This window comes from Corapipo altera, unplaced genomic scaffold (assembly GCF_003945725.1).
Source record: "Corapipo altera isolate COAL_440 unplaced genomic scaffold, ASM394572v1 46, whole genome shotgun sequence".
Taxonomy (NCBI): domain Eukaryota; kingdom Metazoa; phylum Chordata; class Aves; order Passeriformes; family Pipridae; genus Corapipo; species Corapipo altera.
In genome coordinates, this window is record NW_020884883.1 from 17,470,994 (window position 1) to 17,543,082 (window position 72,089).

Below are 72,089 nucleotides of genomic sequence, written 5' to 3' on the forward strand. Positions count from 1 at the left end.
ATATTTACATTTAAAACAGGCAGCCCAAACTGCAGAGAGCTCTTTGCCTTTGTTAAGCACAAACAAAACGTTCTCAAGTAGTGAAGTGTGAAGGTGACTGGTAAATCAGTCAACAATATTTTATGCTAAGTGTTTACAAAAAGTAGAATTTAGGGCAAAAACACCATTTGTCCCCTGAGAGTATCCTTACCCATGATTCTACCTTGAAAATGGCTCCATATCAAGAATAAGGAATCTATCTTATCACCTTTGTTCCTTTGTTTCTATTTTTTGTCTAGGTGCCAATTTTCCTTTTATTCCATATTATTTTATTTGCAAAGACTAATATTCTTTCTAGATTGTCACTTTTTTTATTCACTAATGCAATATTTTCCTTGTGCCCAGGTATATAGAGCTGCACAAGTGATAAACCAGAGCAAATTTTCCCTATTTACCTATGGGGGTTTTATTTTTATTATTTTTATTATTTTTGTCCCTATTGTTTTATTTATTTACTTATTGGTTTTCATACAGATCATCCTCAAGCTAAATTTCACAAGTTTTCTGTTCACGTGAAAAAACTGTGCAAACCTTTCATAATCAGGGATCAAACTTGCTGACATTCAGCAGTGACCCAAACTCTGACTGAAAAATATTTAAATATTTCCACATTTTTTTCTCTGTAGTAGTCCATTGCCTGAACCACTTGAATCCTGACAGTTACATGGCTGCACATATAACTGTGGGTTTAATAAGATGGACTCAGGCTTCTAGACACACTAAGGAATAAAAATGTGATGCATTTGGTCCAAATTTTGTCTTGTAGTGTCCAATTACATACCTCCCCTCCCAGTACAATAAGGATATTGCCAAACTGGGGGGATTCCAGTTAAAGGTCACTGAGATGGTCAGGGGCTGGAGAAGTACATGACATAGTCAGACAGGCTGAGGAAGCGGGGTTTATTCAGACTATTAAAAAGAAAGCCACATGGGTAGATCTCACAGGAGAGTTCCACAGTACAATTCGGGTTAGGGAATACAGATAAAGCCAGATTTTTTTCCAGATGAGCAAAATGAGAGGACAAGTGACAAGGGGCACAAAACACTACAAAGGAAATTTTTATGAGATACAAAGTAAAAATGATTTCACTGTTAGGGGTAGTCAAATATACAAACAGGTTGCTCAGAAGACTTGTGGAATTGCCATCTTTGGAGATACTCGAACTTAGCTGGACATGGAACTGCCCTCTGAAACCCAAGTGATTTGAAGATAGCCCTATTTGAGAGAGGGTTTGGATTGCCTGATCTGCAGAGGTCATCTTCGTCTTCCAAGCTAAATTACTCCACAGTCTGTGTAGATTTTGTATTTTAATACCCTTTTTAAGTCTGTAGAGATGTTCAGATTGTGCCAGTTGACTTCTGCAGCAGAGAATGGGCACTGACACTATTTAATTCTAGTACAGATGGAGCTTTCCTGCTCAAAAAATTGGGCACTGTGTACCAGAATCTGCTGTTTTCCTTCCATGTCTTCTGTGGTTATTCACAATGCCTATATGTGGCATTGCATACATATATAAAATACATGTCTTTGTCAATAAGTCTTTGTATAGAACAGGAAATAATTTTTACATTACTAGGCAAAGCTTTTCCTATTTTTATTTCCCATGGAAAAATTTTAATAGCTATTAAAGGAAACAGAAAAAAGCACAAAGGCTTTCGTAAGTGTTGCTTTCTATTTTAGAAAAAATGAAAAAGAATGAAAAAAACAGGATTCAATACATGGGACCAACTCTTCATTTAGAAAAAGCCATGAAAAGTCTATCACATTTCTGAGGTTCCAGTTTTAATTGCATCAAGGTCATTGATATCAACATTGATATCAATATTGATATCAACAAACTATGATATATTCAAAAAATTATAATAAATATAGAATTTAATTCCAAATGATGCTGAACATACAGTGCCTTTCAGGACTAGAGTGTTCTGAGATCTCTTGCAGATAATCCATTGGCATGCAGGCAGGGAAAATGGAACTCCAAAGCCTATTCTAGAGAAGTCATCTACTTCATGTCACAATCAACAGAAGAGACAATCTGTTAAAGCATCAGTGTGGGTTAATGTACAGGTTACATGCAGCTATTTAGTCATTTTCAACAGTCACCTTTTGAGATGGCCATGGTAAAGTTCTGCTCCTGTGTTCCTCTGCTTTCCTCTTTGTGCCCTTTGAGATGATTCTTTATCCTCGTTTCTTTCCTGAGGGAAGAACTGGATCTATCACCTGTGCAGCATCTTCAGTGTGTGAAGGACCAGTAAACTCTTTCATATGTATATGAAAAGAAACACATCCAAGCTACCATTCAAGATCTTTTCCTGCCTAATTAAGACCTGAATCACTGAAGTAGTTAACATATACAATAGCCTTTGTACTGTGCCTTTACCCCCAAGGAACAATGACTATGATCCATAAGGTTCATTATGTGCTACCTTTGGCACGTTGTCAACAGTACTACCTTTTAGAGAGCCAGGATAAAGGGTAATGGAATGGAAAATTTCCTTTTATCCCATTGCTGAGTCAGTCAGGGTGTATCCCACATATTAGTTTGTAACAAAAAGGCAGACTGGGTGTCTTCAAGTCACATGCCCTCTGGGAATTTCTAAAGGGAATACTAGCAACACAAAGGAAACAAAGTGTTGTTCAGCAACTTGAAAGAATTAGTTCTTTTATTTTCTTTCCTTTTTCTTTTTTAGTTGGCCTTGCCAGGTTCTTACTAAAAGCATAATTCAGTCAGAGGCTGTCTTTCTTTCTAATGCTAAATATGTAGGTTAAAAAGTACCTATTTTCTGGAATTTGAAGTTACAGATGAAAACCATTCACCTTCCTCTGACAATGCAATGAGTACCTGGCACTAGAAATTGGACTGATTTCAGAAGATTTTACAAGTTATCTTTCCAAAATCCACCAAAATCAAAGAGCTGGGGGTTTTTTCAGTCCTAAATTATTATTCCATCCAAGCCAGTATTGCCATATTCCAGTTCCTATCTACTTTTATCTCAGACCTTACAAATCTCTTTCTCTGAAATTGCCTGCCCATCCTGTCATGCAAGGCAGTCCAACAGCTGTGCCAGCTACAACATCATACAGTTATAGCATAGGATTATCTCATTTACTGTACTTCTCAATTATTATTAGGTAATGTGTTGATATTCAAACTGCCTTCTAAAAGTCATTTTGTCTAATACTAAATATAAATTCAAGAAGTCAACAAATAGTTCCTGCTTCTCCAAGCTAAATGTAAGGTCTTAGGTTAGGGAGGCTTGGCCTCTATGATCAGTTGTTGCTTTGCAGGATTCAGCTTTAGACAGAAAGCTTAGATCCTTTGTGAGAATGGGAATTACTGAAAATAAGTATTTACAGTAGTATTTACATTCTAGACAAACTGCACATTTGCCACTGCTATATGATTAAAACTGGAGCTGAAGGCTGTATGGATACATTGGCTGTTGGATGGTCACATCAACAGGTTAATTCCAAGAATTGTGCACAGAAGAACTGGGGATGAACAGTGGTGATTTATTAAGCTCAGTGGCAGAAAACAACTGGGGAAAAACTCCCAATATTTTGAACAATGTCTATCCATCAACATTTTTGTTTCAGGAACAAGGTATTACACATCAGGAAAAATGGGATCCAAGATCTTACCCTTGGTTATTTTCCTTTCAATTTGTTGCGTTTCCCACAGGCAAAAGCAGAATCATACTCATTCTTTGAAAAATGCTATTCCCTTGTCTTCTCTCAAGCTTTGTGGTAAATTCTCTGCCTCCCTTTCTCTCTAAAATAATGTGCATGGCCTCAGGAACGTCTTTATCTCATTCTTGCTGCATGCTAGGTTATATTCCGTTCAGCTGGCCTGATCCATATGCATTGGTATTTTCCAGCTAATTACATTTCTCTATTTGTATTATTAGTTCTATTGTTGCTGTTTCTAAGAGGCTTTTCCTGACTAACTAATTTCCAGGGGTTTTTAAAAATTTTTTCCGAGATGCTGAGTTACAGGCAGCAAACCTCTTCTGCTCCAAATCGTAACACCCAGTTTCCAAAACCTTTAGGCTTTCTCATTTCTTCTAGTAAAAGGCATTTAAAAGCCATTGTTTCCCTTCTTGACGCCCTATAGCAAAACCAGGTTTTCCCCATATAAAAATTCACACACACAAGGCACTTGAAGGTTACCCCTGGAATTTTAGAAGCTGAATATAAAGCACAGGGGACTTTATATCATAAGGAATCTTGTTCCCTCAGGTGCAATATCCTGTCAACACACTTTTGGGCAGAAGCAGTATGTCTATACCCAGGCAGTGCTCTGTCACCTTCCCAGATCACATCACCACCACACAGCAGAGCCATATTCTCACTTGCTCATACCATTTCTAGAAAAAATCACACGGGTTTTTCTTTGCCAAAGGCCATGCAAGAGAAATTCGATGAACCAAATGGACTGTTTGATTTGCCCTTCTATTCTTCTGGCACTACTAATTGATCAAAATAAAACAAGAAAGAGTGGTTTAGAAAGACTGAGCTTGTAATGAGAAACTGTTTTTTGGTAAAACCCATGTGCCAAATTCATCTCACTTTGTGTAAACTGCAGTCAGTTGCCCTCCAAGAGACAGTCAGCTGTCTCCATCTGTCCTTCAACATCCCATTTGCAGAAGCTCATGAGGTTAGGGTGAGGATAACAGTCAGGACTTTGACCTGAGTCACTACCGTTGTGCTTCACCACTTTACTCCTGTATAATAGACCCAAATTTCCAGATAGGTAGCCATTAAACTGAATGTTCATAGAATATTGAACTGGAAAAACCCATAAGGATCATCAAACCTGACTCCTTGCCCCCTTACAGGACCACCTAAAACTAAACTATTTTCCTAAGAGGCACAAAGATTTGAACTAAAGAATGGGGAATGGGGAATCCACCCCTTCCCTTCATGATTTGTTTCAACTCTTAATCAAGAGAAGTACTTAAAACAGATTATCCTAGCTTTTATTATTTATTATATTTATTATTTATGTTCTCTATTTGTATACTGCAAATGCAGTCTCCTCTGAAACATCCACAAGACTCAATAATAGGAAACAGTAATTACAGCGACTTTGTTCCAGGATGTAGGAAAAATGCTCTCACACGGTTGCTCCTGGAAAAAAACGCTTGTTGCCACCCTGTATTAAAGTAATGAGCTGCCATTGTTTAACCTGCTGGTGTGTTGGTGTCTCCCCACACCAGAAAAGGAGGTAGGTCAGACTGGCTGATGAAGGTTGGCTGTGCCTAGGACATGTGCCCACAGTCTCCTCCATCAAAGTGGATCCAACTCTGGAAGGAGCTCATGCACATCCCCAAAACCATTGGAGGCATTTTCTGGCTTTGTGAGTATTGCAGCAAAACCTCCCAAAGCAGAAATGACATGTTCAGGGAGACCTTGGGTACATCCACTAGGAACTGGTATCACTTCATTTGGATTTTACCCCAAATTTCTAGAAAAAGTAGGGCAACATCCTAGAGGGGCTAATGTTAGTAACCATATGCGTACTAAAGGTAGGTATTTCAACTCATCTTTTGATCCCATTTAGTTGGCACTACCTTTAATGTCAATGTTTGAATGAACACAGTCTTCACTGTGGTATTCCTCAAAGTTTATTTAGGCTTCCTTTGCTACCGGCATACACATGGTCCCTGTTAGCAGCAGAGAAAGAAAGAAACCTATTTGTGATTAACAAAGGTACTTTTCTCTGGACAATAACTTTCCATTTTTAGCCTTTTCATAGGCTTGAGATTCTAGATTTTTCTCTTCCAGAAACACTACTTTGCCAAGGAAGCCTCTTACTAACATAGATCTGTCAGAGGTGTCATACTATTCCTAACTTTTGCTGAGCTTGACCTCGTAGAAGCACCAGGCTCGTTTGGTAGATGGAAAGAGAAGAAAATCCTGTCGTTGCCTAGCCACCCCACAACTTCCTTTTCATTCAGTTGTCATCTTTTAATAAGCAAAAGAACTTTACATGGAGGTAAACAAACATAATAAACTGATCTCTTTAAGGATGAATTGCCCTTTCTATTTACTTTTTCTTTTTGGAAGCCTTCAAGACTAAAACCCAAATAAACAGCTCTTCATAAGATATCTACTGTCACTTTTTATTTGTCTGAATCATTTTTTTTCCCATTGGTATATCTTTCAGCATTTACCCAAGCCAGAAAAATTCTACTTACTGACACAAACAGGCCTGCAATATTTAAGTAAAGCACATAAGCTATTTAGAAAAACCAGGCTGACAGCAACATTTCAAAAATGAGACTATAATGTAATAAAAACATTATCCTGGCTAGTATCTGATTGGGTAATAAGAAAATGAATGAAATATTGCAAAAAATGAGGACTGGGAGAATTTTCCAGAGACGGGAAAAATGGAAGTGTAGATGGAGAACAAAGCAAAACCTTCTGAAAAGACAGTGTTTTGACTGTAAGAATTTATGACTTCTTATCTCAATGAAAGCACTCCCCACACCAAACCTGAGTGATTCCTCAGCTGTCCACTAAACCCTTTTTCTTCAAAAGGCTTAACTCCAGTTACATGCCCATTGTACTTCCACAGAATGGTGTATCCATGTTTCAAATAACAGAGCTTAATGCATCCCTGAATATGTCCCTGTCACTGATGTTAACAGCAATAAATGTGGCAGACTGAGGGTATATTCCCAGACGGGCTGTGACAGTGCTTAATATAGGTCCCTACATGCCTACCTGTGTGGAAACAAACCTGTTGCTTGATGATGTCTCTTCCTACTCAGCCATTCAGGTGAAAACCTTTCTCTTGCTGTCATTCTTTGGTGAGATACAGCTTTTCTGTAAATACCACTGCAAGACTGATTTCTTCCTTCTGTTCCTTCAAATCCTGAAGCAAATCTCTGGAAGCCGCAGGCTCTGACACCAAAAGTCTGAGAAGTTTACAATACTCAACCTGACTTTTACTCTGCTATAGAATGTCTTGGTGTCATTCAGCCCTTTCTGGTATCAATCCCAGCAGCATCCCTGGAGGGATGTTTGTCTCAACCCAATCTCTTTATACAGATGGAAGAGAAATGAGTTATAGGAAGCTGCATAGTTGCCTGACAGCACAGTCAGTGGACTAAGGCCCAATCTAGCAACATATGCAAGTCAAATTGACACTGAAACTGAGAGAGCCTTTGGAATAAAGGTAGTTCTCTGATGAGATGGAGACAATGGCAGCCAACAAAAAAAAAAAAATGGAGGTGTTGGAGTACAGCCAGAATATTACTGTGCTGCAGATAATTTTGCTTGCCTGTCTTTGAGAGTCATTTTGACCTTGGAAGAGTTTACGATGCCATGAAACTGCCCCACTCTTCCAACTATGCACGAGGGAAGAGCAAAACAGATGTAAAGCCAGCTTGGCATACCTCTACTTCTGCTCAGCAGTTAGTCAAAGTACGTCCAATGTTAAGCCTGTAATCACATGTCCTGTACTCTGAGGTTTCTCTGTTCATGCAAAGCCACAGCAGTGGTACATCAGTAGAAAAGGTGTAGGTGGTGAGTGTGCAGCTCCTGCACATGCACTAGTACCTCAGTCCAGGCCATGAAGAGGGAGAACTTGACATGACCAGAGGATAAGCAACTGCATTTCACTCTTTTAAGCCTCAAGTCCAATTCAACACTCCATGGAAGTTGGCATCATCCTTTTCTCACTCTCTTTTCAAATGTGATATGACTTGCTATATGCTCAAAGACAACTATGATTCACTAGGGCACTAATGTCTACTAATTTCTACGCAAAACTCCACATGACTAAAACCCAGTGCGTATTTCACACCTCTGGAAGGTTATACATTGGATGAGAATGGAAAAGCAATAGAAAACTTCAAAGCTTCAGCTTCAAACTCTCTTATTTAAGCTGGCTGTTTTATCTCTGAGTCATTCATGATGTCTTCAGCATTTATTCCACTTCCTTTCAATAGTCATCAATACTACTTTGAAATATTTCTTTTTTTCATTATCACCAGATCTACCTTACTGTACACATGGACAGAGCAGCAAACTGCTTTCAGCTAGAGTATCATTTTCTTCTTTTTTTCTTCTTTGTTCTTCTTTATTTTTCTGCTGATTTTCTTCTTCATATAGTCGTAGTTCTTGTGGGTTCCTGAGAAAGGCATAAAACTACATCCTGTGGTTATTGAATCATACAAAACCCTAAGCACCTTTCCAGGCACTCCACTAAGGGATTTCAAAACCCACACAATTATTCCAGGAGAAATTCTAAGTATTGCAAGATTCATCTCTATTTAAATGAATTAATCCCTTGCTAAATGACTTCTCTTTCACCATGGTAATGAAGAACTGTCCTAGGAAATAAATCCAGCAAAGACTGATTTCGTAGTTTAACATACTGGTCACTGAGAGTAAATTCAGCAAAGATGACATTCAGAGAAGAACAAATTGAGCCTCACGTCCATATGAAAAAGGCTTAAGTATGGTTTTGAGGTAGAGTTTTCAAGGTTACAGTTTAATTCCTCAGGCAAGACTCCTTGTTGCATGAAGGTCATCTTTAGTCCAATGAGGAGAAAATAAGAATATTTATTGGAAAGATGGATATGAGCATCAATTTCTACTTCTCAGTCTCTTCAAAATGGCAACTCACTTTGGCTAAACAGTTAAATAGGAATTGGAGCAGAGAAAAATAGAGAAATTAATTGTACAGGCATGTGACCAAGATTCTTTGAAATAAAGTAGACTCTGATTAAAATCCTTGTTCCAAATGAGAGGGAAGGGGCACTTGAACCTTTATCATCCACTTGCTCTGTGTGCACCCTACACTACTCATCATCCTGGATACTGAGTAAAGCTTTCATAAGTCATAATAAAAAATGGGGAAAACATCATTATTATACTTGGCATTTAGGTGAGGTATTTAGGCAAAGCGCAGAATTTTACTGAAGTCTGACATTTGACTCCCACTGGAAGTATGCAGCCTTTAGGTCCATCACAGCTTTCCTACTGACAGTCATATTTTAAGGACAAAGAAATTCTGAAAAGTTATTTTTAGCCAGTAGAGCTGGAATCAAAAGTTGTCCCTACCCATCATCGCAAAATCAAAATTAGAAAAGTCAAAATATAAAAGATAATTCTTCAGAGGAACGAGATCAATGAGTGACCCACTTCAAGCTTTGTCCAATTGAGTCATTCCCCTTTCTGATTTCACTGTTGTTCTATTTGACAATTAAAAGTAAAGAGAAGGAATTGAGGAAAAAAATCTAATGCTAAACTTAATTTTTGTTGACCACCTTGAAATATCCTAAAAGGGAACTGCCTTCCACAAGGTGAATATCCATCTGTTTTAAACATCTGGTACCTAGAAGATAACTTGCCTTCACCACACCACCATGCTTTCTACATTCCGAACCCATGGAAAAATGGCAGTAAATGTAAAGATGGGTTCACACAAACTTCTTTTCTTGTCACACAACAATTTTATGAGTCTATTTCTGTCCCAGTCAGATTCCCACATACCACAGCCCTGCACCTTCGGGGACTGCAGCTACAGCCAAGCTGGGGTGACCCCATCCACTGGCTCTGTGAGATTTAGGTTTTCTCCAGCCCCACGTCATAGCAGTACTCATGGTTCACAGTATTTTATTCCTGAAAATCAAAATCAGACAAAGAACAAGCCTTAGTTTAATACAACAGTGAAACCAGTATTTCATATTGGGATTCAAACCCCTGTTTCATTGGTAACTGTAAACTCTTTTTGTTTTAACATCTGCATATAGGGGTTACATGCACCAGAATCTCTTCTTTTTTTAAATCCTGATTAAATTCTTCTTTTATTTTCAGCTTCAGCTCCAGAAAAAGCTTACCATAAGCAGAAAGCTCCTCACTAATCTCCAAATCTCCATGGAGAGTGCATCTGTTATGGTGCTCCCTCTGATCTCCTAGTTTTCCTACTGATCTAAAAATAAATATTTGCTCATAATTTGTTTTAAAAATCCAGTTTCTTTTTCAGGATATCAGAGTAACAGCTATGAAAGAAAGGCAAAAAAAAAAAATCAACTTTTTTATTCTGGCTTTGAGGAAAGCTAATAGAAACAACACCTGATTCACTCAGAGAACTATTTTTAAGCCATTTGTAAGCACGACCTTCAAAGAAAGACAGAACACCTTCTTCCATGGCTCGAAATACCTGTCTCTGGATCTAAAGCTGCATCAATGAAATAAAAGCTCAGTGCTCTGTTTCGCTGGACCCACAGGATGTAGGGAGGAGCATCCCTCTCTGAGGCCATTAAAGCAAATCTCTTCATGACTCTTTGAATGCTTTCTCAGGTAACATGCTTTATGTCACCTCTGTGGGACCAGACCCTGCTGGGAAGGGCTCCTGTGGTTCCTAAAGAAAAGTCACTTTGTCCCTTTGCCTTTGTGTGATCACGAAGCGTCTCCGAGCAGTCAGGCAGTGGCACAAATTCTGCTGTAAGATGAGTGCTCCCCCACCACTTAATGATGCGCTGCCAGAGCAAAGCATGTCCTTTGCTGTACCTCATCCCTGATGTTTTACACTGGGACATTTCACTTGGAGCCTTCCAACTCCTGTTCCATAAAAAAATTATAAATCTGTTCCTTTCATACTTTCCATGCTATTTGTGGCCCATACTATATCCCATCAGATTCCCCCTCTTACAAGGTGAGTCCATTTAACCTACCATTGTACAGAATGCATGTTAATTGTACAGAAAACCATGTTTTTTTCAACAGGATTTTGCTACCCTTCACCAGATCTCTTCCTCTTCCACCATTTCCTCTGAGACAGGGTGCTGGAGCTATACACGAACAACACAGACATGGTGTGCCAGGACTTCTGACAGCAGCCTGGCACTATTTTCCATCTCAGTCCCTATGCTTACAGTTCCTGCAACCATGTTTTTTTACTCTGTGTGGACAGAGTAAAATGAGATTGAAACACTGCCATATCCAGTCAGTTCCACTCAGCATTCAGTTTTCCACTGACATAACCTCCTGCGGTTTCCGAATCTTGGCTGGCCAGATTTATGGACAGGTTACTGCTGAACGGGAGACAATGAGTCTGGGACAAAGAGCCTCCACCCGCCCATATCTCTGTACCTGCTGCCAGCACTGCCTGGCAAGGTTTTCCATTGTGCGCCTGCTGTCTGATGAACAGAGAAAGGTAAATGAACCTTTCTCCTCAGATTTCAACTCTCTGCAGACATCTCAAAGGAGAACATGGCAAAGCTACTAGTAAGTAGGAGACCATCTCACTTTTCAGGGAAGGGCATGTTAAAACCTGTCCAGGTAGCACTCCACTAAGCCAGGATGCCCAAACCATGGGAAATACCAAACTCTGATTTGCAGGATCCCTTGGCCAGAGCTGTCGACTGTCTTTGTAGTCAGGGGGGCAGAAGGGAAAAGAGGCAGAGAAAGTATTTTGTTCTTTATTTGGACAATAATTTTCATCAGAGTGGTTGCAAATAACTCCTTAAGTGGAGGCTTGCTTGCTTCTCATTACACTGAATTGGTCCTCACACTTTTGTTTTGCAGCTACACAAGTCGTAGAATCATAGAAAAGCTTGGGTTGGAAGGGATTTTAAAGATCATCTAGTTCCAAACCCTCTAATATGGGCAGGGACATCTTTTAGTAGAGTGAGTTGCTCAAAGCCCCATCCAGCCTGGTCTTGAACACTTCCAGGGATGGGCCATACCCACCTTCTCTGGGAAACCTGTTCCAGTGTCTCACCATAGTGAAGAATTTTTCCTAGTATCTAATCTAACCCTCAGTCATGGCAAAGCATTTTACTGCAGACATATGTAGGTTATGGCTTGCACTTAAATGGCACCAAAAGCAGCCTTGACGTGAAAACATACAACTTTGTGATCAAAACCCATAGACAAAACTACAGGTAACACCATTGATCCAGTCTCTTACTTTATTTGAAAGCACATTCAGATAACAAAGTGCAGAAAATAAAGTCATGCCCGTTGTGTAATCCATCTGGTTTTGTGTTTAGAGGAATAACAAGGGCAGAGAAAAATGAAAATTACCACTGTTGTTCCAATACAGTGACAGCAAAGTGTCCCCTGATGTTAAGTGTAGCCAGCAAGTGAGGTTCTTAACTGCTTCATAACACAGTGTTATATATTAACAACATATTAACTCAGCAACACTGCTTGAGAACTTACACAGTTATTTACAGGTTCGCTCCATAAATTTTCTCTTACATTGGTGATTGAAGTTCCAGGACACTGCACTGACACACAACTTGTTGGAGACATTTATGGACAAAAACAATTGAATTTTATACTGTGAGTTACAAGACTGTAATAGGTTATGAACTCTCCCACCGCTCTGACCTCTGAGGTTCATTAATCACCATACTCAGATCCTCCATTTCACTTGGAGTTCCAACATACCAAAAAATTCAGTAATAAGTATTCTAGAAAGTTCTGTATTAGTTTCTTACAGCTTTGAATGTTGCTTGCAACACCAACAAACTATTACTGATGCTTCAGCTGAGTAGTCCAGTAAGCCATTGGGAAGGTCAAGTGCATCTTTTAAGGAATATAATGAAGCAGAACATGGAGAAAGCTGAAATCACTCAACAACAGGGACAAAGTGGCCTTCAGCCTTCCTTATCTTTAAGCTACCAGGCAAGTTAAATCTTTGCTGCAGTCAGTAGATCCCCTCAGCAAGAGAGATTCTCTTAGCTCAAGGTAGTTATCTACATCAGAGCTGGAGAACCAGCTCCCAAACAGTGGCCAGTACAGCTGGAATTTCTTGGGTCCCATAAAACTGAGAAGACACTGTCTTATTTTATTTCTATCACAGTTTCTTCTTGTATTTCTATCACAGTTTCAGTGTAGTACACTGATTTCAGTGGGATTGCTTCTGATTTATCTCATCCTTAATTGGGAAAGAAGCCCAGCTCCTGCCTGCTTTCTCTCTTCCCTATGGATCCAGACCCTCTGTCATAGGTACTGTAAACCAGGTGCACCTCCAGCAAGGCTGGTAAGGCTGCTGTGGTGGGAGACACACAAGAGAAAGGAAACACCAGATCCTTAACCAGATCCTTATTTTATATAAGAAGCTGTAAAGAGATGTAGACCATGGACTCCCAAGCAGATGTGTGCCTATTTTCAGCAGGAAGGAATCTGATTCCCTAAACAGAGGAGAAATGTAGCTAACACTTGCCTGTGATTTCTTGCTGTATTATACCAAACATAGACCAGTATCAGGACATTAAATGTGAATACAATTCTACTGCCAACAAATTGAAACAATAAATACAGCACATACACACAAAAAATTACACTTGAAATTATTTCTTAAGAGGACATACTTTCAGTAGCAGGAATATGTTTCTATACAATTAATACATCTAAGCTTTGAGATGGCAATCATACTGCAGTTATTTTGGGTCAGTATAACTAAAAGTCTATTGGTATCTTTGCAAATTTAACTCTATTAGAAATACAATTCCTAAGAATGAAAATGTAGATCACAAACCACTAATAAATGTTTTTCTGAAGGTAATTTTCTCATGTAATTTCCCTGTGGTTATTTGGTATATTTTCATTTAATCACACTGAGGTACCAGATTTATTATCGCATTCTCAAAAGCTCAATAGCATAGCTGAAAATATTTTATTTCAATAAATTGTCTATGGCAGTAATTACAGCACTTTATTTCAACCTGAGCTGCAAGTGTTGCAGAATGATACCTCTCTGAGAAGCTCATCTAATAACTGTGAAAGCAAAGCTACTTCTTCAATAATAAAGTTTAACTTGGCATCTAGACATGCCACTGCATTGCACCAACTCTGAATTTTGAAACTGCTTCATTAGAAGTGAAGTGTCACTCTATGACAGCTCTTTTGAAGCTGGTTTCAGTGTAAACAATCTAGCTGTTAGTACAGAGGTCAGCAGTCATTGCTCCAGCAGTACAGATAGGTCCCAAGGCGAGATACTACCGGTGTTTAAATTAGGAAAGTGCTCAAAAAACCCAGATATCAGGACTAAAAATGGCTATTTAGAAGTATTTCCAGTTGTAAATAATTTCTGTTGGTGTGTTAGATAACCTATTACTGAATCATGGCCTACCTTCTCCCCTTGAGAACTCTTCCAAAGCTTGAATGTTCCTGTAGTTTAGGAAGTCCCATTACAGCTTTTCCTGCTTTAAGTTCCAGATTTGATTTCCCATTCTATCACCTTCCGAGATTGCGAATAATTCCCTGCCTTCATTTACATTACTATTGCCTTAAAGCTATTTATAGACTGATATAATTTACTCTCAGACCTTTCCTCTTCTAGGCTAGTTAGCTTAACCCTGTCATCCTCTCCTCTTAACTCCCATCGCTAATACGTGGTCATTTTTTATTCTTTCCTGTTACACGTTCTCCAAAGCTTCCCTTGGTTTTGGGGACCAGAACTGCAGGCAGACAGGCAGGTTCTCCACACACTTATGAATCTGAGATAATGGCTTTTAATAGAGAATTGAGGATCTTCAGGTGCTTCAAAAGAACTCTTTTAGATTGCAGATTGCCTCCATGAATGCAAAACCCTGCAGTAAGATTATTTTCTTGATATGTTTTGCAAGAATGCTGCAGAAAGAGTAAGACTTTCACACCAGCCTCTGATTTTAGGATGCTAAGCCCCTGTGTAGCACCTTCTAGAAATCAAAAGGTTCTTCACATTTCTATTTTCATACCTATTTTCTACACATACCTATTTCCTAAATGTTTAATGTTTTCACTAATGTAAGATTAGGTTTGATGCAATGTAAACATTTATCATTTAAAATGTATTCTGCACCACATAATGTATCCACATCTGTGACTGAAATATGTCCTGTGCAACAGCCAGGTTTTGGTCAGTGCAATGTTTACTTGATATTTTGCAAATTTATTTGTCATTTTACATGAAGTTTAAGAGATCTACTCCCAAAACTTCCTTGAGGTGCTGGATCCAAAATACAGACCAACAAGTCTTACTGACTCAGGGAACCTATTAAACCTTTATCAGTAAGTTTCATCCAGATGTTGTAGCCACCTGATTTGATACTGAATATCTCTGTTGTCTATCTCTCCATCAGCCTTACTGTCCAAGGAGATGAGGCTACCTAGGTAATTAAACTGCTGGACTGATTTGAGCACTGATTTGCCAATGGTGATATGGGGATGATGGGAGACTTCCTGAGGTGCAGGTTGATGGAGAACTTCTGTCTTCTTCAAGCTGACTTCCAGCCCAAAGAGCTCAGCAGTGTCTGCAAAGCAGGATGTTAAACACTGCAGGGCTGCTTCTGTGTGGGCAACAAGGGCGGCGTCATCAGCATAAAGCAGCTCCCAGAGAAGATGGTTTAGGGTCTTGGTGTGGGCCTTCAGTCGCCTTAGGTTGAAAAGGCTTCCATCAGTACTGTATCGAATGTAGATACCGTCCTGATCATCGAGGTCTGTCGTGGCCCTTTGGAGCATCATGCTGAAAAAGATTGTGAATAGGGTTGGTGCAAGAACGCAGCCTTGTTTCACACCATTCTTAATTAGAAAGGGCTCAGAAAGTGTGTTGCCATATCTGACTTGGCCGTGCTGATCCTCATGGAGTGAGACAATCATTTTGAGGAACCTGGGGGGACAACCTAAGCGTTCCAAAATCTGCCACAGACCTTTCCTGCTCACAGTATCGAAAACCTTGGTGAGGTCAACAAAGGTTACATAGAGACCTTTGTTGTGTTCCCTACACTTCTCTTGCAGTTGTCTGAGAACAAACACCATGTCTGTGGTACTCTTGTTGGCTCTGAAACCACACTGACTTTCAGGTAGAATTTCTTCAGCTATAGCAGGTATAGTCTGTTCAAGAGTATTCTTGCCAGGATTTTGCCAGCAATGGAGAGCAGACTAATACCACGGTAATTTGAACAGTCTGATTTAATTCCTTTCTTCTTATACAGGGTGATGATGACTGACTGCATCTCGAAGGTCTGATGGTAGTCTGTCTAGTTCCCAACAGCGCACCACAAACTCTTGAAATTTAACATGGAGTGCAAGGCCCTCATATTTCCATCAACCCCAGCTGCCTTGCCAATTTTCACCTGCTGTATGGCCTTGAGGGTTTCTCCCAAAGTGGGGGCAGTATCCAATTCATACTTCACTGTTTGTTGTGTGATGGACTGAATGGCTGTGTCTTGGACTATACAGTTGGTACTGAAAAGGGTCTGAAAGTGTTCAGACCATCGATTCAGAATGGAGGTTTTATCTGAAAGAAGTGTTTGACCATCAACGCTGAGTAGAGGACTTTGAGCTTGGTATTTAGGCCCATATGCTGTTTTCAGGGCTTCATAGAAACCTCTGTGATCACCCATGTCAGCTCACAATTGTGTTTTTTCAGCTAGACTGATCCACCACTTGTTCTGGATGTCATGGAGTTTCTGTTGGAGTTTGCTGCATGTAATGCGAAAGGCTGTTTTTCTTACATGACAGGATGGCAGTGCAAGGTGTGCTTGGTAGGTGGTTCTCTTCTTCCTCAACAATTCCTGGATCTCTTGATTGTTTTCATCAAACCAGTCCTTGTTCTTCTTGAGGGACAACCCTAAGGTTTCTTCAGAGGACTGCTGGATGTTGTTTTTAATATGGTGCCAGAGTGTTACAGGAGAGGTATCTGTAGAATCTGAGGAATGATTATCTAGCCTAGTTGGAAGATTAGCCTGGAATTTGTGTCTCACTGTGGCTGATTGGAGATTGTTAACTTGGAGTCTCCTCCTTGGGATACTGCCCCTTTTAGGATTGAATTTAAGAAAGAATAAATTTCTAACAAACTACGTAGGTTTTCTTCTCTACTCAACTGAGAAACAAAACTGTAGTCAGTGACTGAAAGAGGCTCATTATTTGTAATTAACAAAGGATCCTTTAAGTTCAGAAGTAAGGAAAGCATTAAAACCTGTAACTAAGCCCTGAATCTGAAAAGGCTTTGTTCTGACTTGCGGGTCCAAGACCCATTCCACCAGCTACAAAGTGAAACAGACACAGCCACGGAAGTGAAGATCCTTCCAGGCAGTTACAAAAGTAGCCCTATCACTGTATGCACTGTGTGCCAAGCAAAAGGAATACAAGTCCTCCTGAAAATCCCATAAGTGAAAGGAAGCTCAGTATGGAATGCACAGTGGCTCAAGAACATAGAATATGGAAACATAGTGATGGTAATGGTGTTGCTCAACAACAGCTCTCCAGAAGTTCTATTTTCAGGTAGTTATGTGTTCTCCCTTGAGTTGAAGAACTACAAAGACTTATGAAACTTGGGAAGATGCAGATGTGGAGGAAAACAACCAAACATCCATCTGTCTTGGAAGAGAAATGGGCGTTATGTGAACATTATTTGTTAAGAGCTTCTTACTCAGGGCAAGACTCATCTGGGAACATTCTGAGCTGGGAAACGCAAGCTAAAAAGACGTCAAAGCAGCTTTCCTGAGGAATGCAGGTTGATGTATCTGAAAGTTCTCTGGTGGGAATAAGAGGTAGAAACACAAACATAAAATGAATAAGATAGAATTGCAGAACTAAGTGCCTGGTCAGAGCAATTAATATTTTTTCTCATGACCAAGATCACCCTGTACACTGGAGGTGGGACAGCCTCCAAAAGATATTGTCAGCCAAGAGAAAAGTTCCACCAAGAGACCCAAATCACTAACATTGTGCCTGTCAATTCATTAATCATACTCTCTTTGTACAACAATGTATAAATTTTCTCTTTTGCTTTCAATGCCACAAAGCCAAAAATCTTCTGCTATCAGCAGTCTTGTACTGTGGGCCATAAATATTTTTAACAAACCACTTGTTGGGTTGGGTTTTTTTCATTTTTATTTATGGGTGTAGAAATAAATTTTGATACAGTTGCATTCACCTGCATGGACAAATACTCTCTATTCTCTTCCAAAATCTTATAACCATAACTTACATTTTTTGTACTTTATTTATTTCAACTTGTTTTGTCATAAAAGTTTGCTTTGTTATATTTTTTCATTGTCAACAGATTTCCAAGTGTGAAGAAGGTTTAGAGTCATTCTTCATCAATGACGAAAAATTATCAAATTAGAAGTTTCCACATCCACATGCTTTGCATAATTTCACTGTCACCTCAAAATACAGCGTATGACTCTCATTACTCTCTTACTCTCACTGGGACAATCTTACTGTCCAGGTCAGCTCATTATCTAAGCAGAGTCTTAACCTGTGTCAATTACTTCCTTTACATCACAGAGAGTGAATTCAGATACAATTTTGCTTCTTGCCACCTCAGTCTGAATGTGCACATAGGTTACATAACAAAAGATTCTCATTTATAGTTATTATTCTTGATGGCACTATTTTCATTGAAAAATTCTTAGTTTAATGTTAATACATAAAAAGTGGAAATTCCTTAATATAATAAGGAAGGTGAAATATTGAAAATACAATAAAGAAATCTTCCTTCAGGAAGATTTACTTATTCACCACACTGAGTAGGTTTTATAATGTTGGTGCTTTGACAAAGCTCAGATCACAAAATAGCATGTTTGAAACTTGAAAAACATTGAGAAGATTTCTTGAACAGCAAATTGAGAGAGTCACTGTCTTTTAATGACCTCAGACCAAGGTTACGTACCTCAGTTTTATATAATAATCAATTATCAGCCTCAACACATGGAGAGGAGAAAACTCTGTCCTGAGCATCAATGACAAATTATCTCTAGAACCATCAGGCTACAACCTTTAAATCAATTCGAAGTTGACCTTGAAAATTTGAATCCATAATAAGACCCTTATTCTCTACCACTGGGATCACAAACAGAGCATAAACTAATTGTATCAGCTGCTTTATATGGAAGTAAACAAAGAAAGTGCTCCAATTCTCTTTTATCATTGAATCAAATGAGATCCATTTGCTCTTGGGTTTGGATTCTGCATTTAAATTACAGTACTGCATGCCAGAGTGTGTATGTCTTGCTTGATTCAGGTAAACATCTTTCACTTGAACACATGCTCAGTATAAACATGTCTCTAACTCCTGCTCAAGTTGGAGTCCTAGAGTTTCCTACAGAGCAAGATACTGTTCAGTAGTGGTAAAACTGAGTTTTCAGATGGAAAATAATTATGGCACTGAATAAAAAATAAATATATTTAAATCATATGAAAATAAATATCTTGAAGTCATATGAAACATGTTTATCATTATTCTGAAAGTTCATATTTAGAGCTTACTAAACCTCTGAACTCTTTGGATAGCACATGTATCTAGAACATTCTCTATAGTGGAATCCAAAAATATTTTACAGCCTTCACAAATATAAAATTCAGCCTTACTACAAGTGTGTATCTATTTCTGGGATGACTCAACAGCAATTCTGAAGAGAGTACATAATTTTAACAAATAGAGATAAAATATTCCAAAATCTGAACTAGAGGACAGGTTCATGCAAAAACTGTGAGTTAATCTACCCTGAAATCTGGTCTGACTGGTGGATAATTCTTACAATCTTCCCAGCAGTGTTGCTCCAGCTAATTTGCATTTATAGGGCCACAGTCCACATGAGTTACATCAGACCTTTGTTAAGATAAACACCTATAGATACAAACAGAAGTTTGCCTGGATGAAGAAAATAATAAAATCTGCAAGAAAATTGAGAGAAGGTTGTTAATGCCTTCATAACCAAGTCTGCAAATATTTTGAAGGATGCCTTCTTCTCTGGATCAATTCATGGCCACAACTTGCAACCATAGCCAAGAAATAAGTTTTTCTTATGCTGAAAGATCTACAGAAATGAAAGAACTCAACTTCTGGGGAAAACTTAGCACAAAATATTGTATAGGTAGCGTGGCAACTCCTCATACCTATGCAAGTTCTCTTAGTATTTATTCAAACTTCTTTTGCTAAAACATTGCAGAGAAGGAAGGAAAATTTTCCTCTACCCAGCTTAGGAAATTCAACAAAATTCTACTTCTGCTACATGGTCTGAATATCATTCGAGAAAATAGCAACTGCAAAATGGGAGTGCTGGGACATGCCAACAATCATCAGATTAAACCTTTATGATATTATTGTATAAACAAAATTAACATCACCACGGATCAGTGACAAAAGAAGTTCAGTTCAGAGTGGCAGGAAAGGAATGTTAAACACAATTTTGAAATAACAGTAGGACAAATTAATGTTAAACAGGAAATATTAAACAAGAAAACAATTGAAACTCTTTCACAAATGCTTTCTTTCCTTAAAGGAACAACTCAGAAGAAAGTGTCACCCTTGTAACTTTCTTTTTTTTAACAGTCGGCACAAATCTGTAGTAGGAGACTCTCTGATTTGCAATTAGCTTATTTTTAATAGAATCATATCCTTCCCAAAGAAATTACATAGAAACATCAAAATCATTATTTTTAAGCATTAAAAAATGTACTTATATCAGACTGCTAATTTTTCATCTGTAGTGATGCCTCTCCCTTAAGACAAATATAAAACAGAAACAGATTCAACTTGTTTTACTCTGCAGATCTCTACAAGGCACATTGTTTTTCTATTGAGTACGCTGGGAACTTAACAAGCTTTGTTTTGATGAGACTGTCATTCTCCTAAATCATTACTAATCCTCGTCCTTCCAACAATTAATGTTTAAAAATTACTCTGCAGCTGCACTTGAAAGATGACTTTGTTACCACTGCTGTGACCTTTCTCACAAATGCTTCTGAGCTTGTCTTGACTAAAACCAAACTATTTCTGAATCTTGAAGGACTGAAGTCAAAGTGGGTTTAAGAAAGCTGGTAGCCAAATCGTTTGGAGAGTTGCTCACCAGGAAGAACCAGGGCAAATGTGTCCCCACTGTGTAATTCAGAGCCCTGATAAGTGAAGCTCTGATTCAGATTTGTCCCCTAAGGAATCCTTTCTCTCATGCTCCAGTTCTCCAGTGACTGCAGTAGGAATTTAGGGAGATTAGCTTTGGCAAACTAAAACTGGCCTTTATGAATACTTTCCTTCCCATGAGGAAAATTATATATCATCCAAGCTATCACTTCTGTTAGTCATAAAAAGAAAAGAAAAAAAAAGTCATTTTATAGCATCTGAAGTGAATACAAATGTTTTATGAAAACAAAATTTCTCTGTTTCTTCTTCCTCTGAGTACTCAAAATATTTTCCCAGCTTTAATCCCACTATTTTGGTCAGGATGGAAAGAACTACATTGTACTGAGAACTAGGGAGTAAAATAAAACTGTCACCATGTTTTAATTCATTTACAGAAAGAGGAGCTTGAGCCAGTAGAGTTGTTTGTCATCAGGTTTTCATTTTCTATATTGAAATGAACCTTCATGCTTCCAGCTGGGTCTCGTTCATCACCATGGAGTCTCTGTGTGCAGATATGGTGTATGTCCTGTGGGACGGAGAAGGGGCAATGGTCATTTTGTTCACACCAAGCTGGAAATTAAGTTCCTAATCCTGGGAAGTTGTTTCTCCAGATCATTTCATTCACTGCACAGGCCTAGGAAAGCCAACTTGCATTCAGCATCAGGGACTACGTGAAACCTCCTTCAGAGGGGTAACTTGGAGGTTAAACACAAATCCAGCCCCCAAAGATTCACTGAAGGCTACTTTGGATTTGTCTCTCACTTGACTAAAACTATAGAAGGTTTTTCAGTAAACTATAAACATTTACAATATATTTATACTCTATATGTTCTGCAGACGAAGTAAATCTGAGTGCAAGATTATGGAACGATCTGCTATGAGAAGCTGTGGAAGCTCAAGATGTTGACTGATCCTGAGCAACACATTAAAAAATGCTGGAAGTGATAAGGGAATAATATGAATGATAAAATTGTCCTTCATGCCTCTAATAACTACATGCTGAGGCACATACGTTTTAGGCCTTTGAAGAAAATTACTGGAATTCTAATGTTTCGCAGTCACTTATACGTGGTATGGCATTGGTGGCCTTAGTGTCAGTCTACACTACCAGATTAACACCTGTCATTTTCTCATTGTTCAATCACAGAAGTAAGGTACTTGTCTGGCATAATGCAGAATTAGAAGCACTTTTCCTCCAAGTGCATAATTAGTGTTTTCAGGAACTCCACTGATGTTCGTTGTAAATTTTGCCTGAAAATTGTAAATAGAAAGGAGCTTTCTTATGAGACCTTATTATACTTTAATTTGTTGAGTTTGGGCTCTGTTTTTTGGTGTGAATATTACCTACAGGGTGATTTAGGAACTATTATCTCTCCCTGCTGATTCTGTAGCTGAAAGACATAGTATTAACAGGTTAATTGTGTAAGGAATTAGCACAATTCTCTTCCCTTTACTTCAATGGCAATAGAGGTCATCAACACCTTCTGGAGGAAAATCCTATGATGACACGAAAGAAAAGGAACAAGAAGACAGGCTCGATCCCAAAACCACTAAAAGTGGTGGGTCTTTTTTCCAAACTATATTAATGGAGTTGCAGCTGGATCTAAAAGTAAGGACTGTCTCCTTGCTTCTCTTTATACACCTAGAGTCACTTCACAAATTACCATGGCAAGAAATACCCAAATAAGTCATGGTTAAAAACAAGAAATAAGCTTCATAGAGCTGTGATTCTTGGTAGATCTTAGTTTGGTATTTTTTGGAATGTTATGTAATTAAAGACGTCCTACTTTTCAAAGAAGAAATTACCTTGATTTCTTCAAAGAGTTCTTCGCTTTCAGTTCTCCTGACCGGCAACAGGCAAATTTACAATCTATGACCTGGTAAATAATTGGGTTGTACATGGCTGCTGACTTTGCAAGCAGTGTTGGTACCACTGAAAACTGAATGGGAACTGAATCCGGCTGTCCAAAGGCTGACCAGACTGAGACCACGGCGTAGGGGATCCAGGCAATGAGGAACCCTGCGCAGATCAACATTGCCACCTTGTGAGAGGAGAAAAGAGAGGAGGAGGTTTATCCAGCACAGATAGACACTGGAAGCACGGCACAGAGCAGGGCAGAATGCAAAGGTATTTGCCACTGAATGGAAAAGAAAAATGATGGCTTGCTTCAGGTAAATTTTCAATATGAAGAAAATCTGTCACACATCTTTGTCTAGTGCCTGTTTTTCTTTCATCTGACGCAGAGGAGTTAATGAGTCTGTTATCACAGACCTTTAAAAATGCCATAAAATCTGGCTAAAGATGAGGAAACTAAATGAGATCTCAGAAAATTATAATCATTTGACACTGAATTTAAATTATTTAAGGAGGAGAGTCCTTTCAAAACACAGAACCTCTTTTTTTTTTTTTTGGTATAACTTACAGATAATAGCAGAGCTGCGAAAAAGATCTGAAAATTGAGAATATAATTAAAACTGACAATGCTAGTACAATGTTTAGTTATCTTTCTTCCAAGCCATATCATGGATTTGTACTCCATTAAGATATGTAGATAGTTTAAAAAAGCATATTTCCAGCAAATGTTTCAGTTCTGATAACATGTTCCCAGTAAATTAGTGAAGGACTTCCTTATAAAACGAGGAAATGTAACCATAAGAAAGTTTAGTATAAAAATTAAATTAAAAGTGTTTGGGGCTAAAATTGAAGATTTATATACTCTACCTGAACCGGTCTGTCTGCACTCAGTCACAACCTGGTATAGTTTAAGATGACATCATGCAATAATACATTCTGAAGAACATCTGTCATTATACTGCTGCCATTGACAGGCTGTTGGTGCATCCAGACTGAGAGTAGTACAGGTGCACTCATTTGGAATAAGGTAATTAGCACGATTAGGAAAAAAAAAAATCACCAGAAAGCCAAAGGATTTTGGATGTTGCATAATCTTTTCTATACTTTTTTTGTTGTCTGTCACTGAAGGAAGTGATGTGCATGTGAACCAAGGGTCTCAAACACAGCCTTTTTGTTATAAATTGTACTCTGGAGTCAAATGGGTTATAAGGGAGACTCATTTTCCATATTTATATTTATCCCAACATTATGTTCCCCACTGTGGATCCAAGACAGGAGGGACAACTACTAGTGCTTCAACTCAGATCACATTGAAGTTTTATGTGATCCCTCCAATATGGTAAAAATAAATCTGCAGCCTCAAATCAAAAGTTTGCATTGTTCTTCAAAGGAAATTTGCTGAATAACCACAAAAAAGTACCGTATTGAAACACCCCTTTGAAAGGCAAGTACAGCTGTACCAGCTGTATTGGCAGCACTGGCTGTACAGGTACCAGCTGAGATTCTCTAATATGTTTAGACATATTGTCCCTTATTGTTCTGTGTTATATAATTTTCAGTTTAACTCACAAAAAAAATGTAATAAAATTTGATCAGCCAAGCAAAAGTTGCTGCTTGTCTCTCTCTTGGCATGGCTTACAGAGGCTGGTGAATTTTTTACAGCTAAGGAATCTCGGTTTGTTCAACACAAGTCTTTATTTTGAGAGATTTGCTGGCACAATAACCAGTATCAAGGCTCATGGCTGTCACCATTGCCAAAGAGAAAATAGATTCAGTCTTAAGGAAAAACAGGATACGGTCTAAGATGCAAAATTAATCCTAGTACTTCAGTGTATTTTTATCACAGGGCTGAACTTAAATGATAAATTATTTGCATAAAAACAATTGCAATGTCACAGGACTGATTTTAGTTTATATCTGCATTAACAGAGGAACGTAAACTGTCTGAAAATTTTATTTCCCTGCTACAAAATCTGCTCCTTATCTGTTTTCTGTTATAATTTCTGTGCACCTCAAACACCTTAAATTAGTCTTTACAACTGTTCCTGAAAGCAAAGTGTGCTTTATGGTGGGGAACAAGGACACGGGGAGATGATATGACTTGTAAGGTCACACAGGAAAGCTGTGACAGATCTTCAGAGTGAACCATGATCTCAGGGACTCGAGTGCCCTAATCACAGAATTATGTTTCCTCTCCTGTGTTTCCCATCTTGACAGTAACAAAGGAGAAAGCTACAAGTACCACCTTCAAGGCATCATCCTATTGTCTTCAAACCTGCTTCTATGACCCAACAAATCAAACCGAGGTAAATGCTCCTACCTTGGTCAGCTTCATTTCAAGTATGTGGCTGTTCTGAATCCTGGTATCGTAGTGAGCGACTTCTTTGGTGGAGGATTTGACTTTCAAAATTATTTTGACATAGGAAAACACAATCACCGCAGTTGGGAGCAGGAGGCAGAAGAAAAGAATACTGAGAACAAAAACTTGTCCAGCTACCGAAGCCTGTGCCAGCCACCAGTCCAGAGTGCAGGAGGTTCCAAATGGCTCAGGGGCGTAGCTCCCCACCCCAGCAAAAGGCACCGTAGCCCAGAACATGGCATAGGCCCAGATTATTACCAGACAGACAAATGCATGATGTCTCTTCAGCCAGGTACCTGCAAGATAATTCCAGAGTTACAAGCTCATGCCCAGATGTATCTGGCACGATTGAACACGCCATGTCACATGGAAGTGTTCAATGCCAGGTTAGATGTAACTCTGAGCAATCTGGTCTAGTGGAAGCTGTCCCTGCAGGGGGGTGGAACTGGATAGTCTTTAAGGTCCGTTCAACCCAAACCATTCAATTCTTCTATGATTCTATAAAGTACGAGTTTGGTCAACTGTTTGGCAACAACTCTGTAGTGTTAACTTTGCCTCTTTCCAGGGATTATTAGTGACCCTGAGCGAGGCCCTCCAGCTCACGTTGTGCCTCATGAAGACAAATGAGCACTCATATGGAAGACGCCTCCTGACTTTATTTCAGATTTTTGCTTTAAGTTGTGATAATTTACAACTGAGAAGTGTCAGAACCAAAGCAATCCAAGCAACCAGGCCAGCAGCAGTTGTGAGAATCTTGTCCAATAATTTTGGAAATTGCTTTGTGGTTTCTAACCATGGCGTGTGATCAGATGAGATAGAGGTTCAACCTACATGAAGGACTAAGACTTTAATTCAGCTTTTCATTACTCAGTATGAAGGCTCACTCACAGCAACTGTACATTGTAGCTTACATTATTTCCTGTTCTTTCTGTCATGTATTACCTGGCTAGAGTTCAATCTCAGGACAGTTCTCAACATAAATTATTAAACCAAGTGACTTAGAAAAAGACTTTACAGAGGGAGTGAGATATGTAAGATGTATTTTTACCTTGTCATTCTTTTCCAGTACAGAAAATCACCATGGGTGTCCTGTCAGAAGTATCCATAATAGGTGTTTTCATGTATCCCTGCCCATTTTTTAATTAATCCTAATTTTATTAAATGCATGTCTGGAGCTGTGGAGTGTGGAATATTGTCTTTCTGCTCATCTTGCATATGGTTCTAATCCATGTGGAAAAAGCTTTAGTTTACAAGCTTTCCGTCATCACCTATATTCAACATTTTGGATTTGGATAGAACTAACAAGTAAAAATGTGTAATTTTTTCAGAAACTCTAAATATGGTGTAATGGTCCTTCCACTTTGGAAGCTCCAACCTGTTTGCAGTCCCTGACTCACAGGGGAGTTTTCACTCACTTCACACTAACATTGAGGAGCTTTCTGCTGGATTTCAGGATGACTTAAAACAGAATCAAAGCAAAGAAGCACCTGTAATTTGAATGTGACCAGTGTCCCTTCACAGCTGATTTTACATTTCCAGATCATTGGAAGGAAAATGAACATTGCCTGACAAATTATGTATTCCTTTATGATGGCTGAGAGACAGAAAGGTGGTTTGTTGTGCTCAGGGGTGGAAAAACAAAGCAACAATAGAATGAGTATTAAAAGAGTGACATTATTTTTGCAGCTATTGTCAAACCATAGTAACTTAGTATCAAAAAAAAAAGATTTAGGTAAAAAACAGGTGCACCAGGTTCCTGATGACTGATTTGGTCATTATACAGATAATGTCTAATATAACCTCCTAGACTGAGTATTACAAGTATGTTTATTGGTCTCCATCCTTTTGTATGGAGAACCATGATCAGAGCCCTTGAGCACAAAGGTTATGAAGTGTTCTATCCCTAGGGAACTCAGATGCAATGCTAAATACCAGAGCTGGTGGCATGAATGCAGCCAGGCATGAAATATTCACTTCAATTCACCACCAAATCTGTGAAAAATTGTCCATGATTTGGGTTGCCACTGAATTATTTTGATAAGACTTCTATAGGAGGAACTGAAATTCTGCTTAATGTGAATGGTGTACCTAGAACTCTGCTAAGGAGACCTTCCCTGCACTCCCACTGAAGGAAAAAGTATAAGCATGCTAGGATCTATGATAGCACAGGATCTACGATAGCACATTTTAGCACAGTACCACAGATTTTAACTGCTTACACAGACTGGTTTACTTACACTTCCTAGCTGTAGACATTCCTTATAACTTAACATTAAATGATTGATATTTTATGTCATTATAAAGAAATCTGTTGTGTATCCCTCAAGTCACATGGGTAAGGTATTTCTTATATGTAAATTCACCTTGAGTATTCCTTGTATTTTGATGGGAATTTAGTCCTTTCCAAAGCAGGAAGAGCGTCTTTTCTAAACTGTGACAATTTCTTTTAACTGGAAGGAATGAAGCATATCACACATCATATTTGGTACATACAAATATTGATGGATATGATGGTAACAGCTTTCACTGCTAAATTCATTTCATCCTCTCAGGTTCCATCTTCATATTAGAGAAATGATATCACATTATGAATTATTGCCCATCCAAATCTCTTAGATGTTTTAAATAGCTTCCCACATATCTTAGAGGAATTTAGGCATCTAATAGGGAATATTTCTATTTGTTAGTCCATAAGATCTTGAAATATGTGCAATACTTGCATCTGTTAATGTTAATAGGCCTTGATACACATAAAATGGTTTATCTATGATGGATTATGAAAACTCATGGCTTAAGCAGACAGTAGAGAGACAATACTGAAGATGTTATGTCCAGCAAAACAAATTTAGCTGAGATTACTTGGATCATGAAAATGTGTTTCTCTTATCTATGTATTCTCCTCTATATTTTACGAAAGAATTCTGAAGAGCTTAAATGTGATTTCAGTGTAGTAAACTATAGCACTTCATATGGTTCCTCTGTAGCCATAGATATTATAGTTATCTTTATATATAGATATAGAGTTGTCTTACCATAGGACAAGTGGCAGATTTTTAGGTACCTGTCCAGGCTGACAGCTGTCATGGTAATAAGGCTCCCACAGCCAAAGAAGAAACCAGCCCATCCATACCAGCGGCAGCCTATCCATCCAAACACCCAGCGGTGACAGAAGAAGGAGATGATACTGAAAGGTTTGCCTACAACTTCAAAAAAGGAGAATAGAGTGTCAGTTGACTGATAAACCCCATCATTGATAAAACCACCCTTTTTCAGAAAGGCAAACCCTCTCCTTTGGACAAAACGTCAATGTCAAGAAGAGGTTTCAGGCACAGTAGATGTGAGGACTTAAAGCGAAAGGAGGGTAAATTTGGATGAGATATTAGAAAGAAATTCTTTATTGTGAGGGTGGTGAGGCGCTGGCATGGGTTACCCAGAGAAGCTGTGGATGCTCCATCCCTGGAAGTGTTCAAGGCCAGGTTGAATGAGGCTTAGAGCAGCCTGGTCTACCAAAGGTGTTGCTGCCCATTTGGGGGGTTTGGAACCAAATGATCTTTAAGATCCCTTCCAACCCAAAGTGTTCTGTGATTCTATGACTCATGTGCCCTCCATCCACAAGACTAAGCCTAAAACAGTTCTAGCTACATCCCATAGCATCAACGCTGTGGTAGGATGAGCCAAACCTGCAGAATTGCTGGAAATAGGTGCTATGCTATAGCCACAGGAGCCAGAAGTAAACCAATATTCTGGTACCCAACATGGGCAAGTTCTTCCCGTTATGAAAACTTCAGAATATGTTAAGACCACATGTAAACACACATCAGTATCCAAACAGTACAGGTGATGGGCGAGTCTGGGCTTGAAACAGGCACAGCTCTAATCTACATCCCTAGGGTTGTCCATTGAGTCTCTTGAAGCACAAGATAAAGAAACTTGCCTTCAAAAAGGGCTTTTACAAACCTGTCAAGGCCCAACAGTAGGATACATAGTGAAGTGTTAGATGAGAAGGAAAGATTCTGCTATGGTTGAGCTGCAGAAGTAGTTTCAGCTCCTGTTCATGCCACACATTTCCTTGGTGCCTCTCAACAAGCCACCTGGTCACAGATATCAAAACCTTCTAAGTTTCCCCAAAAAGAGGGGAAATATGTAACATAATATTTTTGAGGCTCTGTCTTAGTGGCACTTCAGCTCATTCCTCCATTTGTAAAGCTGAGGGGTGCATTATGGAAGAAGTGAAGCTGAGACAAATGTTGTTCCATTCTCACATTAAATCAGATTTACCTTATTCATATTGTTTGTAAGCATTGTAAAAATAAGAAAGTTTGAAATTTGTCGTTTTCTAGTTTGAAAATTACCACTACCTCCTAATTATTAATATTTTATATTTTTTTTGTCAAAAACCAGACAAAGAAAAAAAACGTTAATGGAACAGAAAACTCAAAAATTTATAATCTAGAAACATCAGCATATTTTCCAAATCCTTCATTTCTAATTACCAGACTGACCTGAAATGCTCCCAGGCCTGAACAGTTCAACTGCAATATTCAAACAACATTAAATATTGAACTCCACATTCCTGTGACTGTATTCCTTCCTTCACAGGGGTAGCCAGAGCACCTCAAGGATTTGAAAACATCTCAGCTGCCCTGGGCTAATTTCCCTGGCTGAACCACAGTGTCTGTAATGTCATAGCAGCTCAGTGAATTGGTTTATCAAGAGGGTCTTGCAAACTGTAATTCCCACAAGGTAACCTGTTCATAGAAGTGAAGATAAAAGTCTCTATTATGTTGAAGTGATCTGCAGGAAAATATTTTGAATTGTTCCCAAAAATATTCCATTTTGCATCAAACTGGACATAAAACTAAACATTTTGTTTTCAGTATTAGCAGAAAATTAAAACATTTCTACCAAAACCAAATATTGCATAAAATGGCCTTTGGTCCATCTTTGTGCCAAAACCATCATGATTGAAAACCCATCAAAACCAGATTTATTTTTAAACAAAGTATTTTGAGATTATTTTTCTTTAACCTAAGCCTGTGAGGAAAGTTCTGCCTGAGGTTGAAAGTTGTGCTTGGGTCAATGTATGATGTGCTTTTCTCTGAGCAGAATAAATGTACTTCTAATTTTTCAGGCAAAAGCTGACCTCAGTGATTAAGTTTCAAGAAAAACATTAAACATGGCAAGGTCTAGGACATATGCTAACAGTCAGCAACTTTACTCACGTAAATGATTGCCAGCTTTAAAGGCCAACACATTTATTTGCACAAAATCAAATTTCTCTTCAGCAGCAGGACTCGGAGCAGCTCAGAGCACGGTGTCAGTGCAAAAAGAGCCCGATGCAGCTTTGAACGAGGGGCTGGTGCCACCCTGTGGAAATCTGCAGGAAACAGGGCCATGGCAGAACTCGTTTCTTGAACAAGGTGCCAAGATAAGTGTGTGAGATGTGAAGATCCTAGGGGAAAAAATCCCATCTTCATTCCAATCAGTCCAGCAGATTGAATACATCACATTTCTCAGGTGAACATCATCAGTTAGCAAAAAAAAATTAAAGAAGGAAGAAAAACCCACATGGCTGTGCCAGTCACAATTATTTTTAATTCCAAAACTTAAACACACAGATAGATTGAGATTCCCCATGGAAGAAAGCAAGGTGACCAGGTGGTATAGTGGTGACACGCCTTCAGAGAGAAGCTGTCAGCCCTCATGCTAAGAAGGCTCCCAAACTAGCTGTAATTTGCATGGTTGAGACATGCAGTTTATGTGGTTAGGAGATACCTATTAAACTCATCAAATTATAGAATGGTTTGTCTTGCAAGAGTTCTTAAAGATCAAATAGTTCCAACCCCCCTGTCATGGACAGGGTTACCTCCCACCAGACCAGGCTGCTCAGAACCCCATCAAACCCATCCTTGAATACTTCAGGAATGGAGTATCCACAGAGTCTCTGGGCAACATTCAAAATATATAGCTAGGGAAATTCTCCTGAAGAACTTCCTATCGTTGGAGTGACTATCATAAGAGTCAAACATGGGATTTATAATGTAAAACAGACTCTTAAAGACACAAAGGAAATGGGAGTATCACAGAAGAGTAAAAAAAAAAAATTTTGTTTTTTTCTCCTTAACTTCTAAATGTTGAAAGATGGAAATAGTGACTCTGCAGCAGAAATGCCAAAGAAATCATTGGGATTTTTCTGTGTGGTAACAGTGATGTTTGTACTAACATCTTTCTTCTACTGAATTTGTATTTCCTTCAGAAATCCATGTTTACTGATCCAAACCCCTGGAATTTGCAGGGTTGAGCAAATCCTTAGCGCTGTGCCATGAGAGCATAACAGGCATCAGTCAGGGGAGACTGGGAGCCATCATTTCATATTGTTCAGTGCTATTTTGGGCATTTGCATGAGAGCAGAAGCATTTGGCAGAGATGAGGGCAGGAAAAGGGTGCACTGCAGCTGAGGGCAGGGCTCCCAGTGTATACAACACAGAGAGGATAGATGACTTTGGGAGCATGGGAATATATTGCCATTCATATTGCGCAGGAGAGATCCCGTGGTCAGTTGGGTCTTTATACCTACTGGAGTGCCTGCCATCCAAAATATCCTTTTCTAAACGACATCCTGCCCTTCCCCTGCATTTGCACGTAGCCATGAGCGGCTGAGTGAGAGACTCATGTCAAGAGCCAAAACAACAATCTCCAGAGGCTCTTGACTCTGCAACTCTGTACAAACTTTTCCAAAGCCCTCTCCTTCCGTGCCAGGACATCCAGTCTGTGGGGTTGAAATAAAAATCCTCCCAGCTGGCTGCTGTTGCTCTTACTCTGCAGATTGACACAAATGCTTATTTTTCTGATCCAGGCATAAAGGAGGGTGATAACTAGAGAGAAAACTATTAGCTTTGGTAGGCTGGTGACTACTGGCTTTTTCCAATTATTTGGTCAAACATGTATTTTTGAGGCACTTGGATCCCTTCTATTGCATCCTACAGCAAGAAAACATAGTTTTCTGCACCTGTAATACTGAGCTATTTTGTGGTTATTGTGCCAGGGTACACATGGAAACTGTCTTTGGAGACGTGCCCGGTGCTGGGATGAACAGGTGTTTTGCCTGATTGATAAAATCAACCCTATTTTTTCCTCCATACTGTTAATTTCTTCCCATCAAGTTGTTCAGGAATGTTGTTTTCCATCCTTCCATGTTATTTATATGCAAATAAGAGAGCAGAATATCAGTAGCAAAAGGTCTTTTGGGCTCCCTTGGCTTTCAGAGGAATGCCTCTTGCTGCTGCCAGAAATAATGGTGGGATAGTAAAAATGAGTGAAAACAAAGACATGAAATTACCTGAAATGCCCAGATCACATACTGCTAAATTAACAGTCATTATCTCAGCAGGTCTCAACTTCTTTTTTCGCTTTGAGGACATAAAAATAACATACCCATTTCCCAGGGTTGAAAGGATCCCTGTAATAATGAAAAACAGAAAAACAATCAAATTAGAAGCCTCCTCAAAAACAGTAATACCCCATCCTCCTTGTGAAATTCCCTGATATTTTCAGCCTAAATCTGTGGTCCTAAGGCTGGAATTTTATTCTGAAATATGGTCATGTCATTGTCATTATGCAGCTCATAGAAGCATCAACTACAAACACCTCCCTCCCTCAGCAAGTACTATTTTCCCCTCTGCAGCAGAGCATTGCCTTCACCACCTGAGTCTGCACAACTATTGACTGAATGCTCTCAATAGAAATCCCATAATTCCTCTGTTATCATCAATCCCATTTTTTCTCACAAACATTTATACAGTCACAAGAACGAAATTCAGCACTCTGCAACCATAAGGACTCCTGTGTGACCAATCTTAAATTTATTATATACTGTAATCAGAGGTAGAGGGATGTAAATTAAGATATTAATATAAAAAATTTTACAATAAAATTAATTTCTATAATCAGAAAGAAAAATAATAAAATTAATCTGATTAATTTGATTTTAACTTCCAGGTGGAATTCAGTGCATGAGCAGGGACCCATTTCTTGTTGGCTGACATCTTTTTTTCCATATCATCACTCAAGCAACAACAGGGAACCACACTGCAAGTGGTTGATCACCCATGGAATTAATCACACCAGTACCAAAACCTGTAGGGTTTCCATTTCCTATAAAGAAAAATGTTTCTTCACTAACTCAGGTTTGAGTTTAAGCTCAGCATGAGAGTTTTGCTGAGGAAACACAGGACAGCACACATGACATCCCTTTCATGAAGCAAGAACCACACCCAAAGGTGGAAAACCCAAAGGGACCTTTGCCCATAGAGCCTCACACCAGAGCATAGGAGACAAGTAAGAAGGAGAGAGACACAGAAGAAAAGACTGAAGAGCAAAGAATTACAAAAATCCCAATCTCCTCTCCTGACATTGTCTCGCCAAGGGGACCTACAATGGCAACGAGGAAGATTTTGGGCAGGAGTTCAGCTCAGAGAAGCTCGAGAAAAGGTGTTTTCCTTAAGTACTTTATGTTTGTCATCTTTGTTTCTCCCTACATAAACAATAATTAAATGTTAAGTTTTGGGGGTTGGAAGGTTGGGGATTGGAATTGGGTGATCTTTAAAGTCTGTTCCAACCCAAACCATTCTTTAATTCTATGATTCTAAATTAAATTCCCCTCAATGAGCCTGTTTGCCACTTCAGTAACTGGGGATGGATCTCCCTGTCTTTACCTCCACCCTGGTTTCATCTTCACTGTTTTTTCTCTGCCTATTTCCTCCCTCTCCCACTGTGAGGGTCATTCTGGGTGCTTGGCTACCAGCTGAGTCCCACTCACCACACTATTTCAAAGAAGTCATAAATACCCCAACTTTCCTCTGCTGATGAGGCAGCAAAATCACCTTTTGTGATGCCTTCGTGCACATGGCTCTGCTGGGGCAAACTCAGCCTTATTCTATGTTTCTAAAAGAACCCAGCAGCCCTCCAAGCCTCCCAGCAACTCTGACCTCTCCAAATATTGCACCTTTGAATACCACATAATTTTCATCAGAATCTTCTGTCAGGCCAGACCTCAGGAATTGAAGCTCAGTAATTTAATTACTTAGTAATTAATCGGGTAATTCAGTAATTAATAGGTCAGTATTTAAATGGGTATTTAATTATTTACTCTGGCCCATCCATGGAGCAATACCCTTGCAAGGGTGCCATGTCCTCAAAAAATTGAGAGGGCCAACCTGGGAACACCCATGAGGCAGAGAGAAAAATGGTTCTCAGAGGCTAAAATAAGACTGCTTACCAAGACATATAACCAAGACATGTAACCATAGAGCCAAGAGTTTACCAAACTCAGGACAAAAATATTTTGATTTTTGATTTTTTGGTATTAAATGCAACACTAATTGGACCCTCTTCTTATTTCTATATTGACAGTATTGTTTTCTACATTATTTTAAAAAAAACAGACAGGACAGAAGCTGGTTTATTATTGATCTTAAGTTTTCACAGTAAATTTGATTTACCCTTGGTGAATTAAATTTAAAGAACAACCTACTCTTATGGCTCTACAAATTTAATCGGAATTATAAGCAGAAAGAGGTATTCATATGAATTATTTTCTTACTTGCAGCTAAGTCAATGAATCTCAATGTCGTGAGAATTTTTTATGTATTTTAATCCTTTTCTCTCTTAGTGCCATTTTTCTCTCCAGTGATATTTTAGATAACTAGAGTGTCAGCATCCAATTTGAAATACTTTTTGAAAGCACTTGACATTTTCCTGAATCTTTTTCAACTGACTGGCAGTCTAGAGAGACATCTCCATCAGGCAAGCCTCTAAAGCAACTGCTAATTATTAATATCAGTGTTCCAGAGAGCCCCAGCCCACTGACCTCCTAATCCTGCGTATGGAAGGGGTCCAGTGATTAATTTATGTCTATACTTTCATCTGACAATTGCTTATCTGAATTCTTTTTTAACTCCTCAGTGATCAAAACTTTATAATCTCCTTAGAGGAGCATCTAATGCTCCATTTCCCCTTCTATTAAATGATTTTCCTGGCAGTTAGCTGGAGACTTGCTGGTGCAATCTCCAGGTCTGGTAGTTTGGAAACAGGGGAAAAAGACTCTTCAGTTATAAAATAAAGGCTCTTTTCCAGGAGTGAACACTTCAGGACACAAGTGTCCATGGCACTGCAGCACTATTACATATATACAAAGAGCCAATGATGTGATAACTAAAAAAGTGACACCTGCAGAGAAAGAGCCAGGCTGAGACACATGACCTGCAGCAAGAGGGGAAAGTGTTTAAAAGTAGTAAACTGAAGAAATAAGCTTCCATTTCTCCAACTGACAGCAGTACTAAACTACCAGAGAAAATTAAAAAAAAAAAAAATTATAGTTCAGGATTTTGTTTTCAATTAAGCTGTTTCATAACACGCTGAGGAAGCATGCAGCAACAGTTTGCAAATCAATAGTTTGTTGCCACAGGGTTTCAGAGGAGCTGGCAGCCAGCAGGCCCCCGCTCAGTAGTTTGTCACCCTGCCTGGCCATACAGAGAATCAATCAAGCCAGTGATGAAAAAGCTGGTGGGGGAAGCGACAAAGTAAAAAGAATTGGATTTTCAAAACCACATGCATAGTTTGATTAATTTTTTTTCTAGACAATAAAAAAAACTACACATGGAAATGAACTAATCAGGAAAAAAGATAATGTGCTCACAAAGAATGTACCACAAATTGGTCAAGACCCCTGATTTTCTTCAAAGACAAAAAAATTGTACTTCTTCTATTTCAAATTGCAATACTTCAGCTGTAGAACCAGTCTGACCCTAAAGCTCTGCCGAGTTGCCTGATAGCATCCCAGCCTTGTTCAGCCACAGTGTAGTTTCTTCTCCTTTTTGAAAGAAATTTTAAACTCATTTGCACCTTACACACCTCAAGGGCAAAAAGATGTGCAACAGCAGTCCTGGCTTCTCACCTCCTGGCTTCCCTCTCACTGCTATCAGGATGTCCACACAGGTCATCCTCAAGAGGGGTCACAATTTTCTTGGAAGGGGTCTGCAAAGGAGCAGGGAACGCAGTTCAGTGCTGCCACTGAACTGAAGGTGACAAGTTCAACCCAAAACACAAGTTGTAACAAAAAACACAGACACATAATCATAGGATCATTCAGATTGGAAAAGACCTCCAAGATCAGCAAGTCCAATGTCTACTTGTTTTCTGAACACTTCCAGGGATGATGATTCCACCATTTCACTGGGCAGCCTATTCCATCTGCTGAACCACTTTTTCAGTGAAGAAATTTTTCCTAATATCTAATCGAAACCTCCCCTGGTGCAATTTGAATCCATTTCCTCTTATCCTGTCACTTGTTGGGGGAAGAGACCAACTCGTACCTGACTACAACATCCTTCCAGGTCATTGTGGAGAGTGATAAGGTCTCCCCTGAGCCTCCTTTTCTCCATACCCTCATTGGATACAGGAACTGAATGCTCCAGCTTGGTTTTCTATCTTCTGTAGATTACACACACAATTTATAAAGTAAAAGGAATTAAAAATATATGTGCCAGATACCAGTGGTGTCTTATTCTATGGATCCAAGTCCAAGGAAGATGCAAATGCAGCATTTACACGCATATGTGAAGACCATAATTCCCTCTAATGAGAGCTGCTACTGGAGTGTGTAATGGCCATAAGGGTAAAGTAACTAACCAAGTAAAATGCAATGCAAAACAAGCACATGAAAAATAATTTAAATCTGGATCTAAGTGTGGGATATGGTGTGTAGAGCTACACACACAGCAGAGCTGTGTCTTTAACTTCCTTGGCTCCGGCCACTGGATGCAATGAGTCCATCACAGGCTGTCTGATGTCCAGTCCACAACATCAGGAAGGTGGGAATCTTATTGATAAATCCAATCTCAAAATGATTATCAGATCTTTTTGAATTATAATTGCAGACTCCTCACATTGCTCATGGAAGTCTTTGCCTTTATGGCTGGCTTTTGGCTTTTCACTGGAAACTTTTAATTCCTGTTCCTTGCTTTAATTTGATTACACCTGAGTTTTTCAATATGTTTCATACCTGACAGGGGTTGTTTTTTTTTTTAATGGGATAAATCTACCCTAAATACAGCAAACGTAACAAGGCAACACAGTCGAAGGATTCATTGTGGCTACTCAAATATATTTCCTGGGATTAAGGCTGAATTTGTTTGAGTGAATAAAGTGAATAAAGACCCAAAGTGGGGGTTGTTTTGGGTGGTTCAGTGAAGACATCTGTCTGCAGAGCAGCAGAAAAAAATATATATGTGAAAAGTGAGGATACATAGAAAACAGCACATGAATACCAAAACCAGCACTGAGAAACAGCTTCACCTGCCACCACTGCTGCTCTGAATTCTTTTTTCAATAAAGACATAAGTAGGAAAAAAATGATAAATAAGCCGAAGCCATAAGTAGAAGAGAAATGATAAGAATAACTCTGATACTTCCACTACAGAAAAGATTAGATTACTTAGATCAGTGGGAGGAAAGGCAGTACGTGAGAGTAGCAGGGAAGGATGTAAGGTAGTGAATGAGAAACATAAATGTAGGAATGACAGATTGATCCTTTTATTTTGTGCAGAACTGGTTGAACAAGTTCTAGTTGAATCAAAACTGAAATAAATGTCAAGGAATCACTGTACACCCTGTATTCACACTAGTGTTCAGCTGTCTGAACTGAGCTCAATTTGGTGTAGTTATTTACGTGTCCTTAGCTCAGCTTTAGGAGAAAATCGCTGTGAGAAACTGTACGAACCAAAGCCATAAAACATAACAAAACCTAAATATATAAAGAAGAATAGAATAGCATATAGAATAGAATATAGAATAGAATAGAATATAGACTAGACTAGACTAGACTAGACTAGACTATAGAATAGAATAGAATAGAATAGAATAGAATAGAATAGAATAGAATAGAATAGAATATCCTGAGCTAGAAGGACCCACATGGGTCAAGGAACTCCAACTCCTGGCCCTGCACAGGACACCCCAGCAATCCCACGTACCTGAGAGCATTGTCAAAACACTTCTTGAACTCTGTCAGGCTTGGTGCTGTGACCACTTCCCTGGGGAGCCTGTTTCAGTACCCAATCACCCTCTGGGTGAAGAACCTTTCCTAATATCCAACCCAAACCTCCCCTGACCCCAGCCTCATGGCATTCCCTTGGGAGTTGAGACGAGTACTGATACAAAAAGATGTAACTCCAGCCTTCTCCACAAAGCAAAGAAGGTAAATTATCAATAAGAAGGACCAGTTTATCCTTAGAAGTAATGGAGACCAGAATTTTTCCTGCTGAATGATGACTCCTTGGCATATGAATACTTAACTCAGGAATCAGTCCCAGCTACCATCTGTGTGCACTAACCAATATGTAATTGTATTTATTATGCTTGCAAAGTCACTTTGAACATGGTGAAAGACTGCAACACAGGACGGGGAGGGTGGTAGGCAGAAAATATTGTTCAGTATAACGTTCAGATGATACCAGGAGCTGAGCAAGGTTCAAATGAGCACATCTCAGGATGTTCTCTGCTGCACAGGCACATGAGAGAGGCTTTGAAAACAGGTCACATGTCATAGTGGGAAAAATTCGTTTCTACTCAGAGGCAATTAAACCATAAGGTAGTAACTTATCAGTAGAAAAAAAAAAATACCATTTATTCACTTTTTGCTGGAAGGTCCACTGCCAGTCACTTGTGGCTATCTGGAGCGCATTGTCTGCTGACACTAACTGTTGACATCATATTTCTAATACATTTTTTCCTCTACCTCCTAGATTTTTCTTTCTAGTATGAAGAAACATGTAATTACACAGCAGTTTCTGCTTCCTTTGTGAGAGCTACAAGCAGGCAGTCATATCTCAAAGACCAGTTATAAAATCATTACCAATTACTGTCAAATAAAAGCCAGCTATGATGTCAGCTTCTCTAGAAAGCTTTGATGCAAAGGGGTCTCCCTTCTGGAGATAATGTGGGACATATTCTTCCTGGGAGGAAGTGTTGTGATCTGATGCCATCCCACTCATGTCCAGTTAAGTGTCTGAAAAACAAAAGAACAGAGTTTGCAATAGATCACATCTGCTACTGGAAAACGCAAAGATATTTTTGTTCATACACAAGATGCATCTTCCCATCCTCATTTCTTCTCTGCCACTTGCCAGGGCATGGCAGGATCCAATTTAAAATTGCATAAAGCATCCTACCATGATCTATTTAATTACTTTATCCAAGAACATCGTTATTCACATGGTACCACAGCATAAAAAAGACATTAAGGTATTAAAGAATGTCCAAAGGAGGGCCACAAGGATGGTGAAGGGTCTGAAGAAGAAGCAGTATGAGCAGCAGCTGAAGGCACTTGGTCTGTTCAGCCTGGAGAAGAGGAGACTGAGGGGAAACCTCACTGCAGTTACAACTTCCTTGTGAGGGGAGGAGGAGGGGCAGGCACTGATCTCTGCTCTGTGGGGACTACTGACAGGACCCAAGGAAATGGCCCAAAGTTGTGTCAGGGGAGGGTTAGGTTGGATATTAGGAAAAAGTTCGTCACCCGGGGGATGTTTGGGCACTGGAACAGGTTCTCTAGGGAAGTCATCACAGCACAAAGTCTGGTGGAGTTCGAGTAGTGTTTGGACAACACTCTCAGGCACATGATGTGACTCTTGGTCCTGTGCAGGGTCAGGTGTTGGACTCGATGGTCCTGATGGGTCCCCTCCAACTCAGTATATTCTGTGATCCTGTGGGTCTGTGGCAGTCCCCACAGTAGCCCATCTGAGCAGGTACCAGTGTATCATGGCTTTCAAGCCAGGTCTTTGGAACTGCCTTCCCTGAACATCTTAAGGATCTCCCTGTTTCCAGCTTGGTCTAAGAGTGCCCCAAGACTGAGAATCCAGAAAAAATAAGCAAGGCAATCTTTTGTGTCTGATTATCTTCATTGCTCAATGTGTTTAATGTATGCTGTACTTACTTGTCTTTATCTATACACACAGTTCTCTTAATGCCAAGAGACTGGTAATTACCAGTAAGACAGTCCCAGCAATTTCTTCATATCCTGAGGGACACTCTGTCTACAGATGGCAGCTCTAAAAATTTCAAAGATAAGTAAAAACTCATATCTATAAATTCTCCTTAGAGTTATTTAGGTGTTGGGTTCCAATGCAAATAGTTTTTTCTGGCTATGGTTATAAACATCAATTGGCTGCTACAGTCATGAAAAAGCAGCAGATTATTAAATAATGGACTCATGTAGGAGGGCTTGTTGAGTTTTCTTTCTGTTTCCTTTCATGTGGAAATTGGCCATTGAGGTCAAATATACTAATGGAAATAAAGTGAACCCAGATACGGGAGAACTAGAATGTGGCAGACACCTCTGAGGGACATCCCTCCAGGACAACTGAAAAAGTAAAGTGAGGAACCCTTGCATAAGGCAGAAACCTTTCTACCATGCTTGAAACCACACAGTCAGGAGCTTTTTAGGGCATTCAGAACCCTCAGTTTTTCTTACCAGTGCTTGGTGAGAAGGAAAAAAGTATTGCCTTATTTTACCCATTTGCTATCTCTCTTGCATTTTGAAGGCAGACAGTCTGCTCAATAACAGACCTATGTGGCCTGGTACACCTAAAGCACTCACAACCCTGTTGTCCCTCTAGCTCTGATTAGGCAGGAATTGACTGTGTCCCCCAAAATGAAGCTCTATGTAAGAATCAGATCTCACTTTTAGAGCACATAAAACAGAAAAAGATGTAATTAACAAGGCAGAATAATGAGTTCTCTCATAATTCCAAGTCAAGAAAAGCTGTAATCCTAATCAGCATCTAGTGTCTAAATGTTGGGCAAAAACCTATGGAGAGAGATAACTTTTATAATAATAGGCAAACCCTAGCAAATGTAGGGGATGTCCATTTTCCCAGACAAATTATTTCAGAAACCAACATCAGAACTGCTAACTCTGTTGGTTTTATTAATACATGTGCTTTTTAAGGTACCACAGTATTAAATGCCTGATAAAAGTCATAAATGTTCTGATCCACAGCTCCTAAAACTTAACAGTCAGTGACAGGGACTATAAAATGTTATTTTAATAGAAATGCCAGTAATCTCTGCTTGTACCAACCCTCATTTCTTGCAAGCTCCTGTGAAATCCTAAAACATATTGGGAAGCTACAAATAGGAAGTGGACTAACCCAGATTCCAATTATGCCTTCTTCCATGGGGCTTAGATAAACATGGGCACATACCAGCAAAATCCAAAGTCCTTCAACTAAATTAGTAAGAAAACAATTGTCATACTTATGTTAGGCAGCTAAAAATAGGTATATTTAGTTTATGTAGCACAGCCAAAGTGGTACGAAGCCGGGAAAGCGTTTTTGTAACTAATGAAGGAAATATTAATACCAACCATTAAAAAAAAAATTTAAAAAAATCTGAAAAACTTAAAGCTATTTAGTATTAGAAAAAGCCTTCTATGTTTCATAGGAATCACAGAAACTGAACTATTATCAGATGCTGCAGAAATCTTCTGTGAAAGTTACAGTGGCAGCAATGCTTTCATGTGTTTGAAAAGAGAGCACAAGAAATTGTGAACCACGTACAAGTGTTGTAATTATTTGTAGAAACACACTAATTTACCAGGTGATAAATGGCAGTGGAACAAAATATATCCACGAACCCATCATCACCTCATAGAAAGTTAGTAGAGCTCGTTTTGAAGGACTTAATACAGCTGAAGTGATAACATTATCAACTGTGTTAATTAAGAAAATAATTTTCTACTCTCTCATGATACGTTAAAAACAATAAGGTCATGAATAATTTTATCTGAGTCAGTAAAAGACAAGAGCTAAAAGGATAAATTAGTACCAGCAAGTATTGTTATCTTTTTAAGAGGAAAAAAGGTAATTATCTCTTCCTTCAATTTGTCCGATGACATCTATTTCTCAGAGTCCCCACAGCAAAGTTAGTCATCTATCAGTGTCTACTGGATTCCAGCTCCTGATGTCAAGCATCATTTTTATCCTAAACTTCCCCTGTGTATTTCGAGGAGCTCATTTCGTAGACACGGACCGTGGAAAGAGGAAAAGGTCCCAGTGGGCAGTGAGAGGTAAAAGATATCTTTACTTAAAGCCCTGGTTATAGGTGCTTCTATTTCCTTTCAGTTTTAAAGCTATGTAGGAAGACTTACTATGGAACTTTGAAAAATATGCAATCATTTTAAAAAATGTGATGATAAATTCACAGGTGATTATGTGAGTTTTAGGTGCTCCCTTCACCTTAAGGGTGGGTTGTCACAGTGCCTGCAGCTACTTTTCTGTTAGTAAGCAGTGCAGACCCCCAGCAGTGGATCTGCAAAGCAAAACAGGTACTGTTGAGGACCTTTATTTTTCCAAGGCTGTGCACTTTTCAAACACCAGTGCCTGAAAAAAAAAAAAAAAAAAGGAAAAAAAAAAAAAAAAAGGGGGAAAAAAAAGGTAAAAAAGTGAATGAAAAAACAAGACTGCTTTTAATTGAGTCCTTGATTCTGATTAATAAGCATAGATTAAAACCCAAGCTCTCAAAAGATATTTTGCAATATAAGTGCTTCATCTGCTGTGGCAGGCACACTTGAACAAGCACTGGGAAATAATCCAGTTATCAGGGACTGGTTTGTTCTTACTGCCTCACAAGACCAAGTGATTCCACACTGCAGTAGGTCTCCAATGTCCAAAGAGTGGGAGCAGAGAGCACTGCACCACAACCTACCATCTAGCTCATCTACAGACCATCTTTCCAGCACATTCCATAAGGAAAGGCCCCCTGCGCCTGTGAAAACAGATTTAAAACCACAACAAAAGAAACCAATCTGCTGCTTCTTAGAAATGGATTCGTGCTTCTATCTCTGCTGCAGACACTCATCTTTAATTAATACAAACAATTCTGCTTTTAAATAATATATTCTTTGAAATGGAACTGTTCAACTCTAGTCAACCTCAGGAGATCAAAAATCATCACCCAGACACTATAAAATGTCAATATCAAGCCTCAGAACTCCTGAAATTAAAGGAAAAAAATTATTTGAGGATTACTGTTGGGCCTCATGAATGCAGCTTTGCCAGCCCTACATCAGTTTTGTTCTCTGCTCTTTCCTCATCTCTCATTGGGGTGTTTCAACATGTCCTTCATGGCTCGACCAGGTTCTTCTTACCCTGAGGAAGGGCAGGAAACTACATCCCCACGTCCTTCAGGAAAGAAGTTGACCACAGAATAGTGGTAACTTTACTCATCCCTCCTCTTACAGAGAGGGTACTGAAGGAGAGGGGAGAAAAAATCTTGATTGTTCGTGCAAAGTAGCTGATGCTTTTCCTCAGATTTAGGCAAATCTTGGGAATTTTCACCCCAGATTGCCAAAAACATGACATTTTGCAGGAGTTGAGTGGCAGCAACCAAATGGACTTGACCATTCCCTGTCATTTATCATAGAATCATGAAATGGTTTCAGTTGGAAGGGACCTTAAAGATCATCTCATTCCAACCCTCCTGCCATGGGCAGGGGCACCTTCTGCTAGACCAGGTTGCTCAGAGCTCCATCCAACCTGTTCTTGAACACTTCCAGGAATAGAGCCCAGCTTCTCTGGGCAATCTCCCTAATATCTAATCTAAACCTACCCCTCTCAGTTTTTTTCCCTTATTTGTCAGGCACTGACATTTGGTTTCAGGGTTTTGTAGACCCCTTTGTGGCTGGCTCACTGCAGACACAGCATGAAACTTTCCATGCCCCCCAAAAAATTCAGCCTGTGAGCCTTTAGGTCCCATCTGCATATACAACATCACCTGGAGAAGAAAAAATCTTCACAGTAACTGCTACCTCAGCAGCTGCAAGCCTGTCCAGTCTGTGTTTTTGTCCATTTATATTTCATCACACATCATGACCTGGCCACTGTCCATCTTTTCCATACTAGCCCATCTGTTTTCCCATCTTCTGATGGAAATTCTCACAGTTCCATACTCTCCTGAGGGAACAGAAAGGTCTGGAGGACCAAGTAGAGAGCAACCCCCTGGGTCCTGCTGAGTCTCATCCCTTCTTCGACTTGATGGGCAATTTTCAGCAAATTGCTAACCCTCTTCCCCCTGAAGAGAAACAGAGTGAATTTGCATCTACAGAGGAGGTGGGACAATGGACTAATGTGTTCTGGTGTAATGGCTCCCAAGTCAGTGGTACAAGGAAGAAAAATATGTTCAGCTGTTTTGGAAAATTATTATAAACCACAAGGTTTCCTAAGAATTGTGGAGGCATTCAATGCTTTTGTGAAGCACAAATTAACTTCGTAGCTCCAGCAACAACAGATTATAGTTTTACAGGTGATGGAAAACTCAGAGACCTGAAGCTGTGGGCTTTTTTTCCACAGTATAACATCTTCAGAGGAAAACTGATTTCTTTACAAAAGAGAGATCAAAACCAAAATTTCAGATTCATCTCAGCAGCCTGTTATATTTTCAATTTTTGATGTGAAAACCCACAAGCATTATTGTTTTCAAAATTTATTCAGTTAGTCTTCAATATCCAGAGGGTACGTAACAACATTCAGAAGCCTAAAGTCATCTGAATTATACAATATATTTGTGGATTTGTTTTCCTATAGCTCAATAAAACAACTAATAAATAATGATCTCTGTGGTGTAGCACCTCCTAATGTCCCCGCCACTGGCCAGATATGTATTTTTGACCAGGAGCAGCATCTGAAGCTGCTTGGGCATGCAAAAGGTGGAAAATTTCCTTCTTCTGAAAACAGCTGTATATTTGAGCGAGATGGGTAGAGAAGCAGCCTTCACAATAACCATCTCTGAATAGACAGATAAATCTCTTACATCCTCAATCTGGCTGTTAATAGACCCCCTTGCATGTGGTTTCCCAGAGCCCAGAACCACGATGCTCAATGGTAATTGTGAGTGGTGACTGGAGTGTCACACCCTGCAGAAGGTAGACAACTGGGAAATGAGATTGTGGCATGTGATTATTACAACCTTTATGACTGAAAAACAGGTTGGAGAGTATATCAAGCAAACATATATTCCCTGTCTGATTTCACAGAAGAATAAATTCTGGTTTTGCTGCTACTGATGAGTGTCCAGCCTATTCCTAACCATGGAAATTTCACAGCTTTCCGAGGTAATTTTTCCTGAGGTTAAGTAAAATTCTCGGAGAATGAAACTTGAGACCATTCACCTGTTAAACAACTTACATCATTAGACCAGAATAACTCATTTTCCTCCCAGATCCTTAATATCTGATATAGGTAGATTCTTTTTGGGGATGAATGATGAGGGAGCTGGGGTTGTTTAGCCTGGAGAAGAGGAGGCTCAGAGGTGACCTCATCACTGTCTATAACTACCTGAAGGGAAGTTCTAGCCAGGTGGGGGTTGGTCTCTTCTCTCAGGCACTCAGCAATAGGACAAGGGGGCACGGGCTTAAGCTCTGCCAGGGGAAATTTAAGTTGGATATCAGGAGAAAATTCTTTACAGAGAGAGTAATCAGGTATTGGAATGGGCTGCCCAGAGAGGTGGTGGATTCACCATCCCTGGAGATTTTTAAACGCAGATTGGACGTGGCACTGAGTGCCATGATCTAGTAAAAGGACTGGATTTGGACCAAGGGTTGGACTCGATGATCTCAGAGGTCTTTTCCAACCCAATCGATTCTATGATTCTATGAATAATATTAGGGATTAATTTCAATATTTTAGGGATGTGATTAGTGGAGATTCAATAATCTGTTGAATTCAGCCTTGATAAAAGCCTTGTTAATGCAAGACAGATTATGAACAGGGCTGCACACAAGGGAGGAAAATTCAAGTGCCTTGAACAGGGAACACACATGGACAAGAGTAGTAGTATATTGACTGGTGTCACTGCTTTGGCAAGAACTGGGCATCAACTGTGCTTTATAATAACTAAAAAAATATTGAAATTTGCCTTGATATTACATCACAAAATATACATGAGCTTCAAGAACTCTAGGTGCAGGAAGGTGAGAGGATCTCAATAAGATAAATTCAGAAGAACTTGAATTCAAATACAAGCATTACTTTATCTGGTGAATGGAAGGTGTTCAAGAAGTACTGAGAAAAACTCAGTTTGGGAAATTAAGATGAAGAACCATGTAAATGTAAACGTTTGATAAACAACAACAAGATTTCCTTCTGCTTGGGTTTTGGTCCATAAAACCAACCTAACTGCAATGCACTGTGCACACCAACACCACAACAACAGCCAGTGCCCACAGCAGAGGACACTGCCAGTGACCTTGCCAGGCTGGCAGCACCTGAAATGCATCCACAGCTTGCCCAAGAAGCAAAGCACATTATACCAGGGACCCTGCTTAGATTAAAAATTCATCTCCAGATCTGAGCACTCTTTGCAAAGTTCCTCAAAGTCAAGAGCCAGCCTGTTAGGAGAAAAAGATCCGTATTCCCACTGTATCCCCACTGTATCAGGGAGCCCTCTGACACATCAGAATTTCCTTCATCCATATTTGAGCTCACCTTGTTTACAGATTTCAGGACACCCACCCTTGCTCTTGTCTAGGGAAGACAGAACCATATTTTTTTGCAACAGTTTTCCTAGGAGTCCTGATAGTGAGCAGATCAACTGTGTGAACCTGCTGCAGCAGAGTAATTAGCCCAATATCTGACTCTACCCCTTTCCTAATATTTCAGAGGGAACTTGGCTGTCTCTATAGACCTAAGTCAAAACAAACTTAAAGAAAAGAGACAGACATTTCACAGGATCTGGAAAGGTTGCAAAGCTTTTATTGAGTATTTCTATGGCATCAACAGCACAGCAGCAAATAAAGCATTTCACACTCCTGCTTTCCTGAGGTTGACTTGTGAAAAAAGCATGTACCACTCAAATATGGGAGCTACATAATCAGCAGAGACAGCCTAGAAGAAAATGAAAAGCAGTCACAACTGAACATCGTTTAGAGAGGATGAAAAATAGTCTCAGTAACCCAGTAAGTGACATTTTAACCAAGAAAACAGTACCCCGATTGTAGCACCACAGGAGGACAAGCAACAAGGAAAAGCCATGAAAACAAGACCAGCTGAAGAAGAACAGAAAAGCAATGACAGTTCATGAGATACAGAACCTGCAATTTCAGTTTAGGCTCCCAGAACACTTTTTGGTAGAGGTTTCCTATTGCACAAAAAATCCTCTCCCTCTGTTTCGACATCACTGTCCATTTGTCTGTTACAGAAGTGTCCTAGAGACACACAAAAGCCTGACCCTGTCCCAGGGAGAAACAAGTGGCTTCCTTGCAGACCAGCATATGAAATCTCATCTGTTCCTTTCTCATGTAAAACATAAGGCCTGGAGTAACGCACAACTATTTTCCAGCTCATAAACTTAATTAGAGCAGCTTGGTGATCTGTGTGCAGTCATATAACGAGTCAGAGGCTGGGAATGTAACTTGGAAACGCAGATTCCCTTTCCCTTGCTCTCTCTGCTGGATCTTCTCCTGCTGCAGGCTGAGACTGATGTTAGAATTGTCCATTTGCTGCCTGTTTTCCACTGAGGTGGTTGAGCACTGCAAACTGGGGTGCAGCCAGGCACCCAGAGAGGGTGCTGCATCCTGCTCAGCAAAGAAACAGTCTCCAACTGCGAGCAAATACAAGGATGTGCTGATCCCTGACTCTTAGGTGAGCACTTCAGGACTATTTTAGAATTAAATGCAGCTTAGAGTTCTGCTAAGTTCAAAGAACTGGATTTTCTTTGGTGCAAAGTGCCATCACAGTACTATGCTGACTTGTTGTCTGGAGTTGTACAACTCCAGGCAATTCCCTTCTGTCTGTGAACAAGGGAGTTGAACACAGTTTCTGCAAATACTTTCTCTCTTGTTGTAAGGGAGTGCTTTGGGATAATTATTTCTTACTTTGAAATTAACCAATAATCAGTATAAAATAAATACCAGTCATATAATCAGTATCAAATAATCAGTGTTTTAGGCTCCTAATATTGTCCAAAGGCACAAATGATCAGTTCTCTTTCAAATTCATTTTTTAATAAAAGCAATGCCATATTTGTGCAGAATTCCAAAAAGACTAAAGAAAGCACCAGTCTGAAAAGGATAATATTTATCAAAATACCATTACACTGGCAAGTCCTGTTACACCATGAAATTATTCCTGGTTATATCACATATGCCTGGAGACTCTAATACCATCAGAAGGGGCAGAGAAAAGAAAGGAATAAATGACACCATGTAATATCAAAACTCTTCGAAAATATTTCTGAGTTTCTCAGGCACATTTCTAAAGGCTGCACTCTAAAATCTTTAATACTATGGTGAAACATTTTATTCTACAGGAAGGAGAAGAAAAGTAGAATGGCAATCAAAAGGATTCTGTGAAACTAAGTATCAGTGAAGCTAATATGAAAATGGACCTAAATAAGGAATACAGTGAAAATACATATGCCCATGTATATTCTTTTGCATGTATACACCTACACTTTCAGCATCTTACAAGAACAGGAAGAGAAACAGGACTTACCTTATTAATGAACTCTGCATAGAGCATCCCCCCTAGAGCTCCACAGCTGCTTTTATTTCAATGTCTGGACCAGAGTGACTGCTAAAAGCATAAATCCACAGTGCTCTTGGTGTTTCAAGTTTTAGAATTCAAGAGGAAGAGGGGAAAATCATTCTGTTCCTCAGTACAAGGAGATCTCTCTCGTTTTCCTCCTTCCCAACTCGGACTCCCAGACTCTGGATGCTGTGCTGTTCCTCCCTCTGTCACTCTTCCCAGTGGTGCTGCTGTCGATCATCCATCTCACCCCCTGAAATTCACTCTCCGGAGTATCCTGCCCCTCTGTCCGTGTGAATCAGCTTTCCAAAGAGCACTAACACCTCAGAGAGGGACCCTGGGAGTGCACCACTGGCAGAGGAAGGGGTATAAGCCAAACCCAGCCAAAATCTGTCAAAGCACATGTCACATGTTGCTGGATCCCTCCTGAGAGCACAGTTGTAATCCTGTTTATCACCCGCACCACAGAACAGCGAATGCTTTTAAAACTCGAAGGTGCTTTTTCTCCTCAAGTTATTCTTACTTTTTGGTAAGAGAGGAAAAAGAACTGCAGTCCTAAAAGGTGCTTTCACAGAGATAATAAAAGCATCTTTTAGTGTTGTATTTCATTTTTCTTCTCTAGCTCCACCAGTCACTTATAAAACTGGGCTGGGTAGTAGAAATGCATGTGTGTAAATCATCATCACTGCCCTGAAAAATTTTAGATTAACTGAAGACCTGACTTGCAATCCCCACTGCAGTGAAATAAAATCTAAAGCCTGAAGAAGTTTACAAAGATGAAATACAGGAATCAATCCCTGTTTTTTCTCTCCAAGGCAGATTTCTGAGTCTGTATGGCTGAGCCCCACAGAGTCAGTTCTTTTTCATCAACTACCTGGTCAAGAAGTACTTTCTTGGGTAACACAGCAAAGTGAATCCAGTCGTGGATATGGAAAGAATATTGCAGGGAACATTTTTAGATGCTCTGTAACCCGACACTTACCCTGACACCTTTCTACCAGGGGCTAGGAATTAAGAGTCTGAAGAAGTCACTGAAAGATTTTAATAAACAGTAGCTTCACTTGGCATTTTAATATCAAAGACAACTAGAGACTATGACAGCTGTTTTGCTTTATTTAAAAAAAAAAATTATGAATTTCATGGGAGTCTTTCTATGTTTGCCAGAGGTGGAAGGATTGTATTCTACAAGAAACAAAGAAGAAAGAGTTCTCTCCTACAATGGTAAAAGAAGATAAAGGAAGAAAATTATTTCCAGAAATATGGAGATTTTTTTGAGCCAGGGCAGAGACTCACAGTAAGGCTGGACATAGCTCTCTGATGGTTACATAAAAACAAAAAGCAGCTTTTTTTCTCCTTTCCTAATGAAGGAACTGGGGATAGCCCAGTTTTCAGTTACTAACTGGCCCCAGTCAGTTCAGTGCAGCCTTGCTTGGCACACACACAGATCCTTCAGCTCACCAGCACTGCATGTCAAGGGAGGAATCCTGAAACTACAGAAAGTAACTTTCTAACTGACCCAAAATTCAGGCTACACCATCAAAAACCCTGTGTACCAAGTGACTCCAGGCCAGTTCACTGCAGAATTAACAGGGACGCAGTGCTTTACGCTCAGCTGGTTTGAAGCTGCTTTGCAGAAAATGCTCATCGTTAATGCCATGTTTTATTTAGGGGGTGAAGAACCAGAGAAAGGTGAAAAGTACATGATTTTCAAAAAGGAAAACTCACTCTAGGTAAGAATTGCAGTCTTCCAAACTGACGGTGTGTGCCAAAACAGTTGTAGACATCAGGAAAGCTCCAACCCCTCCAAAATCAATAATGTTCTGATACCCTGCAGGACTCAAGAGGAGACCAAGGTAACTGGCTGCTTTGTAGGTGGTATGTTCTGAGGACAGATGACACCTGGTGTCTCTCCCCTCCTCATCTCCACTTTTTCACATCAACATGGAGCAGAGCAATAAAGACCATCATTCAGTGAGGGTTAAAGAGAACAGTGTAACTCAGGATGATCAGGGCCTTGGTAAGGGTAAAGAATGATTGAAAAGGAGGAAAAGGGAAAGATGAGTGTAATTTAGAGCATCACCCAGAACCCTTGGCACCAGTAGACTGAAGGATCATGGTTCTTCTCCAAGCAGTAATATCTTTAAAGAGAACTCGACAATTGCTATGGATTCAAAAACCAGTAGATTCGAAGTATAAATCAAAGTCCTTCTAGTGCATATCACTTATCTCGAGGACAGAGTTTGCAGAAATCATGGCTAACAACTCATGAAAGGAAGCAATGGAAGGAAACTGAGTTTATTTCTCAGTTTATTGCAGGTAGAGTTTGTGATATGACATTGTCGTTGTTAGTAACAGATTGCTGATGCCAATTCTCATCTTAGCTCCCCTCTTAACTGGTCTTGACTTGCTTTGCTAACTGGTCTTGTTTTCCTTGCCTGAGCAGCAAAGTAGTCAGGTCACTAAACTCAACAGTAAAATAAGAAAAATGGTCAGAGAGTTATTTTTTTAACCAAAGTCCTTGTTCAGTAGCTTTAATCCTTGAACTTGTTCATATTTGGTAAGATTCAGTCATATTACACATGGCAAAATTCCAGCAAGGAACCACGTGCGAGTGAAAATCCTACCATAGTATAGGAATATAGCTGGGAGAGAAGCTCACTAACAAAAATAGCATAAAATATCCCCAAGCAAACCACAAAACTGAGGAGTATTAGAAAATACAAATCATTGCCATCAGCAGCAATGCTGGCAACTTGGGGCACTGACATTTTGTCATGGTAGCCCTAGGGTAGACCACAGGAAAGCACAGGCAACAAGGATGAGAAAGTAGCTTGGAGGAGAGGGACAGCAAGGGGACAATGTAGCCAGGATCTTGTTATTAATTACATTAGTAATATCACTCCTTTTATTTTAATTGAACAATTTGGATTATTGGTGCATTAATGTAATTTTAATTGGATTTAAAAGCAGCTTTTACCTTATTTTAATTAGACTAACAACCAATTCTTGTGTTTGTTTATAAGGTCCATAACAGGATTTTGGCTGTACCAGGGCAGGTTGAAGATGTAGTCCAAATACTGTTTGATGAACTAGCTCAGGCTTAGTGAAGATGTGAGAGTTAAGGATTCAAGCTGTTGAAAAATTTTTTCAGGAATCTTGGAGACAAAAAAACCCACAAAGTTTGGAAAATGTTCCAGTGGCTGAAAGAACTAAGAAGTTGCTTGGTCTCCTTAAGCTTGGATTAATCTAGGTGGAATGAGAAATAGAGAAATAAAAACCAATATTGAACACGCTTGCAAGAACCAAAAATTGAATATTTTATTGAATTTTTTTTTAGAAAAATAATGTACAGAATAAAAAAGGTACAGGGAAAAATATCCTTAGCCTTCCAGCTCATTCATTCAATTTTTTTTTCTATTTTTAAACCAGCTTTCTAACAGATTATTGATTTAATATAAAAGCAAATAAAAAATAAATCAGAATGGCAGTATTTCTATTACTGATATACCACAACACTGTAGCACATATTTTCAAAGCACAGTGAAGCTCCATGTTAACTGCACATCACTACTCAGTAATCTTGGTGCAACAGTAAGAACATCAGTCCAGAGCAAACATAGTCATGTGTCAGCTGCAGGGTGTCTTAAATGTTCAGCATATTTATTCACATGGTTATTAAAAAATATAAATTGTGGTTTTATTTTTTTTAATGCCACACTGATCAGCTGAGATAAAAATTAACTCTCTGCTCTGCTTGAGGGATTAAATCTTGACTACACACAATGGGATGAAGAAAAGGAATTTGAGTCCAAAAGCTTCATCCATCAGGATGTGTCTATTGAAATTAGTCTTATGGCACTTGTATACTCTCATTAAAAAATAGATGTGAGGACTCATTAGAGGGCAAGGCTGTGTGAACCTCCAAGTCATACATTACGACATGTGACACTGTGAATTAACACAATACCAGTGCAAAGCTTGAGGCACAGAAGAGCTCAGTGGTGGTGGATGCCATCCTCTTTTGGGGACTCGTATTCTAGTTGCCAAAACATGTTAACCGAGTCATTGGCTGCACTGAATCTACTTGCACCGTTTTGGATGATATTTTAAATATTACCGCTGGGGCAGTTTTTCCAAGTGGAGTGACTGTGCATGTGCCCAGGTCTTCCCTGTTGAAATGACACTGGATGAGCTCTGCTGCCCTCACCACTGAGAGCTTCTCCATGGTGCTGACCCTCTGAAATGGATATCTTGCTCAGAAAATGCATAGGATAATGAGAAATACAATAAAATCTTAAAACACCTTTCCCTCCCCCCCTCCCTTCTTCCCAGGTTCAACTCCACTCCAGATTTCCTGGTCCTCCTCCCCTCAGTGGCACATGGGGACAGGGAATGGCTCTGCAGTCAGTTTGTCACATGAGGTTCCTCCTCAGGGGCAGGACTCATCACACTCTTCCCCTGATCCAGTGTGGGGTCCCTGCCTTGAGAGACCATCCTCCACGAACTGCTCCAGCAGTGAGTCCTTCCCACAGGCTGCAGTTCTGCATGACCTGCTCCAGCGTAGATCCCTCCCACAGGCTGCAGTCCCTCAGGAACAGGTTGCTCCAAAGTAGGTTCCCTGCAGGTTCCTGACACCAAAACTGCTCCTCTATCTGTGGGGCCACAGGTCTTGTCAGGAACCTCTTCAAGTGTGGGCTTCTCATGGGGTCACGTCCTCCTCTGGGCTCCCCCCTGCTCCAGCACAGGTTCCTCCATGGACTGCAGATGGATCTCTGCTCCCCGAGGGAGCTGCAGGGGCACAGCTGCCTCACCCCACTCTGCACCACTGGCTGCAGGGGAATCCCTTCTTCAGTGCCTGGAACTCCTCCCGCCCCTCCTTCTGCACTGACCTGGGTGTCTGCAGGGCTGTTGCTCTCACACATTCTCATTCCTCCCTTCCAGCTGCTCTTCTGCAGCAGGTTTTTTCCTTCCTTCTTAAATACGTAATTACAGAGGCCATTTTACCACGCTATAGAATGTATAGTTGAGAGTAGTCAAGTGAATTGTCCTCTAAAAATGCCAAGTTTTCTAGAACTAGAGAACTAGGTCTAACTAGAACTAGTCCTAACTTTTTCTTACGTGTCCCTCCAAGACAACCTGTACCAACCTCCACTGCAAAGGTAAGCGATACCTCCTTTAGCATGCACACATGTAGTAATATATTTCTCTTACTAAGGCATATAAAATTTGTGTGGTCAATCAAGCCACTAATTCTGTCCTCTGGGTGTGCAGAACTTGCCAAAGACATCTTCAAACTAGGCCACCTGCTGACAGCTTACTCAGACCATCTGGCTACATCTCACTTTAAAAAAGGCCTGTCTCCAGCAGGGGGGACACCTTGGGATCCCTCACTTCCAGCCACTGGTCCCCAGTCTCCCAAGAGGAGGAACATGAATGGTACAAAGCAAAGAAACAGCCAATAAAGTGCAGGTGAGCAGACTTTATTCTATGGCATATGAAGATAATTACATATGCAGGCAAGATTCATCTCACCTGATGGGAGTTGGTGAAACACTAAGCATCAAAATTTAAATACCTATCAGCCTTTTATCTTTAGGCATCAGAAAAATAAACAGATAAAAACAAAACTTTTTCATAATTCAAAAGGGGAAATAGGTAAAAGAAAAATGGAAAAATGCACTTTGATTAAAAATTGAAATTAAAATTTCTGATGTTAGATACCTTCTAAATACTCATTTTTATTTCTTTACCCCTTAAAATGCACATTAATTCTGAAAATTGAATTAAAGTTAAAAAGTTGACTTGCTTCTCGATTTCTTCAGGAAATGAGAACTATATAATTACATTGCCCAAGTTTTCCCCACTAACTTTTGAATTTTTAAATTATCTCAAAACCAGATACTATTGAAATCTCTAATTATATCTCTTTTAATGTTTTGAAAAAACAGCAAGAACATAGATAAAGGAGATGCAGAACCATAGGCAAAGCAACTTAAACCTCCAAATTTACAGTTTGGAGCAGTTCCTTTCTTTGACAGCAAATCCCTTCCCTGTCCATCTTTATCTGGAGAGAAGTGCTTGGGTTTGCACCTACCAGTCTTCCAACTACAAATTTCCCTGCTTTTTGTATAAGTTTTGTTAAACTAATCTAACTTAGGGTTTTAGCAAGTGGTTTTGATAAGATTTCACCCAAAACATATCTCCTAATAGGAACTGGGAGAAATAAGTCTCTGCTTTCACAGTTACCACGAGTCCTCACTGGAGTCACTGGTTTATTCACCACAGTGAATGATTGTGTCTTGTGCCTGCGTGACCTCCATCAAGGATCAAGGAACTGTGACAGTCAGATCAGCCAGTTTAACACAAGGATGACTCAGCTGAGGCCACCAGCTGAGACATCCAATGGCAACTATATGTGTAAATTATATTTTCAAGACTTTCATTACTCTGGGTGCTTTTTGGGGACAGAAAACAAGAGAAAACTCTGTTCTTTAATGCAGAGTCTCTTGAAGAGAAGGGAAATAGCAATTGCAGTACAGAGGAAAAGGAAAATAAGTGAAGAATGGGTAGGAGGTAGGAAAAAAGAAAGATATTCAAATCAGTGAAAGCAAGAGAGAAAAGTCTTGAAGTAAAGTGGGTGGGAAGATGAAAGATATTCAAAAGGGGAAAAAAAAGAAAGAGGAAGAGTTTCTGAAAATACATCCTAGTTCATTTAAACAGTATCTTCTATGATGCAATAATCCCCAAGATCCCATTTAAAGCTTCAGGGTAGGGACATCTTTCTTTTTCAAGTCCCTATGCAATTCTCCACCTCAGCCTTGTCTATCATTTGCCTTTTCCCCTCTCTCCCCACTCCCTTCCCGGGTACTGTTACATATTTTAGTCCTTGGACAAGTCTCCTCATCTCCCCAGTCTCACAAGTGTCAGGCTGGAGTTTATCTACTATACTTCATTTACTTAGAAATAAAAACAAGGAGCCATGATGTGATTTTGCGACTGTTTTGCCTGGTCTGGGTTATGTTTGTGGTGCCCTGACACCCGAATTGTACCAGCTGCATAATAGCAAATGTGGGAGCAGGGAAGTCTCTGCATGCAGCAGAGTGATAAGAAGGTTCTACCATCAAATTAGCACTTTTATACTACCAAAAAAAATCCCTAAACAGAGTTATCTTCAGTGCAACAGGAGGTGGCAGGGAAGAAAAATGGTAAGTTTCTCCAGTAACCCAGAAGGAATTGGAGATGTGCTTGGAGCTGTTGAGCTTTTGTCATTGATTTTTTTTTGGGTGGAAATAAGAATGAAAGGTATACTTAATAAGAAAATATATAGTCACAGCAGAAGACTGTTGCTTGAACAACTTAATTAGTTTTTTTTTTTGGAAGATAGTATAAAGGAAACGTTCCGTTTTCTCCACTTGAATGTGCTGGTGATAGATGCAGGTTTAACATTAAATCTTTCATGGTATTTTCAAACTTCAAATATAGTCACATTTTATGTTTCAAACAGGTATCCAAAACCTCAACCACTGCTTATTTTGTATCAATACAACAGTATTTACTCATTTTGCATCACTTGAGTCAAGATATAAAGAAAAAATCCTGACAGAAAAGGAAAATCTTCCCAGCTGGGAGAAGACACTTAGGAAACACCTTGGGGATCGGGCCATTATACAGAAAACTGGACTGAACAATTACTAAAGTGAAGGCCACAGGAGATGAGAAAAGGGCAAAGAAGAAGCCAATAACATTTGCAAACAGTTGACTGCAAGACGCAACAAAATTTGAATTTGATGTAAATAATTTTTCACTTTCTTCAATTTTTGGAACCTAAAGGTAGCTGTCCCTGTATCCATATAAAATGCTATCGAACAGTGAGCACAAACCTTCATTTAATGGGACCACAGTGTCTACTTCTGACTTGTTGCACGCTGACAAATTTTGTGACTTCCTCGGTTGTCATTAAATGCAAATCCAAAGCACCGTGTGTTCATGTGTACGGATCAATATTAGAGGTCTCTCTGTGTATGTGGTCCAGCGCAGACCGCAGCCTGGAAACACCTTCCTCCAAAATAAACCCACTTTTTCTCTTGCTGTTTTGCACTTTCACAGAAGGTGTGACATGCAATGGCAGCAGTGGCTCGCTGAGGGGATCCCACTTCGGTGACACCTCTGCCACCAGGACTTTCTGACTGGTTCTGCAGCTACAGAAGTGGTGCCCAAAAGTAAATAAAATGGGGTCAGCCTCAAACTCCTGACAGCACCTGCATGCCACCAAAGGAAGAGAAAGGTGAAGACAACATGGCCAGCTCTGCTTGACAACTATCCAAGAGATGCCATCACTAGAAACACATATGAAACGTGTCCAGCTTGGCAATAGTGTTTCTGCACCTGTGTGCCAACCACTGCAAAACCACGTCACAGAAAGTACCAGCAAAGACTTTTCAGGTCATTTTTCTCTATTCTAAATAGATAATTTTATTTACCACAACACTGGTGGTACAGTACTAGATCAGCTCAAGAACATAAGTCAGTTGTTTTCCCCTGCTAATGCAAGGTTATGATTCCCTTAATTCTAAATTCTCCTTCTTGAAGTCATTCATACTGTGTGGATGGATCATTAAAAGTGTTTAAAAAGTGGCTCTTGGGTAAACTATAATCACTGCCTATGAAGCCCTCTGTGATAAACTGCTCACTGGCTGGTAGAAGGCAGAGAAAAAAAGGATGAATGAGTTTTCCATGGAAGACAGTTTGTCTGACCCACATCTATTCACTGGAATTCAAGTGTCTGGTCATTTGGCTCTGCCTATGGATGCACTGGCACTTCCCAAAGGCCATTTGCCTCGCTGTGTGCTTGCCAGTCCTGGCTGAAACAATATATCTTCTTTTGAAATATAGATATAGATAATGTAAACATCTATATAAGATTAAAAAAGAGAGAGAGACAGGAAGACCATATTTAGAGATTATTTCTCCATTGTATTAGAGGAGCCATCATAATTTCAACCTTCCTTTAGTCACACAGATAAATGAAGTACCTTCAGTTTCTTCAAGAATAGAGATTCCCTGTTTCTAAGATCACAGTCGCTCTCGTAGTCTGCATTAGTTTATCCACCTTTTTTCAATGAGAGACACTTCATCCTAGATGAGGTTTTATATATATCACAACCTGAGAGATCCATTCTCCCTCTTGTTTTGAATACTTCTGTGATACAATTTAGAAGAACTTTCAGATTTTTGACAGTAATGAAGCAAGAGTCTGTGTTGAGTCCACAGTGGGAATCCTTCGTGTCAAGATAAGCTGAGCTCAGGAAACAACATAAGTGCAGTTTCTCTCACTATTTACTAAGTACCTACTTTGTCCTTGGTACATTATCTACCTCACTCCATTTCCACTTATTTCAGACTTCAGGATGATTCTGTTTTCATTGGCCACATTATTGCTGGGAAATTACTCCCTGGCACTGAGTCTGTCACCTAGACTTAAGCTGAATTTTTGGCACAGACAAACCAGCACCCTACCAACAAATCCCAACCATGGGCCAGGAACAATTCCCCAAAGGTGGTTGGATGTGGCCACACCATTTTGGAATCCAGAATTACTTTGTAGAATTAAAATACTGGGCTGGCACCAGGGCCAGAGAGGTGCTGTGATCCTGTTAAAGTTTCTGGTGCAAATGTACCTGACCTGCGCAGTTTTATTCTCCTGATGATCACTGAGGGCAGGTACAGACTTGGCTTGTTGCTGATGTTTAAATCAGTAAAAAGCAGTATATTTCCTTTTGGATTAAGGATGACTTTTGTCTCTATAACAGCTAGATGTGAATGTGAGGAACTACAGTTGTAGAAATCCATCAGTTTCTGAGAAAATACCGACATATTTAATTTCCAGCGTATGATGTTTATGAGCACTTTGTCTTTTTAAATATTAAAGCCTATAAGACATTTGCCCCTTTTTCTGTTGGTTTTGGGGTTTTTTTATACTTTTCTAAGATGGCAATTAGACTAATGCCCTCCAATAATCCTGAGTGGCATTTTTGTGTCATCCCAAAGCAATATTACACAAGATGCTAAAGGTAATAAAACCAAATCAATTCCTGCAAATAAAATCTCCTTCTTTGACTAGTCACTGTGCTAGGTTGATGGTTGATGAACTTAAACATCTGTTCCAACCTTAATGATTCTGTGACTCTTTGAATGCACTTCTAGTAAAATAGTTACTCCTCCACTTTAAAAAAAAAATCAATTAAAAAGCAGTCTAATTGTTCTGAACAAGGATAAATTGGATTTTAAAGACTTTTGATCATTAATGCGATAGGAAACAGATGTGCATCTGTTTCTATAGAAGATATGTCATGACAACAACAATAAAAAAGTGTTGTCTAATTCTTAAAACAGACATTGTATTAATTGGACCTTTTCTCCACAAACAAAAGAATTAACTTTTAATGACTAATTCTTGTTTATACCATACTAAGTATTGCAAAGATAATGCTGTTATTTTCAAATTGTGAGCTATCAATAAATCCAAAAAGCTTTTATATAAATCAAACTGTGGCTAAAGGTGGGGATTTAATTGCTTCAACATGCACAGAAGCAGAGAATCTATTTTCTGACATTATAATAAATCTAAGATATTAAGCATATATTTAGCATACAAAAATTCAATGTGCTTTTAAACTATTTTACTATGACACATATATTTTTAACAAGATGATTGATGTTCTAAGTCCAAAGTAGATTAACTGGGAGATGATAAAGTGAACAGAGTAAGAGTTACGAGGTGAATAAAACCAAATGAGGCATTGCAACTATTTAAGATATTCATAAGAGATTATATTCACTAAGAGATAGAGACCAAAATGAGAGGTGGAGCACTGAGTGACTGTAGCACAAAAGGGTGAGGATTTAACCAGCACTCATGGCCATGGTAGGCAGATAAGCCTGGCTCAGTCTTGTAAAGGTCAATGAGAACAGACACATTTTTTTTTTTCTAAACTTATCTTTTATGATGTTCTCATTGCAGTGTAAAGACCATCAGAAAGATGGAGAAAACTTCCATGTAAGTAAAAGCCCTCTACACTCAGCGGATTAATTTTACAGTCTTCACACTATGAGAGCCTAATGTCCCACATAGCAACTGAGTAAAGTTCCAGTAAAAAATGTGTAACCTGAAGTGCTATCCTCTAAAAACATTTTGTTCCTAAAGGAATAAAAGATTTGAAAACATGCAAACCCAGGATGGTGGATAAGCCTTCACCTCAACCGTTTCCAGCCATTCTATTTGTTTATTTGAAATCCCTTGCTGTTCACAGTCTCTCCCTCTAAATGGTGACACAGGAGTGTTATGGTCTCTGCTGGGGTACTGGCAGCTCCCAGACAGAGGGCTGGATCTCATAACATGAACTGGAACTTGGAGAAAAAGGTCCATCCAAGAAGCAAAAAATGCTTTAATAAATAACTTCTTTAGAACTGTAAACGCATAATTTCAAAACAGTGTTCCCTGAAAGGACCAGAAGGAGAAAAGGTAATCACTGGAATGATAGCTGGAATTTTCACAACTTTGGGGGCAATCCCTTGAGGACTGGTAAATGACTAACACCTTCCTATTGAAGGAAAGAGGTTAAAAAAAAAAAGACTGAGGTGTATCATGACACACTAACCAGCACTCATACAACACTGAATATTTATGAGTACTTCACTAAACTATTCTAATCCGTGCTTTGATGAGGTCCCTAGTCCTTCTATGCCATAAAAACAGATTTACTTTTGCCCTCTCACAAGCAAACACAGTTCATCCATTAAACCATCCCTACCAAGATAATCCAATTAACTCATCATCTGGCAGCTATGCACCAGCCCTGAAAGCCGTAGCCTCTAGTGCATCACTGGAAACACATTCATCTGCTTTCATGTACCCAATTGAGAAGATGTCTTATAACTTTATTTTGAATCATTACTGTATTATGGTCCTCTAAAGTCCCAGTAAAACGAGGGTCTGTTTAAGCTTGGAAAGGTCTTCTGGTTAAAATCTACAGTATGCCAACTACCTGAGGGTGAGATGTGCAACATTATTTCTTTCTGAATCTCTAATTAGAACATTATAAGGCTTGTTTCTTTCTTCAGATTGTAAACATGAAGCAATTAGTCTTAAGCAGAAAGTTATAGGTAAGTTTTTCTTTCTTGCCCTTACATTACTTGATTAAAGGGTTCCAGGCATTGCACAGAAATGTTTTCTCCTTACACCTCAAATTAATTTTAAAATTATTTAACTAGTAATTTTCTTTATATATTATGTCATCCATTTAATTGCAGGGTGCTTCCTTCCCATTCAATCTCCTTCAGATTGAATCCTTGAGATTTCTAAGTTTCTAAGATTACTATTCTTAAGTCACCAGAGAGAACAATAAAACTAAGAGATACTTGTCTATACCCTTGTGATTTAACAGCTTTTAACAGCTTTGCAAAGCATAATTAAGGGGTTTTTTGAATTAACAATTTGCCAGCAAAATTAGTGCACGCCAAACTCATGCTAAAGTTCAAGATGATCAGCACACATGCGTGATTTTTCTGAGAAAAGTTCACAGCCAGAAATTGCCTCAAGAATGTTAATTTAATCAGGTCACACTGACATTTTCCCCTAAAGAGAAATTGGACAACAACAGGAAAAGACACATCACATTTCTAATGAAAACAAATACCAACAGAATGAAATGTTCAGCTATGAGGCCATTTTACATGTGCAAAGGTGAAATTGTGCATTAACTTGCCAAGACAAGATGATGTGTCCATTATCCTGCCTAAAGAATGTCTTTAAACATTTTTTTCAGCTAAGCCATGATTACATCTCAGACTGCAACAGACAGCCCCAGTGACAGAGGATTTCATAAAATCCAAAATAGCACAGAAAATCTAGGAAAATAATTAAGAAAAGGGGAGGTTCTGAGAGTACATTTAGTGCCAGAGGCAAATCAGCAGAACTGTACTCAGATACTAAGACAAAGATATAAATGTGTCAAGCATGGAGGAACAGGGAGAGTTGTGAATTAAATGTAAATTGTGTCTTGGGCATTTATTTGGATTAGACAGACTTTGACTAAATTTCAGTTAAACCTCCAGTCAGGCAGGTACCAAATTAGTATCAGTTACTCCACATGGGAAGAGTCTGGAACAAATAAAGGGGTAGAGATAAAAAAATGGAGCGAGAGAGGATCAACTGGCCTTCTAAAACATCTGCTCATGTTTGCCCGTAACACAGGAAGGAAAACTGCAGACGACATTTCTTATCTGTGTTACACTTACAGTCTGTGGCACAACTGTACTGCTAAATCCATCAAATTCTCTAGGGAATTTATCTAGAACAACCCAATCCACACCAGTGAGGAGCCCAGGGGAACATTGGTACGTGAGTGGAGTTGTGGTGGCAAGTAAATCTAGCAATGCATGCTTCCACAGGGAGAATGCTGACTTACTGTTTCTATAAAGTAAATGTTCAAAAATTTGAAATAACCCCAACTTTTTCCAAGAAATATGGGTGCAATGAAATTGAGACTAGAGCTCCAGTTTTATCCAAACTCTTTGTTCTGTAAATTTTAGAAATTTTAAACATCAGTCAGGATACAGAAGGAAGACCCATAACTGATACTGGACAACAAGCACACCAAAAATTAATAAATCCACATGTACTGGCCATACAGTTTCTTGTGCAGATGATCCAGGACTTCCTTCCTCTTCCTTCTCCCTGTCCATCATCTGGCCCCCATCCATGGTACCAGCAGATATATGCAGTTCACTCAACCACATATATGGGAGAACTCAACTGCCCATGGGAGAAAAATGCAGTGATGTCCTGGAGCATTTACAGGCTTATCCCTGCAGTAAGACAAGACAGACATGGATTTTTTCCAAGACAACTACATTTTGCTCTTAGAATGCTGCACAGTCTGTCGTACAGCTGAGGGAGAGCCAGAAGAGCCCCTGCAAAAAGCTGAGGAAAGCATTCAGTGCAAGTGCCTCCATTTGCAAATTGCTCCATTTCCTCCAAACTTCCCTGTGGGAAAAGGCAATACCTTGCATGTGAGAATCCCAGGGAGAGAATGGCAAGGTGTAGGTTGAAGGCTGGGTGTACTTTTTGCCTGAACTAGATGTAGCTTGGGGTCCCCACCTCATTGCCCTTGGTCTGAAGAGTTAGGTGAATATTTACAGAAAATACAAAGCCAATTGCACATTCTGAAAGTTCCCAGTAAAACACAGCTGTATTTTCAACATATTTCAACAAATTTCATAGCAACAGTATCACAGAATGGTTTGGGTTAGAAGGGGCCTTAATGATAATCTGAAATATAAAATTTAAGATCATCACCTGTATTGATATTTATGCAAGGTCTATCATTCAATTTGAAGATGTCAGGCCTCTAAACCCTGCAAACTCCCCAGGTCAATTTGTTACCTTTTTTTTGTACGAGTCAGATCTTTGACAAACACTGTGAAATAAATGTACCATTTAAGGTAAGTAGCTTAATGTTCACAGGCTGCATCTTTTGGGTCATCAAGGGAAGTTTTTTTGCCCAATGACACAGTCAAGAAGAGCTGTAAATGCCACTAAATCATCTCTTCAGTCCTGAGCGAAAAGGGGGTGCTTGCTAGCATTACTTCTGGCACATTTGGGTCGTGTAGGAGATGTCAGCAGTGAGCTTGGATTATTACCCTGCACACAGAGAGACAAGAAGCAATTATAAATTACTGAAAATGGACTGTATTTGATAATCTCATGAATGCTTTCTGATACACTGTTTCTGTGAGGAGTTGGGCTCAGTGAGATGGGAATTGTTTTACTGGGGAGAACACACATTTGTCTTACAGACTTATGTAAGAACCTTGCTAAGATCTGAGATTATGTAGATCTCTAATACATCTTTGGAACTGTTAATATCTGAAGAGAAGATTTAAGATTATGCCACAGTCCCAGGGATGAAAAACATGTTCTTTGGTTTAGGATCTGGTCAATAAAGAGAGGAAGTTCGAGTGTTTGTGTGTATTATCCCTGCAAATATGTAATTTTGTGGGTTTTTTTTAAAAAATACCGTTTGGATTTGCTTTGTGTGGCTGATTCTGGTTCATAAATGAGGTTCTTCGTGGGATGGAGAGCTCAGAGCTCACACTGAAAATTCCCTGTGGGGCTGTGCTCACACTGATGAGAGGGTGAAAATCTATGACATTAAAATGACAGATTCCATTATATTTGCACCTTCAGTACTTGTCTTGTCAGGAAAAAGGAAGTGTGAATGTGCTGAGCAAGATGACTTTGACTTTTTAAAAAGCGCTTTTATCCAGGTCACGCAAAGAGCCAAAACTTTTAACTGGGTGCTGATCCCTGACCACAGGGATGCTCACCCTGTCCTCCCAGCCAAAGGTCCTCCTCTTTGGCTTCACGCAGGAGTAAGGGCACAAGATTTTTTTTCCATGCAACAGAGAGTCAGACCAGCTATTTCCAAAGGCTCTCAGCTCACACCAAGCAGGAAAAGATGTTTGAGAGGTGGTTTTTAGTTCTACACCAAGAAAAATCTAAAACCACAACTCATCTGAAAAATCTATCAGAAAGTTCCTGCAGTAACAGAAGCAGCAAGCAAAAGGGTAAGAACAGTAATTATTGGGTTCACGCTACAGCCAGGAAATATTGAACAAGGACACAAAGTCAGATTTTCATCTCAAATTCAACCCTGTCAAAAGATACACAAAAATGGTTTTCACTGACTTCTCATCTTGAAATTGCTTTCAATTCTTTTGGTGGACCATTTCAGAGGCGGTAAAGGTTCCTTCTGCTCTCCCCAGAAAATTGCTTTTTTGTTGCTAGTAAAACAACAAATCTCTAAAATATTCATCTTTTTAACCAGAATTTATGACTTCTTTGTAATTAAAATGTTTTGGTTTTACTTTATTCCATATTGTTTTCTTATTTCTATATTCTTCTACATTGTTTCCATTCTTAAAGTCCTTCAGTCAGCCTTCAGGGAGAAATTCTTGCCTTCACCTCTGCCTCTCTGAGAAGCTACTGTCTGTATCTTTGATAAAAAAAATGAAATTAATTCAAGTTAATTCTCATCTTTCTTAACAAGTGTAGGCAACAAACAATGCCATGACTCTGGGGCCGCAGCCACACAAGCTCTAACAGATCCCACATCTTTGCTGCTGGCCACAAATTGGTACATTTCAGTCCTATCAAAGGCATTTCACTTAATTGGTTCAGTGGTTTATTTTTAATAATTCTACTTATCCAAACCCTTATAAAGATGTTAACAAACAAAATAACTTATTCCATGCACAATCTCTGTTGATGTTGCACGCACAGATGTACATTTTCCTACACGTAGAAAGGCTGTGCAGTGTATTTTGATACATGTACATACCTACACATGCCTTTAAGTCTGGTGATAAAGCCAAAGAAATATCTATCACCCACCTAAAATCTACCACTTTCTACCTTTACAGTACCTTACTAAAAAAAAAAACAAAATTAGTGCAGTGAGAAACACGTTGCTAGAGAAAATAAAATCATAAACTTCATTCAAAAGCTGCTACAGAGATGTGCAACCTCAGACAGGCCAAACCTCCCCAGGATACTTCAGGGGCAAAAGCTTCCTCAAAGCTAGTAGAATTGGTGTCTTTCAGGTCACCTTTCACCAGAAGCAACACAACCAGAACTATGTAAAATTATTAACTAACAATAATTTTGTAAGAATAGAAGGCTGTGTACAGTTCCTCTTCACCAGGAACTGTAGTGATAGGACAAGGAGTAATGGGTACAAACTGAAACAGGAAATTCAGGTTAGACATTAGGAAGAAATTTTTTACTGTGAGGGTAGTGAGACACTGGAACAGGTTGCCCAGGGAGGTTGTGGATTCCCCATCCCTGGAAGTGTTCAAGGCCAGGTTAGACAGAGCTCAGAGCAACCTGGTCTAGTGGAAGGTGTCCCTGCCCATGGTAGGGGCGTTGGGGCTGGATGATCTTTAAGGTCACTTCCAACTCCTTAACATTCTATGATTCTGAGAAAGAGTTTAGGTTCACTGAATGGCCCAAGGAAAGGTCAGAAAAAAAGTTGAAATTCAGATAGAACTTGCCTCAAATGTTGTTTTCCAAACAGGTATTTTGTGGCAAAGATGTTTTTTTCATTCCTAACTTGTACAGCTGCTGGGTTGAATGGATGCCAAGACGATCTCAATATAAAAGGCAACTGAAACTTCAGGCTTCTTCACATCAGGGTAAAGAAAATTTTGAGTAAGTACCCCAGTTACTCCTTCAAACTTTCAGTTTTTCTTTACTTATTAGGATGACTGCACTGTTGAACAAGAAAAGTGAGCAAATCCCATTACATTTATTTTCTACTTTTCTTGGTTGCATGGTTTATCTTTACTGCAACAATGAATTGACTTTGGTCTGAAAACAGCAATAAAACACTGCGGAAATCATGGGTCTACCCTGAATAAATAATCCAAGAATTTGTTACATACTATCTACTTTTATTTACATTGTCTCTGAGCCACATGACTTGTCTTTATTTCCTGGAAATAATGATTTAGTTATGTCAAATCATATCAAGCTAATTAGAGTTCAAGCCTACAGTTCACCAGTTGAAAATAATATGATTTTTAACTGAGTTTCTTTCATAGAAAGATGTGACTTTGGATGTAATGTCTGTAGAATACCCTTTTCAAGAGGAAGCCTTTGGATTCACTAGCATTTCTTATTACTATTACTCATACTCTGGCATCATGTAGGATCTTGAGCCATGGTCCAGGACTCCACGATGCTGAGCCCTGTGCAGTCACAGCATATTGGGACTCAATGACCTTAAAGGTCTTTTCCAACCTAAATGATTCCATGATTCTATAGCACAAAAGAACACGTTGTGTTCTCGATATTAATTTCTGGTACTTAGGTCAGGCTTGTGTTACCCCATTTCACCAAGGGAGAAGTTAAATAAGGTCAAGAATACAGCTACCAGTGTGGACCAATCATCCACAGAATTGATTGGACTGGTCAACTTTATGAAAAATCAAGTTATTGAAAACTTTCACTACTACAAATAGCATGAATGGATTTTTCTAACAGAGTTTAAAAATACAACAATATGTAAAAAGTTTTTTTTACTCTGTACAAGTTTCGAGCTTGTACATCACAACTCTGTAAAAAAACTCTTGGGTAGATCCACATTTTAAAGTATTACTGTCTTGATGCAGGAATTTTTAGATTAATTAAGGCATTAAGATTCTGAATGAGTTGAGGGTGAGCTGTGGATTCTCTCAGCCCTGATTACACTCAGCTTGATGTTATCAACGCATAATCTGTAAAACATTTTGTTTCCTGTATCCTGACCAGGGAATTACACAGCAGGACTGAGACTGCAAACCAGCATTGGACCTTTCCTGTGTCAAACTGGGATTTTTTTCTCTCTAAAGAGCGAACTCTGAGTTTTCAGCAGTTCTACCTGTGACCATTTCTGCTTCAGGGTTGGAGCCCGTGTCCAACCCATCCAGTGTAAGGTTATAGTCTCAGGCTCCCCACACATCTCCTCCACAGAGGATGCCAGACTTGGATACAATCAGCTGTACTGATTTTAGAAAAGGAGAATTCAGTCTCACACTCTCTCACTTCTTGAGGTTCCCCAAGTGAATTTACACACTGGGAGACATAGAGACAGATAAACAGCAGTTCCACTAATCTCTGCAGAAAGATGACTGTCCCACCATCAGAACAATCATATTTTAGGCATATTTCAGCTGAAAGTCAGGCTCATTGGACTTACACAGCTTTCCTTCACATGATTTCACTGCTCTGCAAACTCATACCCATAGAAAAGGTGGAAGCAATGACTCAGCCTATCTTCTTTCTCCCCTCTGGCTCCATGTTCCATTTCCATAAAGCACGCATATTTGCAAGGATCTTGTAGTAGCCCAAGTGATCAGGAACACATGGCAGCTGTTATACAGCTCTATCATTTGGTAATTTGAATTCAAGTAAGTAAGCTGTGGATGCCCCATCCCTGGAAGTGTTCAAGGACAGCTTGGATGGGGCTTTGAGCAACCTGATATAGTGGAAGGTGTCCCTGCCCATGGTCTTTAAGGTCCCTTCCAACTCAAATCATTATGTGATTCTATGGTTCTAATTTAGGATTTTGACCAGCGAAATGGAAAGCATTCCCTTAGAGAAAAAGGAGTCATTTATTCATCAGGAGCATCCTGTCCTGAGTGTTTATTCCTCATAAACACTCCATAGTAGAGCATCCTAAAGAGAGGCTGCCTTCTGCTGCTGCTAAACAATTTGAGAGCTCCAGATTACCTCTGGAGAGCAATCTTTGGGTATCTCATCACCTTCTGCATCACCCTTTGCTTTCATTTTCAGGTACCTGCTGTCTCCCATCACCACACACCCAACATCCAGACATTCCAAATGCCCTCGGAAAAAGCCCATCCATGCAAAGGTCTCCATGGAACTACCAGTCAGTGGACTTTCCACCTCTGCCACGAGGTAGTCAAAAAACCCTAAATATTTGTAGCTTTTTTCAATTGCCAACATTACAATTGAGTTGTCTTGTATCTGTTTCAGATGTCAGCTACTAACTGTTATGAATTTTGTTCCTGTATTTGCAGCTTAAGACTCAATAATCCAAATTTTTGTCTCGACTCTCCTTTTTCTCTGCAGGTTTTCACATACATTCATTATAGGAAGAAGATCCAAATTCCTATCACTTTAACACAGCTTGTAACCTGACAGATGCATTTGTGTACTAAATTAATTCTTCTGACTGCTAACAAAAACGGAAATCAATACAAATTCAATACTACAAGTCCTCTTCTTAAAGGGAAAAGACAGGTTAATCTATCTAGCTTGCTCAAAAGAAGCTTGAAAGGTGGTTTGATCACATTGGAGAGGAGAAGGCTCTGGTTAATCACAGCAGTTACTTCTGGCCTAAAATATAAAAGCTTAAAAAAAGTATCAGTGAGCCTTTTCCCAAAAGCAGACATTTTCAAGATACTTGGGGTTTGGCAGCTTGTTTTAAAGGCAGTGGGAATTTTCCTGCTAATCAGCACACTTCAAAGTCAGCCTTCAAGTCTTGCCTTCAACAGATCTTTTTGACAGAACCTGACATACATTATGCTCCAATAGCTTTACAGCTTGTTGATAAAAAAGTCAAAATCCTTTATTCCTGGTCTGCCCAGCAGTGCCTACATTTGTGCCACAGGAGATAACGAGGGGATTTCTGCTGCACCTCTCCAGCTGCTGAGATGAATCCCTTGGGCTCTCTGCAGTGAGCAGGGATTAAGATAACATTTTGTAATAATGCAGAAGCTAAGCAAGAAATGCAGGTTGTCCCAGAGCTCCCAAGCCAACCATCTCAGCAATGTGGGAGATTTTTCAGCAACACTATGACAGAAATAAAGATTGCCATTACTCCGGAAAAAATGGATCATTTACTGTGGAAACAGTAGTTGCTCAGAGAGGCACCGGAGGGATGGATCTGATGTGATCTAAACGGGCGAGTGGTACTGCAAGTCCAAATTCTGCTGCCTTATCCCACAGTGGAGTATTTCTGGAAGAAAAAACACTCCAAGAGCGAGGTTGAGGGCCAAATGTACCACTAATGAACAGTAGGGTATATTAAAAGGGTTGGCACTGGTGCAAGTGTACTGAAACAAATACCCCACCTTGCTTTTCCTTACAACTGCCATCAGAGCCAGTCGCAGCAGAAAGCTCTGCCAGGAGATGGTCACCTATAATACCAGAAATTCACATTTGGCTGCTGCTAACAATATTGCAATGGTAAGAACAGCCTGGGACAGTGATCAAGCATTAAGGCCAGAAGGGTCTGTTCCACAGGCTGGGCAACTGCTTTCACACCTTGTACAGAGCACAGTAATTAGTGTTTACTGAAAGCTTGTTTAGCAACATCTAAGGAAACTCACTGCTTCAAAAAACACTCACTCCACTACTAACTTACCCTTCTTAAACGAGGGTATTTAAAGCCAGACAAATTCAAGATAAATATAGTTCCATCTACTAACAGCCCAGTAATTGCAATAGTCTGCCAGTTCCCTGCCCAGAGAGGCTGCAGCACGAATAAGAACTACACTGTAAAACTCAACTTGCACTGCCCAAGGGTCAGAATGATCTTGCTAATCAATCCATTGTTCAACACTTAATCCTCAAACAGCCCAAAGAGATGATTTATTACTGGTCTCAACCTGAAACAAAAGTACCCAAAGGGTACACATACATCTTATGTGGGGGTTGAAGAGCTATAATTAAAGACGGATGCTTAAGCAAGCAAGAAAACACTGGGCTTTTCAAGTTCAGCACTGCTGAGCAAATAAAAATGCCATTCCCTGACTGGCTACAGTTCAGTAAACAAATAGACCTCAGATGACTTTTTCCAGTTGTGAAAAAGAGCAACCATAGCACATGGCTGCAGTAATTAGTGACAGATGAACTATTTTTGTCAAATCAGAAGGGTCATGCACCTTTTCCCAAAGCCTGAACTGTCCTCAAGGTGTCACTGGATACAGATACAACAGGAACCTGAGGGGCCTGAAGGAACGCAGCGTCCAACCACATCTGACCCGAAATGCAGACTGCATGTGAACAAGTTTACAAGCTTTACACCATTAGAAAGGCTTTGCTGTTGTGCCCAGATGAAAGACAAATACCTCTAACCACAGCATTCAGAGTAAAACCACGGAAAGGTCTCATGACATCAAAAGTGAACAGGGAAGTTAAAATTCCAAGCAACTGCAATGGCATTTTACAGAATCACACAATGGGCAAGGTTGGAAGGGACCACAGTGGGTTACCTGGTCCAATCTCTCTGTTCAAGCAGGATTATCCAGAGCACATGGCACAGGATTGTGTCCAGATGGTTCTGGAATATCCAATGAGGGGAACTCCACACCCTCTCTGATCTCTGTTCCAGTGCTCGGTCACTGCACAGAAAATAAGTTCTTCCTCAAGTTCAGGTGGAACTTCCTGTGTATCAATATCAATTTGATATTGATACGCCCCCCCCCTTGGGAGAACAAAACCAAAAAATAATCTGCTTTATAGTGCAGAATATGTTAAAAAATGTAACTATGTAATCAGCATCATCCTGCCTTCGGGATACAAATGGGACATCTGACCTGGGGGTCAGGGAGTGCTGTTGGGTTTATAATTTTGACCTGATGGCATTCACAGATATTCTAAAAATACATTCCCATAATGCTATTGGCCTCAACAAAACCATTGAAACTGGAGCCAGAGAAGGAGGCAGCGCTCCCAAGGGGCTCACTGCTGGAAGCACATCCACAGGGGATTTCAGCAGCATCTTCACTGTGGGGTAGGAGGTGAAAGAGGGCTCCATGTTCCAAACTGTGCTTTCCCCCCGAAATGAGATTTAACTTAGGGAGGACATAATCCTACAGACCCTGCTTGTGTAGTCACATGTTTGGCCATGCAACCAGTGCTGTAAAGCTATGGGAAAAAAAAATGGGATGCCCCATTAATTGTGACACCTTGTGAAGAAGGGCACAGGGGGGTTTCAAGTCTGACCACTTTGGCAGGCAGCGTGGAACTGCTCCAAAACAAGCTCCTGCACATCAAGGGATCTGTCTCACACAACACTGACATTATTAAGCTGTTTCTATACAGATAATTTGGGAAACAGGTAGAATTCCAACTTCAGTGATTCCCTCTCCTCAGCTGCAATTAGAACTGGATTGTCAGCCTATGGCATTTAGAGAAATACCAATTTTCAGCCCATGAAGGAACAGCTACAGCTTTCACCTCTCAATATATTTATTCATTAAATGTTCCTGGTCAGTTTAAGTTTGGGGTATTAAAAATAGAAGTTCAGCACCCATCCCCATCCTGTACCATTACCTGGTTCTCTGTAAGGCCCCATTCCCACCAGTTATTTTTAAATAAAACACAAGGTGTCCCAAAACACAAGGTAAAACAATATGTGCCAGCAGCTGAAAATAAGTACCATACTTCAAACACCCTTTAACAAACAGAAGATGAAACTGATTTTTTTTCATGGTGCTATTGCCCAGGTAAGACACCTGCTGAATTTCCTGGGATTTTGGAGGAAGTTTGTATAAGGTCTCATCCCTAGACCTTCTATAAATCCACAGTTGTAACAGACTGTTTTTTAACATGCATGTTTGTGCACGTGAGAGGAGGGTAGGGTGCCAGGTTGAGACAAGTTTTCTTAAATTTTCAGGTGTTATGGAAAAATCCAAACATTTCATTAACACAATTTCCTTGTTAACAGTGTAGCAAATGAAAACAAAAAAAAAAATCAGTTGAATTAAATGTGATCCTGAAGAGTGACAGGAATGGAACTCTTTTTAAATCCATGGCAGTAAATTCA

General features: G+C 39.5%; 1 protein-coding gene across 1 annotated transcript; it reads right to left on the bottom strand.

Moving 5' to 3' along the window:
* Positions 1 to 21,218: 21,218 nt before the first annotated feature.
* Positions 21,219 to 48,729, bottom strand: OPN5 (opsin 5). The gene is made up of 7 exons (XM_027641112.1): positions 48,661 to 48,729; positions 39,030 to 39,182; positions 32,457 to 32,576; positions 28,150 to 28,320; positions 25,079 to 25,413; positions 22,710 to 22,945; positions 21,219 to 21,429 (listed from the first exon to the last, which is right to left on the bottom strand). The coding sequence occupies exons 2-7, from the start codon at positions 39,166 to 39,168 to the stop codon at positions 21,366 to 21,368; spliced, it is 1,065 nt and encodes a 354-aa protein (XP_027496913.1). The 5' UTR covers positions 39,169 to 39,182; positions 48,661 to 48,729; the 3' UTR covers positions 21,219 to 21,365.
* Positions 48,730 to 72,089: the final 23,360 nt, after the last annotated feature.

Excerpts from the sequence above, each read along its gene's own strand:
- OPN5 (XM_027641112.1), bottom strand. The coding sequence starts at position 39,168 with ATGAGTGGGATGGCATCAGATCACAACACTTCCTCCCAGGAAGAATAT. Across the intron at positions 28,321-32,456 it reads ATGTGATCTGGGCATTTCAG|TTGTAGGCAAACCTTTCAGT; the intron begins GTAATTTCATGT and ends CCTTTTTTGAAG. Across the intron at positions 21,430-22,709 it reads AACTCTTTGAAGAAATCAAG|GACATACACCATATCTGCAC; the intron begins GTAATTTCTTCT and ends TCCGTCCCACAG.